At 34.4% G+C, this 72089-nt stretch overlaps 1 protein-coding gene and 2 non-coding genes across 3 annotated transcripts in view; 1 reads left to right on the top strand and 2 right to left on the bottom strand.

The window, feature by feature from the left end:
- Nucleotides 1–39253: 39253 nt before the first annotated feature.
- TRNAI-UAU (transfer RNA isoleucine (anticodon UAU)) lies at nt 39254–39341 on the bottom strand. The gene is given in 2 exon segments: nt 39254–39289; nt 39304–39341. It is a non-coding gene; the product is annotated as a tRNA-Ile (tRNA).
- Nucleotides 39342–56430: 17089 nt separating this feature from the next.
- TRNAP-AGG (transfer RNA proline (anticodon AGG)) lies at nt 56431–56502 on the bottom strand. Its single transcript has one exon. It is a non-coding gene; the product is annotated as a tRNA-Pro (tRNA).
- Nucleotides 56503–69783: 13281 nt separating this feature from the next.
- The window catches only part of LOC149541356 (putative cytochrome c oxidase subunit 6b-like), a 2889-nt gene continuing 583 nt past the window's right edge, over nt 69784–72089 (top strand). The window contains exon 1 of the mRNA XM_089795597.1: nt 69784–70020. Coding sequence (XP_089651723.1) covers nt 69784–70020 — 237 coding nt within the window. The remainder of the gene's footprint in view (nt 70021–72089) is intronic.

Here is a 72089-nt window from a genome sequence, read left to right as displayed (position 1 = left end):
GTATGCACCTTGTCTGCATCTTCCCTTCTTTATGTACACTCTTCATGTATTATGCAAATAAGCATCAAATTTAGTTGCGGGGTTATATTGTATCACTTTGTGACTGTGTAATTATGGTAAAATTGCCATGTCTATGTCATTTTCCATCTACTTTTCTCTCCATAATGACTTAAATGTTTGTGCCCGTAGTCTATGTACATTGTATAGGATATTGATTAATATGAGGTAGTTCCATGCTTGAGATTGGATGTAGGCAATTGTAAAATTCTGTTCTTGTTTTGATCTTTGTTTTTTGTTTTATTTATGTTGACTATTCCTACTATTTTATTTATTTATAAATATGTTAGAAATCTTTGACTTATTTATTGAATCAAATCACCATATCATCAAAGAGATAAATAAATACATTCAAAGGAGCATCAAACCACAAAGTTTATTACAAAATCAATAAGAAAGAAGCTAGTGGACTCTGATATTTTGAAAGTACCTGAAAAAATGTGCATGTGTATGTTAGAAAAATGTGGGAATAATGTGTGTGTGTGTGTGTGTGCATGTGCATGTGCGTGTGCGTGTGCGTGTTCGTGTGTGCGCGCACACGCGCGGTTGTGTGTGTGTGTGTGTGTGTGTGTGTGTGTGTGTGTGTGTGTGTGTGTGTGTGTGTGTGTGTGTGTGTGTGTGTGTGTGTGTGTGTGTGTGTGTGTGTGTGTGTGTGTGTGTGTGTGTGTGTGTGCGCGTGTGCGTGTGCGTGTGCGTGTGCGTGTGCGTGTGCGTGTGCGTGTGTCTGTAAGCTTAGATTTATTTATTGAATCAAATCCCCATACCATCAAGGAGATTGAGCGACCCATTCAAAAGTTCATTGAACCTCAAAAAAGATTTAGAATTTTAAAAAAAGTGTGTGTGTGTGTGTGTGTGTCAAAGCTTAGATTTATTTATTGAATCAAATCTCCATAGAGGTTGGAGTCAATCTACACCGTTCCTGTATAGACCTTATTGGTGTTTTTAAACAAATAAATATTATTATTAAAATGCATAAACGTGGAGTTCAATTTTTTAAATTTCCTCAAAGCATTGAAAAAGTTATGAATGAATTATTTTTCATTATTATATTTAATTTAAATTGCATTTAGGTTTTTTATTTTTAAATATAATATTTCATTTTTTAATTAATTGAACTCATCAAAGAATGCACGAAAGGACATTCTAGTTTTTTAATTTTCTATTGATAAAATTATCTATAATTTTTATTTTAGTTTTGATTTTGTGAATATAATAATAAATAAATATTATTTCTATAATTACATTTCAATGATAAAAATAAAGCAAAACCAAAATGCATGTAGTTTAGTTTTTTTGTTTTTCTTAAAAATTGATAAACTTATCAATAAACTATTTTATTATATTTAATTTAAATCTAAATTTAGTGGATCAAATTAGAGTTTAATTTTTACATTTCAATGATAAAAATAAAGCAAAACCAAAATGCATGTAGTTTAGTTTTTATTTTTCTTAAAGAATTGATAAAGTTATCTATAAATTATTTCATTAAATTTAATTTGTATCTAAATTTAGACTTTTGATTTTTTTAGATATTAAAGTGCATCAAATTAGAGTTTTATTTTTTATTTTTTATTTTATTAAAGTATTGACAAAGTTGTGAATAATGCATATTTTTTTATTTTCTTAGAGTATTGACAAGTAATGAATAAATTATTTTATTATTATATTTAATTTAAATTTGGCTGTAGATTTTTTTTTTAAATAATAATTAGACTTGAAGATTAAAAAAAGAACAAAATTAAAGTACATGAAAATAGACTTTAGTTTTTGTTATTTTTCTAAAGCATTGAAAAAGTTATACATCAATTATTTTTGTTATATTTAATTTAAATTTTAGTTTAGATATTTATTTTATATATATAATAAATTAATAAATATTATTTTTACAATAATAGTTGAATATTAAAAATAGAGAAAATCAAAGTGTATAAAGCAGAGTTTTATTTTTTAAAATTTTCTTAAAGTACTATAAACAAATCATTTTCTAATATATTTAATTAAAATAAGAGTTCAGATTTTTTATTTTTAAAATACAGTTAAAATTGTGAATAAATTATTATATTATTTTTTCATATTTTAAGATTTTTTGTGTCATTATTCTTGTAATTGGAATCTTTATATATTATTTTTTCATATTTTAAGAATTTTTTAAATAAGTAATCTTGTGATTGGAATTTTTATAAATATAAGTTTTCGAGATTATTATCAAAATATATTATTGTTTATATTTTAAGATTTTTTTTTAGTTGTTAGTTTTGCGATAGAAAACAAAATCTTATAATTTGAAAATATTTGAATAAAGATAAATATAAAGTTGTGTAATATAATATAATTTCAACCCTGTTAGTTGTATGACAAAATTTAGAATCATATTTATGTCAACCCTTTTAGTTGTATGACAAAATTTAGAATCATATTTATGTTTAATTATATTTTTGCTTATCAATATTTGTGTTTTACAAATAAAATATCAAATTTAGTTAAGGAGACATATTGGACCACTTTGTCACTAAGTATAATAGTAAAACTGTTCCACTTCATTATGAGAAAAAGACTTAATACATTTAGATATTGACAAATGCTTTAAATTTGTACAAAGTCAAGCTCATTCTCTTGTTGCGACTATTCTATTTACACACATACTGCCATCCTTTGTATGCACCTTGTCTGCATCTTCCCTTCTTTATGTACACTCTTCATGTATTATGCAAATAAGCATCAAATTTAGTTGCAGGGTTATATTGTATCACTTTGTGACTGTGTAATTATGGTAAAATTGCCATGTCTATGTCATTTTCCATCTACTTTTCTGTAATGTCCCTTTTCTGATTTTATATGATATTTCAAGCCTCTAATCAGATCTTTAAGATCAAACAACCAATCTTTCAAAGATCCACCAATTTCTCAATAAACCCCAAATCGGGTATGCCGAAAATAGTGCCAAAACTTCACAGCTTCACATATTATTAGTAAATCTGAAAGTAAAAATTCTTATAGAAATTTCAGTAGCATAACAGCCTAAAAAAAATAACATTACTAGATCTGTATAACATTTACACAACAACTCCCAAATGGAGGATAAAAATAATGCTCATCGGGCTCCCGAAAACAACATAGAATAGCCCGAAAACACCACAAAAACACTAATAATCTATCACAGAAGTATAATCATGACCAAATAAATATATTCAGCTCTATTTTAACATCTAAAAGTCTGACATACAACAGCAACCCAAACTGATATGAAATACTCAAGTGGAAACACCAAACTCTTACAAAAAACACACCCGAAAACCCACAAATCTACACTGTTCAGCACAAAGGCAAACTCTGCATGAGCATGCACATGGAATGGCTTCAAACTTCCATCCTTAGCCTTCCTAGAAACCTACAAACTCTCGTTCTTGGGTCTCCTTCTCCACAGGTTTGGCAGCCTCTAAAGAATAACAAAAAAATGAGCAAAAATCAAGTTCTGGAATGAGCCCAAAATGCCTCCAAACCCTTTAAAAGAGGGCATAACCCTAACTCACATCCAAGAGGGGTTAATAAAACATATTTTAATAATAATTTTCATTTATTAGTCCATTAGCTTCCAAAGATTATCCCCTTTTTCCGAAACTTCACCTTTTTGGACATGCCTGCCTTAGCAAAGATTATTATTTTTAATTATTTGAAAAGGGGACATGACAAGTCCTCCCCTTCCAAATATTGCTTGTCCTCAAGCAATGGCTAAACAATAGACCAATCAATCCTCCTGGATCCCAAATGTAGTCATGAACTATACTATTGCCAATTAACACAGGCTCCTGCAATATCCTCTCCAATATAACCAAGAGGAATCCATAATCAAACTGACAATTACTGCTCAACCAAACTCCAAAGTCACAACTTCCACAGTCATAAACCCACGAGACACAAACTCTTAGAACATCAAAACTCAAGTAAAGTGGACAAATCAAATTGCCAACATAGTAAATACCATCAACACATCCCACTGGCCTATACAGAATGTACAATCCAAGTCTGCAACAATAGTGAATGCTCCCGAATGAAACTGTACCAAGTATAGAGAATCCACACACTGTACAACTCTTGCAGTCAACACAACTCTGTAGATCACCGGCCACTGTCTCATAACCATAACTCCCATGCACCCTTGATGGTGAAAAGCCATCACAAGATAAACAGCAAGAAATGGAACCCAAACCAAGTTTTTCTGCCATCAACTCCTCAGCACAAGGATCAAATGCTAACTAATGTACATACCCTGCAATATAATGTTGATAAAAAAACCAACCTCAGTCAATAGCTCACCATGAACAAGTGATACAACCCACTGTGACTGATCACCAGCTAAGTCAGGAGATGTCATAGCCAAAGGAGTAGAATCAATAACAACACCCGCTGAAGCATCACTCCAAAACTCCTGCTCTAAGCCATGTATTATCAAGCTGTCAACTGCAAGACCTATCGCCATGTTGTGCCCATCACAACTCTCATCCTGAGGCATCAAACTATCCCATAGCTGATGATAAGCACTAGGAACCAAAGTACATCTCTGTATCATCATCTCATCAACATGGTCATCAAAGGTGAATTGATGAGCATACCTCACAATGTAATGTCAATAGAATGTGCCAATCTCAGTTAATGGCTCAGACTGCAATCCAGATGTAACTAACTACAATTGATCACTAACCAAGTTGGAACTGACTACTACCTTTGAAGACATCGCCAAGGGAGTAGTATTACTAGCAGGAACCATGCCAACTGTCGGCTCACCAACATCACACATGGTCTTTGATACATCATCTCTAGTCTTCATGCCATTAATACTAGAGGTCACCACCATGTCAGGCATACCACAACAATCTGTTGCAGCACCCAACTCAATTGAACCTAACTCTAGTGGGGACAAACCCGATATGCCAATGTTAGTATCAAGGATGGATACATCCCCATCTCCAATGCCTTTAACAATCTCGACCATGGACATCCTCGGATCACCAGACACCATAGCTTGTGACTGTATAGAATCTGGTAAAGATTGTAGTTGCTCTAACTCCAAGGTCACCTTAGCCAAATGAAACTATGACTCTTTGAAAGTCAACTGTGTACTCTCAAGAATCTCAAAAGTCACCTCAAGCTACTGAGTAAGCTCACTCACCTCATCTTCCTTGGCCAACAATGCATCGTATGTTGTACTGCCCCACTCCATAAGATAATCTCTATCGGCTACCAACTGCATATAATCTTGTCTCAAAATCTGGATAGCCTCCCATAAAGAGTGGAACTCTATCAAGGAAAGATAATTGCCTCCCTACTTATCACTAGTAGGAGAACCCCATCCATAAACTGCTAACAACTAACAAGCAGCATCAAAATGCTAGCAAGCAATAGCAATGTCTCGCTCACTAACTCTCAACTGATTAGACACATGATGGCACTGGCTAGACTGTCTCCTACAAACCTCCTCTGATGCACTGTCTAAAGGAGTATCCTCAAAGTTACTAGTCTCTAGAGTATTACCATCCATATCCTGTGAATCAACTCCAATGCTCATATCAATATATGGAGTATCAAAAATTGTAGCACTGATGTCTAACTCCTCTGTACCAAAAGAAACTACCAAGGAAACTAAGTCTTCAAAACTACCCACTGCATCCTCCTGGATGTCATCAATGCCAATATGATCCTGGGACTCATCTGTACACACTGCCAAATATGAAAGATCATCAACACATTCCATCAAGTATGGTCGACTGGATATATGAACAAAGCCCAACACCGATGTATAACAACTAATACCAGCATCGGACAAGCTGCTGGCATAAGAAAAGACAACACTGTGCAATCTGCTAATCAAATCCATGATAGCACCCAAACAAACACTACTACCAAAAAGTGTTAAAGATCTCCAGTCAACTGAATCCCAAACACCAATATAACAATCTCGAGTCCATATTTGTAAACTAGAATCAGCTGGTAACTCAAGAAAACTCCTCACCTGAGTAATATGACCAATACCAACTAACTCCACATACCTGTCATGATGAGATAATGAAGTCACAATATTGTCTTTGTCCACTTTCAGCCGGTTGGACAAATCATGTGAAGTACTACCAGCCTCAACCTCATGTATCGAAGCATCTAATTGTGCCTGGTACTCTTTCTCAGTAAAGTCATGAATGCTCAATGTCTGCTCATCTCTACCAGGTATCTCACCATCATGCAGAACAACATCCTCATAATCATCATCTGAACCCACTACGATGTAGTCACTACCTATTGTAACTATACCATCCTGAATACCTGTGACATCACCCTTTGACGACCTGTCTACAATTGTCTCAATTTGAGTATCAAGTTGACGATTACTATCAATCTGCGTAATATCCTTTCTCACTACCTCCTATGGCGGAGTAGAATTTGAGACCTCAGCCTGGCTATAAGCTAGTTTCTCAAACTCCTCATGCAAGTTCTTGGTAATTGTGTCATCTGCCCTGTGAGAAAATCTGCCAAATAGAAATCAGTCAACTTATCCACCTTAGTTGGGTCAGACAACATGTCATTCATTATACGGTGGTGCTCAACCAACTATTCAGACATGTCATGGCTTATTTTCCTAAGTTTATCTCGAATTTCTAAATAACCATCCTTTCTACTGTTTTGACTTTGGATATCAATTGTCCAAGATCGTGTCCTCTGAGACTCTGTACTATACCTGTCCATTTTGGATAAAGTAGAGTGTAACCCTCATAGGTTATAACTTCTTCAAACACCAAGAACTAACATGTAATTGATTAGAAGTAGCATGCAACCATAGATTTTGACATGCAGCTGATTAGAAGCAACATGCAACCACCAAATTCACCAAGAACTAACATGCAAATGATTAGAAGTAGCATGAAACCATAGATTTTTACATGCAACTAATTAGAAGCAACATGCAACCACCAAATTCACCAAGAACTAACATGCAAATGATTAGAAGTAGCATGCAACCATAAATTTTGACATGCAAGATTTGGGTAGTTATCAAAACTGACATGCAAACTTCTACAAACCCTCAAGCTGGAAAGATCATAGCTCTGATACCACTGTAATGTCTCTATTCTGATTTTATATGATATTTCAAGCCTCTAATCAAATCTTTAAGATCAAAGAACCAATCTTTCAAAGATCCACCAATTTCTCAATAAACCCCAAATCGGGTATGCCGAAAATAGTGCCAAAAACTTCACAGCTTCACATATTATTAGTAAATTTGAAAGTGGAAATTCTTATAGAAATTTCAGCAGCATAAAAGCCTACAAAATGACATTTGCAGATCTGTATAACATTTACACAATAGCTCCCAAATGGAGGATAAAAACAATGCTCATCGGGCTCCTGAAAACAACATAGAATAGCCCGGAAACACCACAAAAACACTAATAATCTATCATAAAATTATAATCATGACCAAATAAATATATTCAGCTCTATTTTAAAATCTAAAAGTCTGACATACAGCAGCAACCCAAACTGATATGAAATACTCAACTGGAACCACCAAACTCTTACAAAAAACACACCCGAAAACTCACAAATCTGCATTGTTCAGCACAAAAGCAAACTCTGGATGAGCATGCACATGGAATGGCTTCAAACTCCCATCCTTAGCCTTCCTAAAAACCTGCAAACTCCTATTCTTGGGTCTCCTTCTCCACAGGTTTGGCAGCCTCTGAAGAATAACAAAGAAATGAGGAAAAATCAAGTTCTGGAATGAGCCCAAAATGCCTCCAAACCCCTTAAAAGAGGGCATAACCCTAACTCACGTCCAAGAGGGGTTAATAAAATATATTTTAATAATGATTTTTATTTATTAGTCCATTAGCTTCCAAAGATTATCCCCTTTTTCCGAAACTTCACCTTTTTGGGCCTGCCTGCCTTAGCAAAGATTATTATTTTTAATTATTTGAAAAGGGGACATGACATTTTCTCTCCATAATGACTTAAATGTTTGTGCCCGCAGTCTATGTACATTGTATAGGATATTGATTAATATGAGGTAGTTCCATGCTTGAGATTGGATGTAGGCAATTGTAAATTTGTGTTCTTGTTTTGATCTTTTTTATTTGTTTTATTTATGTTGACTATTCCTACTATTTTATTTAGTTATAAATATGGTAGAAATCTTTGACTTATTTATTGAATCAAATCACCATACCATCAAGGAGATTGAGCGACCCATTCAAGGGTTCATTGAACCTCAAATAAGATTTAGAATTTTAAAAAATGTGTGTGTGTGTGTGTGTGTGTGTGTGTGTGTGTGTGTGTGTGTGTGTGTGTGTGTGTGTGTGTGTGTGTGTGTGTGTGTGTGTGTGTGTGTGTGTGTGAAAGCTTAGATTTATTTATTGAATCAAATCCCCATACCATCAAGGAGATTGAGCGACCCATTCAAGGATTCATTGAACCTCAAATAAGATTTAGAATTTTAAAAAAAGTGTGTGTTTGTTTGTTTTGTGTGTGTGTGTGTGTGCGCGCGTGTGCGCGCACGCATGCACATGTGTGTGTGTGTGTGTCTATGTGCGTGCATGCACGAAAGCTTAGATTTATTTATTGAATCAAATCCCCATACCATCAAGGAGATTGAGCAACCCATTCAAGGGTTCATTGAACCTCAAATATGATTTTAGAATAAAAAAGAAAGTGTGTGTTTGTGTTAGAAAGCTTAGATTTATTTATTGAATCAAATCCCCATACCATCAAGGAGATCGAGTGACCCATTCAAGGGTTCATTGAACCTCAAATATGATTTTAGAATAAAAAAGAAAGGAAGTCTATAGACATATATATGCCTCCATCCAACCAACAATCTCATTACAGAGAGAATATCATCAAGGAGGTGTTAGAATGACTTAGAATAACTGAGAGAGGGTGGGTGGGGGGTGAATCAATTATCCTTAGGTCCAAATGTACCAATTCACCTTCTAATCACTTCAAATACTTTAGATCTAAACATAACAAGGTAGTTCCATGCTTGAGATTGGATGTAGGCAATACATAACATATGCATCCAAATAATATACAACATAAATGACATTGTGTATGTGTTAAATAACATCAAAATACATATATAACATCTAATAAATTAACATGTGGTAAAATAGTGTCCATCACATGTTAATAACTCAAAGAGGAAATATTTTAATTTTTTGCAAAGTCAAGCTCATCCTCTTGTTGCTACTATTCTATTTATACACATACTCACATCCTTTATATGCACCTTGTCCACATCTACCCTTCATTAAGTATCGAGTTTAGTTAAGGGGTTCCATTGGACCACTTTGTGAATATGTGTGATGGAAAAATTTCCATGCTATGTGAGATAATGACTTAAATGTTTATGCACAAAGTCTACGCACATCGTATAGGATATTGATTAATACAAGGTAGTTCCATGCTTGAAAGGGGACGTGTGCAATTTTTGAACTACTATAGAATTGTGTTCTTGTTTTGATCTTTATCTTCTATTTAATTTATGTTTCTATTCTCACTATTTTATTTATTTTACATTTATTTATAAATGTGTTAGAAATATTTGACATATTTATTGAATCAAATCACCTTACCATCAAAGAGATCAATAAATCCATTTATAGATGTTATTTATGTATATTGATGTTATTTAACACATAGACTTTATATTATTTATGTATTTTAAATTTGTGTAAAGTCAAGCTCATCCTCTTGTTGTTGCTATTCTATTTACACCTTGTTCGTATATTTCCCTATTCATGTGCACTCCTCATTGTTAATGTTTGATAACTTTAGTCGGATAGACCTATATATAATTATAAATGAGATATAATTTATGTGTGTGTGTGTGTGTGTGTGTGTGTGTGTGTGTGTGTGTGTGTGTGTGTGTGTGTGTGTGTGTGTGTGTGTGTGTGTGTGTGTGTGTGTGTGTGTGTGTGTGTGTGTGTGTGTTCTATATATTAAGATGTAAGGTCATTGTTAAATGAGAAACACACACACACACACACATGAGGATGCCGCATTTGGAACACACATATCTAATAAGGCAGTGCTTAAAACATTTGCAGCAGATCCAAAAAATTCAACATGGTATTAGAGCCAAACTACAAATGTAATCCAACGATCAAATGCATAATAGAAAGATTTTGTGTATGTAATAAAGGATATGAAGAAACATTGAACTTTCCTATGTAAATCTTCAAAAGATTCAATATCCCTATGAATGAGAATGAGACTGTGAAAAATCACTGAAAAGGGTTTGAAAATATATAGCTACAATACATAATTTGGCTAGAGGTCACATCAATTATAGCGACAATATGTAATCTGCATTTACCGTCTAATCATTAATATAAAAGATCTAAAAAAAATGTAAGCAAGTAGAAATTGTGATGTAAATCTGCATCCAACCACAACAATTTATAAAAATCAAATGATAAGAAATGTTTGATGTATTGTTGGAAACTTTTTTTATTTAAACTAGTGATGATGTGGATATAATTTATTTTGGATGCCCTTTTGAAATAAAGACATTAGATTTTTAATCATTTCACAATCAATGAGATTGATGATGTCATCTCTAGATTGGATTGGATTTGATTGCTCGATATTTTGAGCAACCATTTAAAAAATTTCTTAGATGACATTATGAGGGCCTAAGTTTTAGATTGAGTATAAATACAAATTTGGAAACTTATCACATCAAATCTGACATTAATAGTTAACATATAATCAGTTAATTTTAGTATGTAGAATTCTACAAAATAGAATAGAAGAGTCAAGAAATTTGTGTAGTAAGTTTGAGAGTCTACAAGGATAATTATTTGCTTGTAATCAGTTAATTTTAGTATGCAGAATTCTACAAAATAGAATAGAAGAGTCAAGAAATTTGTGTAGTAAGTTTGAGAGTCTACAAGGATAATTATTTGCTTGACAATGTTTGTCTTTTACTCGACTGATAACATAAAAGATGTGGGGTCTCATCTAAAGCAATAAGACTGCTTTTGGATTTAACATTTCTATTTTAGAAGACAATCCTAATGCATATGTAGGCATACACAATGCATAATGCTTAAGAGAGAAGGTCTACAGAATTTCGATGATTTTTAAATGTTTGGTTACTTTTTTTCCTTGAATGCTTTGAAAATATTTTGTGAGTAGTTGATGCAAGAACATCCTAGGTGTACGAGAAATATTGCATCACCCAAAGATATTTCCTTTTTATTTCTTGAATAAGGGTTGTCCTAGTGCAGAGTTGTTGTTTTTGAAGGCTTGATTCTTAGTAAGCTAGTCATACGAGCTCAAAGTGTCTTAATTTCAAAGGTCAATTTTTGTCTTGGATATATCATTTCACCAATTGAGGCTTAGTACGTTATCATGATTATTTCTAAAGTTATTACAGAGTTTTGGTGTACAATTTTGGTATGAAAACTTTAGGCTGAGTGTTGAAGGCCTTAGAGGCCCTGGATGAGCTCCAAAATGGGGTCGACTAGAGCTTGTGCAAGTTGAGCCCTATAAATTAGAAGCTAAGGATTGTAAAAAGTGGTTATAATAGCCAATTGGAGAACGGTATGAAAGTTATGACCTTCCAAAGTTGGAATAACCAAAATTTTCAAAATAAGTGTCAGAGGTGTAACAAGATGACTCTATATGTAATTTTAGAGTTAGTTGGTCTCAAGGGTTAGGGTTTGATGTCTAGAAAAATCCCAGGTAGTTTAAAAAGGCCTATATAAGGAATGCTCCTACATTTTCTAGGATAACTGTGGGTGATAGTTTGCAGCTCTATGTTGCAAATTATTGTAATGAAGGTGCACATGTGGGTTCACATATTGTATTCCAAAATTTTGTAATTTTGCATTTGCAGTGATAATAAGAAACCCATTTTTTTTCTTGCAAATTGTTATTATTTCATTGTTTATGTTATGTGTTTGTGGTATTAAGGGGAGCACCCTTCATCAAGTGGTATAAGAGTAGGAGTTCCTAAGTGTGTAAACAGATCACCGACTATGAGACATTTGCACCAGGACCATGGTTTGGGCTAAGTGTGTAGACAAATCGCCTATTGTGAGACCGTTTGCACTAGGGTTCAATGGAAGCATGAAAATACCTCCACAAAGAGAGCATGGTGGAAGAGTCATACATGTTATACATGATGGATTTAGAGCCCTCTATAGATAGATGCAAGCATTGGAAGAAAAATGTGCAGAGGAACAAATCTTACTGTAAGAGATAAAAGTGAGGATGAGGACAAAGAAGAAGAAAATGATGAAGTAGAGGTGGTTCTAAACTCAAAAGAAGAAAGAATTTCCAAGGCCATCTCCAAGATTGAAAAAAGATCTAAAATTTGAGGTTCCCACATTTTTGGGAAATCTTAACCCAGAGGAGTTGATTGATTGGATCAATAGATTGGAGGAATACTTTGAGTATGAAGAAATTGAGGATCTTGATATGATCAAATTTGAGAAGGCCAAACTGAAGGGTTACATGAAGATCTAGTGGCAAGAGATTTAGTTGGAGCAAAATAGAAGAGGAAATGACAAAAGCACCAAATGAGATTAAATGATAGGTAAAATGAAGTGACAATAAATTTCTGTGGATTATGAGCTTGATTTGCTAAAGAAAATGCAAGGGTTGAAGCAAGTGAAAAGATCTATTTAGGAGTGTTCTATCAAGTTCTCATCAAAATTGGCCATGCAAAAGCTGATAAGGAGAAAGTCACATGTTACCTTAATGGTTTGAGGCCAAGCATCTAGGAGGAGCTGAGTCTAGTTTGAATAAACAATATTAAAGAGGCATACCATTTTTCCCTAATAGTTGAGGAAAAGTTGAACAAGAAGTTCCATAACAAGAATTGTGGAACAGGTCACAGTGGAAGATTTGACAAACAGTCTTATGGAGGCTGAAATGATGATCAAAAGAATAAGGATGAGGTGAGCAATAGTAGTCAGAACCAAAGGGGAAACAATTCCAATCATTTCCATGATTAGAACAATAGAGATTAGAGAGGGAAAATAAGAGGGAAAGGGTTTGGAAGAGGAGGTTTTCATGGAAAATGTTTTCACTATGGAGTTGAATGACATAGAGCATTTGAATATCTGAGTGCGAAGAAAGGATAGGTAGAAGAACTAAGTGCCAAGCTAGAGTTGTGCATGTTGATGAAGATGCCAAATCATCCCATTCTGAACATGCTAAAAGAGAAGTCCTAGTTAATCAAAGAGTCTTGCCAAGTGGAGAATGAACTCGATCAAAGGAGGAGTTTGTTTCACACAAGGTGCAAATGTGAAGATAAGGGTTGTGATGTGATCCATATTGTATTTCCTGGGTGTAGGATGACCACAAGGTCATGGTCAATGAGTAGTGCCTAGTGAAGTTCAAGATTGGAAGCTACTAGGATGAGGTGCTTTGTAATATCATAGCTATGGACATATGTCATGTTGTTGGGTAGGTTGTGGCAATTAGACATGCATGGTGTACACTACGAGAAAGAAAATACCTACACTATGAAAAAGGATGGAGTGAAACATAATTTGAAGCCATGGTACGCACATTCACACATGTGCACCCTCAATAGGTGCACATGCGTGTACCTAAATCACCAAACTCCTCCTTTAAAAATGACAAGATTTGCATATGTGCACCTTGCGCATGTGCACATGTGCATAATATGCATAATTGCACATATTCTCTTCTAAAGTGAAATCTCAAAACTCACTAGTGTGCCTTTCACATCTGTGCAGGTGTGCTAGTGCACATTTTAAGCTCTATAGGATTTTTGATCAATTTTTGTATGCTTTTACTCAGTTTCTTCTCAATTTGGGTTCAGTTTGAGTGTCATTATGGTCTTATGACATCATAATATTAACATTTCTTCCTTTCTGTACAGATAGAATGACATCATCATCCACTTCAATGGCAAAAAAGATGGTACCAAATCTGTTGGCTTTCAAATATCAAGGAGCACTGAAAAAGTCTGGATTCTAAGTTAAACATACAGAGATCTGAGACACTGAACTAGGGCACATAAATTGGAACATCTTCCTCACCATGTGCAACAAACTGAAAGGGAGATCATTAATGGTATCGGCTTTGATCTGAAGTGGGTTAGTAAACATTGCTTATTACCCAACATTAGTTCAATCATCTAAGCCGATCATGACATTGATCCTATTGGAATAAACCAAGTCCAAGTCTTTCTCCTATTGCAACTAAAACTATAGTTAACTCCACCACATGTGTGCATGATTGAATATGTCTCCAATGACATGACAAGGTTGTTAAGCGTTAGTGCTATCACATTACACCATCCACATGTACGCTTAGACTCTTTGTTTGTAGCTGGAAGTCCTCTATTTATAGAGGCTATCTAATCTATATAATTGCGTAGCTAGATCTATATGAATATTGAAAGTTATCTTTTTGTGATCTACTATCACCATTATTTTGGTCCTAATTTTCAATATGGTGTCAGAGCATAGTTTGATTCATGGGTTGTGATATGGTTTCTTGCTTTGATATATGACTATATAAGAGTGTCTATGATTCACGTTTGTTTGTGTGAAGTTGTGTTGTATTTGCTGCAAGTTATTTTTGATTGAGCAACATCAAATAAATCTAAGTATTTTGGAGAAAGCAAAAAGAATCCGATGAAGTGTTTATCAAAATCGAGTGAACAAGTGTTTTGCTACCAAATTGAAGAAAGATCAGAAAAATATTGAACATTGTAGAAAGAAAGGATATTGCTGATATTGATGTTTTTGAAGCTTAAAATATATCTTGGGTAGTTTGGGCTTTATGTTTGTTGTTAAATTTGTGGTCCTTTATGGGAGTTGAGTGTCTAGGAATAGAAAATAGTTGGGAGATAATATCTTTAAGTTTTTTTTTTCTATCACACAATGAAGATTGTCTAAAATGTATTTCTAATGTGGGATGGAAGCGTATGGATTGGAAGTAAGTGGATGTGACTATCTAATTGTGAAGGGTATGTTGTTGTCAAGATGTGGGTTTGTAATAGAAGACTATTGAATCAAATATCCCTTATGTGAGTATTGTACCTGAATCTATTTCAAGGAGTGCATTATCGATAGTGTTTGACACTCTAAAATATAGTTTTTTTTATTGATGAACCATGTATCTAAAAAAACATTTCTAGAAAACTGGCAGGCACAGTGGCTAGGTATCCATGTGACTTGGTAGATGGATATTGTTTTTCATATGGACTCAATAATTATTGTGCATGAGAAAAGTTCAGAGTTGGTTTCCCATCACTAAAAGTCTTGAAGCGTTTGTGGTAAGCCAAAACCACTTATTTAGGTGAAAAGCCTAAAAGTCCTAAATGGTTTGTGGTAAGCCAAAACCACTTGTTTAGGTGAAAAACCTAAAAGTATTGAAGGGTTTGTGGTAAGCCAAAACCACTTGTTTAGGTGAATAACCTAAAGTATTTGAAGGGTTTGTGGTAAGCCAAAACCACTTGTTTGGGCAAGAAACTCAAAAGAAAATCAATTGCATTAGTTGGGGAAAAACTCAAATGGCTATGGGTCAACCAATTAAAAACCCATATCATAATAACACAAAGAACAAACTGATAATGAGAAGGGGAACAAAGTTTTTTATGTTGTAAAATAGGTACCTAATAAGGCTCAATGTCGAGACCTATTCTATTTGAATTTCTTATTGTAATTTCTTCCATATAAAGAGTCTTTAACGGTAGAAATTAAGGGAGGATGTTGGAATAGACCAAGTACATGTCTTTCTCCTATTGCAATTGAAACTACAATTAACTCCACCACATGTGTGCATGATTGAATATGTCTCCAAGCACATGGCAAGGTTGTTAAGTGTTAGTGCTATCACATTACACCATACACATGTACGCTTAGACTCTTCATTTGTAGCTGGAAGTCCTCTATTTATAGAGGCTATCTAATATGTATAATTGTGCAACCAAATCTATATGAATATTGAAAGTTATCTTTTTGTGGTCTGCTATCACCATTATTTTGGTTCTAATTTTCAATAGGCTCAACATTATGTGTTGGGGGAGAAGGTCGTGAAGAGTGTGAGAGGGGAGATCATTCTAGATCTTATGTCATAGAACATTGAAAATATTTTCCACCTTCTAAGGATATATCAATACCTTCAAATCACTTATGAGGGCATAGATAGATGGTATAAGGAGAACAAAGCAGAAGCCAAGGAGATGGTACAATCAAAATATGTAATTGTCAGGACACCCTTGGGCCAAAGAGAAATAAAGTTTGATATGATGCATGGGTATATGATAGATGATATCAAATACTCAATTGATTTCTTAAGTAAAGTCATTGGCTTTCCTGCAGTAAGCCATCTACAGACATGGATGGTACACTCTATTGAAACTATCAGGACATACAATATGCCTATTGACTAGGCCACTATCCTTAGTGACAATCTAGATGAGAAATTGATCTCAGCGAAGAATGACCCCTACTTTTATCTGAACTCATGTATGGTGTATGTCCTTGTAGCTAGGACCACCGACTATCCAGGATTATATAGAAAGGGAAGCACGCAAGACACAAATGCTTGGCCCTATGTAGTATACCCACACCTAGTAAAAAGAAGCTTCCACTACAAAGTGTAGAATACAAGGTGGTCAATGATGGTTTCATATTCACCATCATTAGGTTCATAGAAGGGGATTATGTGAAGAGGATATCAGTAGAAGCTGCAACATGGATAACAAAAGTTGGTGCATATTATATACAATTTAAGACTTTCATCTATCTCTAGGTAGTTGGTACTCTCTTGTGCCCAAACAAGCTCCCGCGATATCCATCTGATAAGATGATATTACTAGAGATAGCTCGACAAATTTCCTATGCATATGACAGAGTGAGAAAAAGAACAAGAAGAAATGGGTATGGCCAATCACCATTGCAACCTTCGAGGTGAAGCAAAGGCGACTCAGAATGAGACCAATATCCTCTCGAGGATTACTAGTCACCTCGCCCATATTTTGACAACATCGAGATGGCCCATCACCTAGTAGGGAATAAATTTGTACCCAAGGAAGCCCTTGAAGATTATTGGATGAATGAAGTAGATGACTATGATGTCCGCATTAGAGGTTATTGTACAATGAGTCTACAACTAACAAAAAAGGTGTTGAACATGGAGATACCCCTCAAGGCCTAGGAAAAAGATGTCCCCAAGATAATGGATCCCTTGTAAAATAGGGACAAGATCTATGAAAGACCCATTATGAATGTAGAAATTGGGTGTGGGGAGAATGATGATATTGATCATCAAGGTTGACATGTGGTTGAACTAATAAGGAAATGGATCAAGAAACTTTTTTGAATGGATCCAATTCCTCAGGTTGTATTCTTCAAGCTCTGGCCCAAACAAAGAGAGGAAAAGGAACAAAGGTCACAATACCAACCTACCCTGCCAAATCGCAAGTGAGGCTAGAAATAGTACACTAGTACGAGTGGGAGGTCAAGTATTTTGAGATAGGAAAAGGAAAGGGAAGAAGAGAAAAGGAGCCCCTAAGGAAAGAGAGCAAGTGGTCAAGGATCAAGCAGAACCAACTACTCAGGAAGGAGCCCAAAAAGCACTAGAACATGATCAACAAGAGAAACAACAGGTGCAACTAGAACAAGAAGGAGTTCCACGACTTTGAGCCTCAGAAGAAGAAGCCTCCCCATTGGTGCCCAAGCAGAGATGACGATAGTAGGTGTGAAGATTAGGAGATTAAAGAAGAAGAGTAATCCCTTGCCACAAATTCTAGAAACCATCCCTGAGGTGGAAGATGAAGGGAAAGGGGAAAAATTTGAGTTTGTACCATTGAATAAGAGGATTTTCTCAACTACTACAGCTGAAAAAGAGAGAAGAATAAGCTTGACTGATAGGGAGATTGGATGAGTCACTCATTGACTCATCCTTTTAGTCTTCTTACAAGACTTCTAAGGTGATTCTTCCTTACCACTTGCCACCTACAAGACCCTAGTTTTCCTAAGGTTCCCCTAGTCTCACTAGCCAATACAACTATCAATGAAGACTACTCTATCAAGCCAAAACTTGATGCAATCATACTTCCTTCACCCTAGCCCTCAAAACAAGCTTAATGACTCACAATCCCCAAATCTTGGTCTAGGCCTTGCATGCACATGGAGGTATTGAAATACACTTCTACTTCATTAACTAGGTATGTTCGACATCCCACCAAGTTCATCTTCCCATTCTATGTCTTACTTCCTTCACAAATAGGCCTAATAGGCCAAGAGCCCCAATTAGGTCTCCTATAGCGAGAAAATATGTTTTTTCTCCTATTCCCTCCAAAATAACCTTGCAAAATTTCTTAGGTTTCTTGGTTCATTTTGCATACCCTTAAATATTTTTGGGGTTCTGGGGTCATACTCTCTCATTCATTACCCCAACCGAAATTACATGAAAATAGGACTTTTTAGGCTTAATTGACTGGTCCAACAAACCAGTTTGTTTTAGGATGATTAGGGGATTGGATTGAACCTCTCTCCTTCATGGGATGATGGTAAGTTCTTCTTCTTCAATATCCAAAATAAATTAGGACTCTAGCTTCATTCTCCTACATGCATCTCACACTTATGTGTGGTCTTCCCTAGCCAAACTCACCACAGGCTCACCTAGGGAAAGACCTTAAAAATGGCTTCTCTACATTTGAGGGCCCTTTATTCTATATAAATGAATTACATGGAGTCTAATCACTATCCCCAAGAGGTCATATAGATTGAACAGTGGGCAAGTGATTTAGAGCTCCATCTTCTTAAATTGCTTGGACAAAACTAGTGACAGTATAAAACCAAAATAATTTGACAAAAAGTAATAAAACTGATAAAAATTCCTATCTACCAATGCATAGACTCAAGAAAACATGCAATCTAAAATATTTTCAAGTAATAATACAGACCTTGTACACCTAGCTAACCACTATCATAAAAAACTAAGAAATTGCTCACAAAATGCTTTAGATTGTTGATTATGAAAACACACCATTCATAAAATGAACTTACAACCCTACTCAAAGGTCTTCTCCAACCTTATATAGGGTTATGGGGTGGTTATAAAATCCTTTGAGCTCCTTCCTAATGATTTGCAACTATTTTTCAAAAGTTGTTCAAGCAAATTTTGCAACTTTTTACAAGATTGGTCAAATGACCTTTCTATCTTCCCAAAAATTGTTAACTATGGTCAAAATCACACCCTAATTATTACTAGCCCTAATGACCTCATGATGATGTTATCATCATGCCTGTGCTGATCAGAGGGCTTTACAACTTCCTAGCCTCTAATTGCACCTAGTAAAAAGGCCTAAGAACCTATGAACAAAACCTTCCAATGTACTTGAACTATGGTCAACATGACCTTATTTTTCACATCCAAAATTTCCTACGGCTCACACTTACACAAAAAAATTATAAACCTTAGATTTCCTAAGCAATCCTTGGTTGGTCCTGCACCATTCTCCCCCTCTCCAAAGTTTTCAAGGAACATGAGGAGAAATCAATGTCATGCCAATGTCTAGCTTCTTAAAATTTTCTTTGTCTACCCCTGTAGCTTCAACTTCTGATTTTCCTTTCCATTGGATTAATTTCTCCATGTAGATCTTATGCCTTGTAGATTTCTTGACCCTAGATTCCAAGATCTTCTCAGCTTGTTGCTTCACCTTGGAGGTAGGTCTATGTTGCTATCATCTTCCAATACCCCCTTTCTATTCTAATCTAGATCTAACATTCACCCCTTGTATTTGACTAGATTAGCCACATTGGACACTAGTGAGATGTTCAATTTAGTGGGAAGCTCTACCTTATAAGCATCATGTCCATACTTTTCCAACACTTTGCATGGACCCACTCTCTTCATCTGATTCTAGATTTGTTAAAGTGAACCATGAAATATTTACCCACTTCAAACTACAAATCTTTCCTTGACATGTCCACATTTTTCTTCACTTTTTTAGTAGACTTTGTTATGGTTTATTTTACCTTCTTTAGTATCTCTTTCATGGTCTGAGAGAAATCTTCTTCTTGGCCACTCCTATACTCCATAGCCTGTAGATCTTTGAGCTCACACACTCCTCTTGGTTGTATACCATATACTATTTCAAAAAGATTTCTCCCTATTGTCCTATTCATACTATCATTTTAGGCATATTTAGCATGATGGATGATCAGATCCCTTGTTTGTCCATACTCCTTGGTTAGGCATCTTACAAGATTCCCTAATACTCTCTTGACCATCTATTTGAGGATGGTAAGCTGATCCAAATGAGAGATTGGCTCTTAGCCTATTCCATAGAGTCTTCCAAAAATGACTCGTGAATTTCACATCTCTATCAAAGAATATGCTTAGAGGAAAACCCACGGATTCTTACAATCTCCTTGAGAAACAAATGGGCAATGTAGCTAGCATCATGAGAAGCCTTGCAAGGAATGAAATGACTCATCTTGTTGAACCTATCTACCACAACATAGATACTATCCAATCCTATCATAGTCTTAGGAAGACTAACCACAAAATCCATGTTGATGCACTTCCATGGCCTATTGGGAATAGGTAGGGGTTGATACAAACCTGCATTATTGGATCCCCCTTTTTCTCTCATAAACACCACACATTGCTATAGATACCTTCTGACATCTCTTGGAAACTTGGACCAATAGTAGAATCTATGAACCAACTCCAATGTTTTATTAACACCAAAATAGCCACGAAGACTACCATTATGCTTCTCTTGAATAAGGTTCTCTCTCATTGAACCTTCAGGAACATATAATTTATTCCCCTTAAACAAAAAGCCTCTTTTTGAAGTGTATTCAAAGAACTAACTATGGAAATGATTTTGGAAATCAACACATACCTTATAGGCTTCATAGAAGTATTCATCATCCTTATAGATTTCCTTGAAACTTTTTATGCCAATGCTCTGCAATTGTACCTCTTGTACTATCAACATTCTCCTACTCAATACATATGCCGCCTTGTTCAGTTGTCCCTTCTTGTGCTTGATAGTGAATGTGAAATCTTGTAAGTACTCCATCCACTTCAAATGGCTATTTCTCAACTTTTCATGTGTGTTGATATAGTTAAGAGCTTGATCATCAATGAACACCATGAATTCCTTAGGTAGGAGATAATGTATCCATTTCCTTACTAATGTACTAAAGCATATAGCTATAAGTCGTAAGAAGAATACTTCTTCTTGGCTTCATTAATCTTATGATTGAAGAAAGAAATGGACCTGCCTTCTTGACTCAATACTCCTCATACCACAATTCCACTTGCATCACATTCCATTGTGAACAACTTGTCAAAACTAGGAAAATTTAGGATAGGTTGGGTAGTTACTTCTTGCTTCAAATTTTCAAAGGCTTTTCCTACCTCGGGAATCCACTTAAACTTTGTCTTAAATCCACCTTTAATGGTGTCTAACACTGGTGCACATATACCACTAAAAAGTCTAATAAACTTTCTATAAAATTGAGCTAACCCATGAAAACTTCTTACCTCTATTCCCATGGTTGGTTTTGGCCAATTCAAGATAGCATCTACCTTAATGGGGTTCATCTTCAATACACCTTGTGATACAACAAACCCTAGGTATACTAGTTCTTGCTTGAGGAAGTCACACTTTTCCAAGTTGACATACAACTTTTCCTCCTGCAACCTTTTGATCACAATTTCCAAATTTTTCGTATATTCCTCTTTATTCTTGCTAAATATGAGGATGTCATCTAACTACACAACTAAAAACCTTACAATTTAGTCCTTAAGCACTTCATTCATTAGCCTCATGAATGTGCTAGGGGGCATTTTTAAGCCCAAATGACATAGCTCTCCACTCATACAAGCCTTTAGTGGTCTTGAATGTTATTTTCCATTCATATGCCTCTTGGATCCTAATATCATGGTAGACATTTTTCAAATCCAACTTAGCAAAATGCCTAAATCCTTCTATACAATCCATTAAAACTTCAATCCTAGGTATAGGAAACCTATATTTGATTGTGATCCTATTGATAGCTTTAGAATTAGTACAAAGTCTCCACTCACCACCTTTCTTGGATGCTAATACCATTTGGTATTGCACAAGGACTAATGTTCTTCTTTATTAATCACTGGTCTAGTAACTCCTACACTTATCTATCCACTTCTTGGTTTTTCTCTGGAGTGAGCTTGTAAGTTTCTTTGTTGGATAATGAGCCTCCTAGGATAAATTCAATCTGCTAACTAATAGCCCTTTTTGGAGGTAGTGTTGTAGGTGTTCCATCACCAATGATGTCTTCAAAATTACCAAGAAAATTTTGCACCTCCTTTGGTATAGGTGTTGGTATGTCCTTCTCTTCCTCCTTAGGTTGTACCATGATGACATACCCTTGACCACCTTCTTGTAGAATGTTGAAAAACTCCTTGCCACTACTCAACAATACACTAGGTGGTTTTGTTTTTGGTTCCTCATCCTCCATTAGTGATTGTATCTTGATGTTCTACCATCCTTCTTGAAAGAAATGGTATTCTTCTTCCCATCATAAATGAAACCTTTGTCATACTACCATGGTCTAACCAATAGGAGATGACATGCATCCATAGGTAGTATGTCACAAATCAACTTCTCCTTGTATCCACCAATAGAGAATTCAACCCATGCTTGTTCAACTATGTCACCTTGTAAGGATTAGTGTGGGGTATCTTCTCAAGTTTGAGCTTCTTCACTATCTCTTTAGAGATGATGTTATCTATGGAAACTGAATCCACAATAATCTTGCACACTTTAACAAGTATCTTGCACCTTATTCTGAATAAGGCTCTCCTTTTCTTTGGCTCCTCCTTCACAAGTTTTCTAACCAAAACCCTCCTAAACATTAGGTTTTCCCCCATTTCTAACTCAGTGTGGTTAATCTCAAGCGACTTGATGCTCAATGTGTCTTCTTGAGTACAACTAATCATTTTCTCCATGTTAGAAGAGGATGTCTTCTTAAGACATGTATAAGAAGGATGACCTAACTATCCATAATTATAGTATTTAATGCTAGCAAAACAGGAGTGTCTTCTACCTGAACAACTTCCTCTATTAGAACCTCCTTGAGATCCTCAACCTCTTCCATGGCCTCCTCTTGGAGCAGTTTCACTTCCATGCTCAAGAGCCTTGGATTCCCCTTGGATTCTTTTGCTTTAGTTCTTATGCCTTGGTAACCACCTCTATGCCCTCTCTAGTCTCTTCCTTTGCCTCTACCTTTGGAAGACTAATCATGCTTTCTCTTGTTCTTCTCTTCAATCTTTATAGCTAATTGATAGCATTGATGTATTGTTTTAGGGATGAGAAGAGTCATCTCTTCTTGAATGTTCTACCTTAGGCCACAAAGGTATCTATCTACCTTGAGGTTTTCATCATCTACCACATGTGACCTCATATAAAGCTTTTGGAACTCCTTAGTGTAGGAACTAACATCAAGATCCCTTTTCTTTAGATTCTACCTCTTTTGATGCAAATGAATCTCATAATCCTCTGGCATATATGCTACTCTCACCTTAAGAACCATCCATTTCCATTATGTAATAGGTTTCTTTCCTTATTTTTTCCTCTCTTCCTAAATGAACTTCCACCATGTCAAAGTAGAGCCTCTCAATCTTGATTTTGCCACTTTGACTTTTTGAGCTTCAGTGATGCCATAACACTGAAAATGATTTTCCATCCCTTCTATCTAGTCCATGACTAGATTTTCTTCCATCTTCCCACTAAACAATAAGTGCCTTCCCCCTCATAGCCTTCAATGCATTCAAGAAAGGGTCCTCTATGAGAACAAGGTCTAGTATAGGAATTCCATCCTCTATAGCAAGTTCTCTTGCAGAAAGAAGAACCAAGAACATTGAGAGTGAAAAAGAAGTACAAACATCTATAATGGCATGTGTCATCAACAAATCACGAGGCTAATGTTATGGAAGGAACACTCACTTGAAAAAGGAAGATGAAAAATATGGCCAACAGGAAATCCCCCAAGGCACTTTATAATGTAGTGTAAGTACAATAAAATACAAAGATATGCAAGATCTTGAAATGCAATAGACTGGCTCTTTATCTCAATGCGTTTGCAAAAATACTACAAAATGATGTCAACAAAAATTAAAAGGGACATACAACCCATGAAAAATCATTCAAAGCAACAAAATTGATCTCCAAACTTAAAACAACCAAGATACCCACCAGAATGCAAAAACACAAAAAAATGAATGGGATGTGCTTGGAGCAAAATCTGGAAAATAAAATGTCTCAAGATATGTCTCCCGGAGTGCAAAATAGAACCTCTGATTTTTATTACATAAAATAGCAACCAAAAAACATCAAATGTCCAAATAAACTACACCATCATGATGGGACCAGAATCATCTTTCTGACGATATCTTCTTGGCCAAAAATGGAGTCTGGATGAGCAAGTTATGACCAAAAAACTGCAAGTAAGTCAAAAAAGACTAGAAAGGGAAAGCATAGGTCAAGTGCCTCAATTTTTATGCCAACATGCATTGATTTCTGTACCAAAATACCTCATTTTTTGTGTCAATTTGTATTGTTTAATGTGCCAAAGTGCCTCAAGTTCTGAGAAAGTACACCTCAATTTTTGTTGGTTATTTTTGGAGGACTTTGTGGAAGAAGATGGATATTGAGTTGAAGTTTAGTTCTACATTCCATCCATGGACAAATGGAAAGACAAACGTTGTGAAAAGAAGCTTGGGTAATTTATTGGGATGTTTAGTTGTAGATAATCTGAGTAATTGGGATATAATATTGACATAAGATGAGTTTGCATATAATAATTCAGTGAATAGGAGTACAAAAAAAAAAACTTTTGAGATTGCTACTGGAATGCACCCAAGAGGAATATCATATTTGAGTGATGTTGCTGGCGAGGAGAATAGCAGTGTCAGAGGGGAATTTTTTTTTTGGTTTTATGAAGTCTTTTCATGCGGAAGTGAAGTTGAAGGTGGAACAAAGTAATCAAAAGTATAAGGAGACTGCAGATAAGTCTAGGAGACATCATGTTTTTGAAGTTGGTGATGAGGTGATGGTTCATTTGAAGAGAGACAGATTTCTTGTTGGAACATACAATAAGTTGAAATGAAGAAGTTTGGACCTTGTAAGATCTTGAGGAAGTTTGACAATGGTAATGCTTATGAAGTTGAAACACTTGATGATGTGGATATATCTCCTATATTTAATGTTGCCAATTTGTATAAATATCATGAATCAGATGATGAAGTAGTTGTATCAAATGATTATCTAAAGAAGCACATTGAAGAGGTTGAACAAATATTGGACCATAGAGTTGGTAAAAGCACAATAGAAAAAGATTACTATGAATATTTGGTGAAGTGGAAGAACATACCAGTTAAAGATGCTACATGGATTTCTCAATATGTGTTGGATTCAGCTCAGGTTGTGACATCTCCATGATTTAGGAGAATCATTTCTTTCAACCCCTATTGTCTGATGTAGGAGCATCCTAGGTTGCTTTGCTATTCTGCTCTTTTTGGTCCGTTCTTCTGAGTTCCAGTATTAACCGAGTTCTAGTGTTAATGGAGTTCTAGTGTTAACAAAGCTCTAGTGTTAACTGAGTTCCTTCTTTGATCGAGTTTGTCTATGATTGGTTCTTAGTTTGAGCTGACTAATGTATTTAATTTGGATCATGAATTTAATGATAGGATCTTGTCTTGGGATGCATTTTTTTAAGATCAGCCTTTCTATTATGTAATGATCTAGAATCTTTTATAAGTTATTTTGGCAAGTATAAGTAGGGTTATTTGGTTTAGGTTAGGTATGACTTAGAGAGTTTAGAGTAGATGTTTCTGGAAAAGTGAATTTGAAGCTCAACTATGGATCTTGAAGTTGTATTTTGTATCTAGTTGTAACCTAGAATGCCTTACAGTCGGGCATGTATGCTAATAGTTGGATGAATCAATAAAAGTGTTTAGCTTCTCTCTCCTTGGTGTTGTTCTCTATGCATGTTTACTTCTATTCTGTTTATTCAACAAGGTGTTTGGATAGTTAGGTCTATCTCATGTCCTAGCTATTCAAATCTCTCCTTGCGTCATATAGGCATACAAATTAAAATGCATTAGAACATGTATATACCTTTGGGGAAAATAAACTCATCCAAAAGCCACGTGACCACAAACCATCATCATCATAACCACTCTGACTCTGCATACGATTATGTAATAGGCCAAATAAGTTAATTATTCATTCATATTTTAAATAAATATATTCAACTAAATCATATTAACATGCAAACGAATATACCTCTACATGAGTGGTATCATGACCACACTCAGAGTCCAATATGAAAGTTGATGGTCCAAAACACAACTAATGCATGTGGATAAAAGTTTTGAGTTAACCTTTGATATGATTACATTATAAACAATTGTATTAATTTAAATGAATACATTGATAATGTATACCTATGGAGTCATCGACATGGTGTAAAATGAGGCTGGGGGATCAGTGCTAGTGCTAGCAACACTCTAGTCGTGAATTTCAAACAAAATCCAGACATAGTAATTTATGAACGTCATTTATGTACATATAAGACATTATCAAAATAGTTTAAAATATAATTATTTATATTTACCTGTGTATCAATGCCAAATGTGGCATTGAGAAAGTCATCTATCATCATCCCATTCTCATCGTCCTCTTTGCTAGAAGTGCAAAATGTGCATAGAGATCCACATGCCGTACACATGTGACCATTACTCTGACTAGGCTCATGTGCAACCAAAGGAGTGACACACTGAACGAGGCTCTGAGTCAAATATCTAATTGTGCCTAGTGTGTCTGCCTCTATGTATTCCTTGACAATAGAAGGAATGGTAACATGCTCCCCCTGCAGCTTGCCAATAGATGCCCTAACAAAATTAGGGTCACAAAGTGGCCCTGTCTAATCAAATGATGACCCCCCACCTCTACCCTAAGAAGGAGAATATCAAAATAATTGGGAATCTCCCCAAGGACAAACTTACATTGCAATTTCATCAAAAAATACTTTGGAACCTCAGGATTGTTACAAGGAGGGGCATCACACACCATCCATCTATCCTAAAAGTTATTTTTAATACCTTCATGAATGCACCAATGAATGGGGAACCTTTTAGTTGTAGTTCTCAATGTGTTTTGTTCTCTTGGCTTTTAAACAAAGCATATATGTCATATTTGGTAATCATTTTTTTACATCTTCATAAAACAATTTATCAACATATAATATAATTTTTGTTCTTCTCTTTTATTATGCCATATATTCAATTGACTGCTAACAGATGCTACTTGACCCACAATGGTCTCAAGGGATTGCACCAATTGTGCCCTACTAGGATTATGTTGAAGCAAACTCTTTAGCCTCCTAATTTAATTGTTTCTAACTCAATTTTTCATATTTCAATTTCATTCAACAAATTTTCTCGAGTCCCTAAAGGTCTTTCAATTGCTAGAGGTCGTGCAAGTGGTCATTCTTCATTTTGAGGGTTTTCGAGTTGATCTTGTTGAGGGTTTGGTGGTGAATTTTGTGGGATTGGTGGATTGTTCATAGGTGGATTAGGCAGTGGATTTTCTACATTACTTGACAATTAAACAAATACTATTTTAAAAAACTAATCAAACCCCAATCAAAAATTTAAAAAAAAAACCATTAATAAACACAAAATTTAACAAAAGAAAGAGTTAAAATTCATACCTCTTTGACTGGTTTGGGATTTCCGACGATGTGGAGCCATTTCTCATGCAAATTGGGTTTGAAAAACACTATCCACACCACATTCACATTCCTTGGAAGAGAAGACAAATGCAAAATCATCGAAGAGAAAACAAAGAAAAATGAGAAATGAGGCTCGAGTTTTTTTTATAAAAAGTTTTCAATAGTGTGGTTGCACTACCTTATTCATTGATTTTTCAAATAGCACAATTGCACTACCTTTTCAATTTCACAAGCCATTGGCTCATCCCTCCCAAACCATAATGTGATCACACTATTGCATAGATTAGAAAAGAAAAATGTGGCATCTTTTTGGTCCACAACTTTGTGCACTTACCCCTAGAACTAAACTAAATTTAGTCACTCCTCAAAACAGAAAAATTAACACCGTGGTCAGATTTGAGCAAATATCATGCACATTGAGGGTGGAACTCAATATATCTATATGTAAAAAGGCCCAGAATTGCCCTCACACATGCATGAATCACATGGTTGCCAAACTGATGTAGAGTTGCCCATGGACCTATCCTAAATAGTTCCATATCAAGAAAACTCCACTTCGACCAAATGGAAACCTTTGTATGCTTATACATTTATCTCCATTTTCCATTAAAATAATGATTAATTAAGTATCTTATAAACAACACTTGATTATCATTTTAATTTAAACCCGTTTAAGAATTGGAAGAAAAAAACACTATTCTCATCATTGGATCTCAAGGCTCAATAACAACAATATGTTTTAGTGGGACATGCAAGATGAATTACTTTGTTACAATGATATTTGATTAGAATGTAGATGTAGATGTGGATGTGTCATATGTATAAAAACAATATAGATAGACATGATTTTACAAAGAAGATTGTGTGAACTACAATAAATCATTTTATTAATATATGTTTTACTTGTGAGGGAGACATATGACTGTGTTTCATCCTATTTATAGGTTAATTGTATATATTAAATTTCTGCCATTGCCTTTGTATTTCTCATTAAAGATTATTAAATATTATTATGAAATTTGACTTGTCTTTGTCTTTCTTTCTACATCTTTGTTTGCTTAAAAATTAATAATATATTATTGTTCTATCTTCCACGAAGGCTTAGTATTAGAAGGTTGTTCAAGGCAATAAACAAAACATATACAAAATCTATGAACTGTCCTCTCTTATGAATCTAACAATTTCACATTATGTGCCACTTTTCTCAAACTTAGCAAGTGCTTTTTTCCCTTTTCCTGGCGTGTTATGCTTTGGTTTTTTTAGGTTTATTCAGCAATCATTTGAAAAAAATGCCCACTACCCTTTTAAGTCCACAAATTTGATTGAGATTAAGGTTGAGAAACTGATATTATTGCATGAGCTACTTCTGGAAGAGAAAAGTAACTACATAGTAAAATAACTTTTAAATGCCCCTTAAACTTTGTCTGAATTATTCTACACTCTTAAAATCAAATAGTTTCTACATAAGGCCCCATTTGGTTGGGGAAGATAAATTTCTCTCATAACTAGGTTATCTCATTACCAGGTTTTTGAAAACTTGGTTATGCATTTTAGGAAGATAGTTGGACCATTTGGTTGACACAGAAGATGAATATACAAATCCATATTTTACATTTGGTTGCCAATTTAGAAATTGGAATTGGAACATAATATGGCTGGGAATGTCTTTTTTCTTGTGTTCCGTTGTTCATTTTCGAATTGGAGTTCGAATTTGAAGTAAAAAAATTTAATCTTATTTTATTATTGAAATACAAGTATTATAATGAGTAAAGTATTAATATGTAATTTAATATTTATGATTACTAATTTATTTATAATTAGACTACATTATTATTATTTTTAATTCTTGAATATTCACAATTTTATTTTGTTAGTAAAGAATAAATAAAATGATTATTATTTTTTATTTTTAATTCTATTTATTAGCAAAGAAAAGTCAAAAATAATTATACATGTAATCATTTGTACAAAGTTATTTTTTGTCCCATAGTTGGGAATTGTGATCATATATATTTATATATTTTTGAAAAATTATATAAGACAAATTTATTATCGAATTTAATTTATTGTCAAATTCATCTAAACTTCATAATTGTCAAACTCGAACTCGAACCTTGTGACTTAGCCGTTAAATATGAGAACACTAGGAAATCCATGCTCTATACCATTATGCCCCACATTCAGTGAGAAACCCTCTCATGCTACTCATTCTTCCAATTACTGTCAGTATTGTTAGATGGTCAATCCTGCATATATAAACTATGTATAGATCAAACAGATACCAACATTCAAATAACAATGTCATCAAAATATGTTCAAATTATGAATGCGATCCAAATATGTTTAAATTAGGTATGTGATCAATAATTCAATGTTACATATGTAGCATAAGATAAAAGATAGAAAAACAATATCCATGAACTAATGAGAAAGAAAAATATCCATGATTTGAATGGTGGTGTGAAAACACACCGTTAAATATGAAAAACACTAGGAAATCCATGCTTTATACCCTTATGCTCCACATTCGGCGAGAAACCCTCTCATACTGCTCAATCTTCCCATTACTATCTGTATTGTTAGATGGTCAATCCTGCATATACGAACTAAACATGCTTGAAATATTAAAACCTAATTTTTTTTAATGGAATACACCAAGGAGTAGCATCAGAAATATTGACCATTTACAAACATGCACAGTAAACAATCATCAGATAGCTCATTTTTTATCAGCATGTGTGGTCTTCCAATATCAGCAAATAAGGAGCAATAAAAAAAATACAAAAGAAAGACACTTTGTCAATACTATTGACAATATTGTTAGGAAGCACATACATAGGAAACCAAATTGTGGAAAAAAGACAAGAAATTTTAAAAATATCCAAGCAAATTAGGAATATACATATAACATGGGACATAATCATGAACTATACAATCATCTACCAGAAATCCTTAATACTTTTGATAATCTTGTCAGTGAGAATATACATAGGAAATCAAATAGGGACAAAAAGACAATAAATAAAAACATATGCAAGAAAATTAGGACTATAGATATAACATAGGATAGAATCATGAACTATACAATCATCTACCAAATCACATTTCTATTAGCATATGCTCTCAAGTTCTACAATTGAGCATTCATCATTTGCCACTCCTCATGTATTCAACATATGTATGGTTCAAATATAGCTCTAATTAACAATGCAATGAACAACTATACCAAACGTTTATGAGATCATAAACTACATATAGATCAAGTATGTATACATCAAGTATGCTTAGCAAAATAGTAAAAATGTGCTCAGTAATGAGTTCCAATATAGTGTTGGGAGAGATCAATGCAATACCATTAAATAAAGCCAACTAACCATATGGAATTACTTCACATGCTAATCGTGTGAATGCCAATGAAATGAACAACTAAACTATATATTGACCAATGTCACTCATGCCAATGAAATGGACAACTAAACTATACATAGATCAAGTATGTATACATATGTGCATACATGTGTGTACATACATACGCACATAGACACATTCATAAATACATACATACACACATACACGCATTCATACATACATACACACATACATACATGTGTGTGTGTACATACATACGTACATATGCACATACTTACTTACATACATGTCTGTGTACATATATACATCAATGCAATACCACTAAATAGAGCCAAGTCAAAAATTGGAATTACTTCAGATGAAAATCACGCCAATGCCAATAAAATGAACAAACTAAACTATGTATTGACCAATGTCAATCTTGCCAACAAAAAATGAAAGCTAAAATATGCATAGATCAAGTAATTAGTTCCAGTTTAGTGTTGTGAGAGATCAATGTAATGCCATTAAATAGAGCTAAGTCATAAACTATGTATGGATCAATTATGTATAGATCAATGGCAATCATGGCTTTTATCTATACATAATCAATGCATGCTCAATATGTGCTCAATAATGAATTCTAGTATGTGCTCATGTGATTACCTATATATATCATAGTGCCAATCATAATAGCCATATCATGGTTCTATTTCTATTTGCTATCTGCTTAGCAAAATAGTCAATATATGTTGTAACTATTTGTTTCAAATCTATTTAGCAAAATAGTCAATGTATGTTGTAATAGTTTGTTTAGAATCTATTTAGCAAAATAGTTAATATGTGCTCACTAATGAGTTCTAGTATAGTGTTATGAGAGATCAATGCAATACCATTAATCAAAGTGAATCATGCCAATGAAATGAACAACTAAACTATGGATATATCAATTATGTATAGATCCGTGCAAAACCATTCAACATACTTATGAGGTCATAAACAATGTAGAGATTAATGCAATACCATTAAACGTAGTCAACTCATAAACTATGTATGGATGTTTGTCCTATATTTATGTAGTATACATGGCAGATCAATGGAAATCATGGCTTTTATCTATACATAGTTTATCATGGTTCTATTTCTATCTGCTATTTGCTTAGAAAAATAGTCAATATATGTTGTAACTATTTGTTTCAAATCTGTTTAGCAAAACAATCCAATATATGCTGTAACAGTTTGTTTAGAATTTGTTTATCAAAATAGTCAATATGTGCTCACTAATGAGTTCTAGTATAGTGCTATGAGAGATCAATGCAATACCATTAATCAAAGTGAAACATGCCAACGAAGTGAACAACTAAACTATGGATATATCAAGTATGTATAAATCCATGCAAAACCATTCAACATAAGAAACTCATAAACTGGAATTAGTTCAAATGCCAATCATACCAATGCTAATGAAATGAACAAGTGAACTATGTATTCATCAATGCCAATCATTCCATGCCAATGAAATGAACAACAAAACTACGTATTGATTAATGCCAATCATGCCAATGAAATGAACAACTAAACTATGGATATATTAAGTATGTATAGATCCATGCAAAACCATTAAACATAGGAAACTCATTAATTGGAATTACTTCAGATACCAATCATGCCAATGCCAATGACATGAACAACTAAACTATGTAACAATTTCTTGCCAATAATTAGTTCCATTTTAGTGGTGTGAGAGATCAATGCAATACCATTAAATAAAGCCAAGTGGTAAACTATGTATGGATCAAATATGTATAGATCAATGGCAATCATGGCTTTTATCTATACATAGTTGACCTATACACAGTTTATCATGGTTATATTTCTATCTGCTATCTACTTAGCAAAAATGTCAATATATGTTGTAATAGTTTGAACAACTAAACTATGGATATACCAAGTATGTATAGATCCATGCAAAACTATTCAACATAGGAAACTCATAAACTAGAATTACTTCAGATGTCAATCATACCAATGCCAATGAAATGAACAACTGAACTATGTAAAATTTTATTTCCAATGGCAATAAAATGGACAACTAAGCTATGTATTTATCATTGACAATCATGCCAATGAAATGAACAACAAAACTATGTAGTGATCAATGCCAATCATGCTACTTAAATGAAAAACTAAGTTATGTATTGATCAATGCCAAACATTAAACAGAGGCAACTCATAAACTGATCCATGCAAAACAATTAAACATAGGCAACTCATAAACGAGAATTACTTTGGATGCCAATCATACCAATGCCAATTAAATAGTCAAAATGTGCTCAGTAATGAGCTCCAATATAGTGTTGTGAGATCAATATATTTCTAGTTTAGTGCTATTAGAGATCAATGCAAAACCATTGAATAGAGAAATCATGTAGCATATGTCATTGCAATCCAATTAGTAGTTGAAATAGCTAAATTGTACCAAATGTCATTGCAATCTAGTGCACTCTCTCCACCTCATCAATCATCAAGAACCCTTTGGCTCTTTCACATTGAAGCACAAAGGTATCATGTGCTTTCATGAAAACTGCTCAACTCAGTTTAGGGACAACTTTGAGAGCGGAATATGTAGCACTCAAAACATAATCCTCTTCAAATTTATCCACTTTTACAATTTGAGGCTTACCGAGGCCATCTTTCATTTCCTTCATAGTTCCGCATATCACACCCAATGATGTAGACAAAGATGTCTTCTTCCTCTTTCCCCTCCTTGATGATGATGTTGGAGGATTCCCTCTACCACTTGCACTCGACTAATTGGAATGATATAACTCCTCATCAAAATCTGGTTGGACGTCAAGAGGTGTACCACAATTGGTATTGTCCTCATCAAGCATGTGGAATGCATCTTTCATAGGGTTCCCTTCTTCAGCATCAAGGGGTATTGTAGTTGCAAACCCTTCAGCAATGTCATTGCCAAAAATTACAACCAACTCATTGAAATATTGGAAAGGTGACCTCTTATAAATTTTTGCATTGTTGTATTCTCTCCTCTACATGTAATCATTAATAGATGGATTAGGTTGTAAGTTTTTCATTACTAAAATAAGAAGGGAAAATTTATTCAATGAAAAGAGTACAAAGATCATCCTACCTTCAAAAGCTCATTCCACATAGAATCCTCAGCATCCACAATTTGAGTTTCTTCATTCCAAGCTAACCCACCTATATTTTTCAAGTCCTTCAATTACTCTATATCCTACTTTCCATGTTTTTAGCTTATTCTTAAAATGATCTCATGATAGATTCAAGTTCATCATTGCATTAAATGTCCTCTCTATTGCAGTCCATGCTTCTTTTTTAAAACCACCTTCACCTTTTCATCTGAGATGAACTTGTTCGAGGAACAAGTCTAGAAAATTGTGTTCCATTGGTTTTGTCCACATGTTCTTCTTTGAAGAAGAAGATTTGTTGCTCACAGTGAGGGATCCATCTATATCACTCAAAGTAATGGGAGAACACATCTAGTTCACATGACCAAATCCGTACATGCTCATCATGAGCTCGGTATATGCCATTGTGTACTCCTTCCTATATTTCATTTAAATTTGAAGGTGATAAACTTTAAATATCAATTTTTAATACATCATAATGAAACAAGGCTAACATATTGAATAGGTAAACATATTACAATTTAAAGTAATCATATGATTGAAATTGAAAGTTACTACTCTTTAAATTTAAATGGAATTTGTTGTTCTCTCATTACTAGTGGGCTTATGATCTTCATCATTTGGTACTCCTTGCTGTATTTCATTTAAAATTGAAGACGATAAACTTTAAATATCATTTTTTAATACATCCTAATGCAATGAGGATAACATTTAATAAACTTGAAAGCATTTAACTAAAGATGATAAACATTATTCAACTATAGCATGTCATAGTTTGATTGGTTTTGAGGTAGCAGATGGGAGGAATAGTTGGGAGACATTTAAGCTACTCCTATTAGATGATACACATTTGAGCAATAATTGATGATAACACATCAACATAAAAAAAAACTACCAGCAAGACAAAATGGTGATATCAATGGTAGATAAATAGTCATGAGCCCATTATGAAGCATGTTATTGTACTTTATCAGTGCAAAGATGTATAATAATTGTGCTTTCTTACATTTAAAACAATGTAATCTACATTTCAAGTTTGATTATGTATAGCAAATATGATCAAGAATTTGTGTACATAGAGTAGGTGTGAAATTGAAAGTTAATGCTCTTTTTATTTAATTGAAATGTAGCAAAGACTGATATCAGAATAACAAAATCACACACCATCATTTTATATGCATACATCAATTTAATCATATAAAGCACATTGCCTTCTAATAAATCATTTATTCTCGGGATCTATAATCTTCCCACATTCTACTTGCTATATCTTCTTGAAATTGAGCCCACTCATTTCTATCCTCTTGAGACAACCTATATGTCTCAAGTAGTGGTACCTCTATCCCATCATGATCAACTTCCTCTTCAATAACTACTTTCGATGGAAGGCCATCCTCTATCATAATGAAATTGTGAAGTATGCAACCTACTAAAACAATATAGGATTGTGTCATGATACCATAAGACATTGCATGTCTTAAGATTAGAAAATGTTGCTTCACAATACCAAATGTATGTTCTACTGCATTTCTAAGAGAGGAGTGTCAATGGCTGAACAACTCATGTGCAGAGTTTATTGGGTTATCTCTTGACCACTCTTTCAAGTGGTAGCGTGTACATCGATAAGGAGCGAGAAATCCAGGTGCATTTGGCTATACAACATCTACTAGATAATATTTTCCTACATAAAGAAAGTATATTGTCAATACTTGAAACATGTAGCATACCCTTGAGTATATTAGAATGTGATTTGGCTTACCAGGGGGAACTACAAGTGGATCTAATCTAGATAGAGCCGAGGCTAGAACACAACTATCTATAGTAGAGCCTTCCCAACCAACAAGGCAGTACTAAAACTTACAATCAAAGGAGCATACACCCATAACATTTTGTGATAGGTTCCCTTTTCTATCATGATATTTATCCTATATATTGACAATGACTTGCACTAGAATATGGGTTCTGTCGATAGCTCCAATGCAATACTATGGGATAGATACACTGATCAAATGTATGCTCAAGTAATAATAAGGTAAGGACAACAATCCAGACAATAAACTTGTAAAAATGTGTGATTTACCTTGAAGAACAATTCAAAACGATCCTTCCCACTAATTTCGGGAGGAGTTCCTAGACTAGGTGGTATGAAGTAATCCTTGTGAAGGGTTAAGACAACTGTCAAAACCTTGTGGAAGTACCAACTAATTGTCTCTCCTAAGTGACCAAAGCTATGGGAAATCTTGTTGTTCCTTAGATTGTGCCCAAGGGTGTGGAGGAACATCACTAGTTGTTCCTCTAACTTCAAGTGGATCGTATCTCTCAAGCTTCCTTTCAACCTAAGAATACAAGCTAGAGAAAAGAAGGCTGTCCTACTGATCTGAATCTGATCATGACAATCCACCTCATTCGAAAGAATAATGTCTCTACAAAAGGAATTTCCTTTTCTTATTCATTTACCCATTTGACTGCCTTCTCTGGCTACCAGTACTTTGGCTATGCCAACAAAAGCAAAAAGAATTGTGAGAATGTGGGTGTATGTGGTCTTACTAACTATGTGTCCTTAAACCTCTTTACTCTCCATAGGATCCATCAGTGGCCTGAAACATGGACAATTTAAACACTATCAGTTATGAGATATCAACTATCACCCATCAAGATACAACATGATTATCTGCTAGCCTCATTGCATTAAGAAGTCAATTATTTATTCAAATACAAAAAGGAGTACCAACTACTAAGGATCATAAGCCCATAATGAACCAATTATAATAATGTGTCATTCTACTCCATGTAATCTATCTGTACCAATGAAAGCATAATATTGATTCCATTTGTCTATATGTATACATACATGTATGTGTATATGTATGTATGTATGTGCACAAACATGTATGTATGCATGTACGTACACACACATGTATGTATGTATGTATGTACACACACATGAATGTATAAATGTACAGACACATATGTATGTATGTACACATATACATGTACAAATTATAACTTGAATTTAGGTTTTTATGAATGTGTTTTAATAAAATGTTAGGTCCACTGAAACTAAGGCTCATCTTTTAGAAGATGAAAAGGAGCATTGTTGGCGTGTGGGAATAGGGTTTCTTTCTACATTGATCTATACATAGTTTATGACCTCATAAAATATGTATAGTTGATGTATACATACTTTAGTTGCTCATTTCATTGGCATGATTTGCATTGATCTCAATATTGAGCACATATTTACTATTCTCCTAAGCAATTTTGAAACAAATTGTTACAACATATATTGATTTTTTTGCTAAGTAGATAGCAGATACAAACATAAACTATGTATAGGTCAACTATGTATAGATAAAAGCTATGATTGTCATTGATCTACCATGTATATAGTATACTAGATAAATATAGGATGGATTTAGTATCCACCCCTTCCCAATGCAAAACTGAAACATGTGAATAGGGTCATAGGCATAAATGCTTATAGTTAGGTACATCCATACATAACTTATGAGTGGGTTGTGTTTAATGGATTTGCAATGATCTATACATAGTTTATGATTTGGCTTTATTTAATGGAATTGCAATGATCTATACATAGTTTATGACCTCATAAACTATGTGTGCATGAACTATGTATAGATTAGAGCCAAGATTTCCATTAATCTATTCATAGTTTATGACGTCATAAACTATGTATAGATAAAATCCCTGATTGCCATTGATCTATACATAGTTGATCCATACAGAGTTTAGGACTTGGCTCTATTTAATGGTATTGCATTCAACTCATTACTGGCAAGAAACTGTTACAAAGTTTAGTTGTTCATTTCACTGGCATTGATCTCTCACAACACTATACTAGAATTCATTAATAAGCACACATTGAATATTTTGCTAAAAAGATTCAAAACAAATAGTTACAACATATATTGACTATTTTGCTAAGTAGATAGCAGATAGAAATAGAACCACGATAAACTATAGGTCAACTATGTATAGATAAAAGCTATTGATATACTTGTACATTTCATTTCCATGGGTATAGATAATTAGAGTTTTAACTATGATATATACAGGTAATCAGAGGTAATGACATGAGCACATACTGGAACTCATTCTTGAACATATATTAACTATTTTTCTAAGTAGACCTGCAACAAACTGTTACAGTTTTGAATTGAATGAACAAAAAAAACCCAATATACAAATGTGGGTGGGAGAAGAGAACCGTGCGTGCGAGAAGAGAGTTGTGTTCAAAGCCGCTGTTGCCATCCAAAGTGGAGAAACCCTAGCGACAGCCATAGCCACAAAAAATACCACAACCCAAAAAATGCCACAACAACAACCATGGCCACAACAAATGCCACAACCAAAGCCACAAAAAATGCTACAACAATTGTAGCAACCCTCATCTTCCACAATACTCAACACAACAACAAAACAACGGTGCCAAAATGCAATTTTGATCTGCCAAAAACCTAAGGTGGATTCTATGGACCCGACAGTTTATTCAAACCCGTTCATAAAAGCCTAAATTCGGGTTTTCATTTAAACTTCCACATATTTGTTGGAAGATGTTTCTTTCATTTTTGGAGCAAAATTGGAAGAAGAAAGTAGAAATTGGGTTCTGCATTTGATGATCCAAACACCCCTTTTTCCTTTGCAACCAGGTTTTGGCCCTTGAAACCCTATTTCGCCCCTCTTCTTCTTGCAACCAAACAAGGCCTAAGGTAGATCATACTAGTAGACCAAATTCCTATTGTTGTGCTCTTTCCAGTCATAATAGTTGGGAAGTATTCTCCCTTCAGAGAAGATTTTCTTGTCTTCTACAAAACATGAAATAAAGTCCCATACTTCAAGCCAAATAGAAGCAACAACTTTCAGAAAAAGTTAACATGGGGTGAGAGAGGCTCGAACTCTCGACCTTAAGATTATTCAATTTCAGCTATAAGACCTATGTGCTAGCCAACTGCACCACCACCCCTCCTATTTGTCAATTGGTAACTAATAAATATAATTTGCATGTAGATACAACAAGAATTGAGTTGGAATTTCTTTTTCCTTCAAGTTTAAATGATTGTTTGAACTCAGTCTATTAGTTTTGATTGTAAATTTAATTTTTATATTAAAAATATTAAATAGTAAAAATTGACTTATTTTTCCTAATAATTTTCTTAAGATGTGATGTATAAGAGTGTCTGTTCATTAGTACTGAATTCCAAACCTAATCATCCACATTATTCAAGTCATGCTCTTACTTTAATGACCTAATTTGCAAACTAATTCCATGCTTAAGTGAGAGAAATGATCAAAAGCCTTATTACTTCCACCTGGATTTGATTATATATATTTCTCTCTACAATTTCATTTTTTGGTGCCTTGCTTAGAGAGCCATGGTTCAAAATATAAGGACAAGAGGGAAATGGTGACTAACAATGATGCCAATATATTTTAAAAGGCTAAACTGTGAAAGTTGTTTTCATAAGCTAACAGGAATCAAGTTGACATAATTAACATAGGTGTTGAACCCTCATAAGGGTTAAATTTTCTGTCATTATAGAAAGAATAGTTGTGATCATACATGATCATACCTAAAACTTGTTTATGGATGACCTCCATAAAAAAAAAAAAAAAAAAGACACAAATAGAGAGACTTCTTTGTTTCAAATCGATGCCATAAAACATGAACAATTGTCTAGAAGGAAGGTGCATCTCATTGATTTTTTTAATTTATCCCAAGTTTTTAACTTCTTCATAATGCAGATACTTGGAGACTCTCCCCTTAGTAGTGGAAGTGATGGATTTGGTGGGATTAGAATTTAAGCTTCCTACTTCATTATGGAAAATTCTTTTTAAATTGTGAGGGCTGTTAGAATATGAATTCTAATAGTCGCCTGTTTATTTTCTTCATCTTTTTAATCTGAAAAGTTATGTATAAATGATATTATGAAGTCTATGTATGATGTTTATTGTCGATTGAATTATTATAAGAATTCTTTGCTAGAGAGTGGATGTAATTAACTGTCTAATCCCTATAAATATAGTGTTTATTGTGTTTTGTCTTCTTAATCATTTCTCTACTCACTTATTTAATGTTAATTGTGTTAGGTCTTCTTGATCATTTCACTACTCACTTGAAATTTACAAAAATAAGAAATAAACAATTGACAAACTTCAAAGATTTCTTAAATAGAATCCATAAAATAAACAAATTGTATAACCTAAATAGATCACCCATATTTGCTTACCCTCTACATATGTTTGTTTCACACCTATAGACATGCTAATGTAAAAATAAATTCTTATAATCTGTAAGAATTTGGCTTAGGCCAAAATTCACCCAAGAACTAAAGAACTCAACACAAGCACACAATAGACCAAAATAGACAGAGTATGATCAAAATGACAATATTCATTCAATAATTGGTTCAAGAGTACACTAGGAGTGCCTGAATATAAAGGCCTCAGGAGAGCTTCTAGAATGCATAGAAGTTAGCATCATGATATCTCATACAACCAGGCACATGTCCACTAGATATGAGTTATCCTCCATTAAGCACGAGATTAAGTGTGATGATGTGAGCATAAGCCTACAATGGTGTAGCATGCAAATTAGTGGTGTAGACAACATGTGCTAAATGAGGAGTGCGGAAAATTGTGTTGTCATCATGACAACTTAGTGAATGATACATACTCCTGTGTTGTAGACACCATGTGCATAATTAGAGTTGCGTAACTCAATGAGAGTTCACAAACTCCTAAGTGTCTCACCTAAAATAATAATTAAATAATGCATTAACCTAAGTAAAACTTAAGTAAGTGTAATAAGTAAATACTTATTTACACCAACACCCCCCCTTAAGTGCAACTTAGGGGAATGCCCTTAAGCTTACGAAATCTAGGATGAAATGCAAGATGGGTCCCGGCTATTAGGCCATGTTAGGTAACCATGTACATAATGATATGCAATCTCCCATAAAGTGGGGAAAGAGGGAAAACCTCATGGGAAAAACCCTCCCCCAAAAAGAGAGATAAGGAAGGATGCATGGATGGATGGAGTAATCAAGACCCCCCCCCCAAAGAAGAATTCTGAACAGTGAATGCTCCGATGAAGAAGATGATCCAAGACTGCAGAATGGTGTTCCTCCCCTTAGGAAGAAACAATGCCAAGGGTACAAATGGACACTTCCGCTGTGTGTGGAAAGAATCCCATGGATAAGTGATGTCTCTAAAACCTACTCAACTGGCTAAAGAACCTATCCCAAAGAACTGCTTGTCTCTTCAACTGATGAAGAATCCTGCTGCAACTGTTGATCATAAGTATCCACAATCACTTCAACTTGTAAGGACGATAAAGTAGAGAATGAACAAGAGAGTCTGGAACCCTTGTGACAACTAAAGAAGGTAATTCTGCATCAAGAAGAAGAGGCAGATCATCAATATTGTCCCCCAAATCTGTCACTGAACCTGCATCTGGAAGACTAAAAGTACCTTGTTGTTCTGGACCTATCATTGTGGCGATGTATGCATGTGGACTGAACTAATGAAGTGACGTCTCACTGTATCTGTCAACAGAACTCCACGTGTCTAAATCTGTTGAAGCACTATCACTAGTGTCACTTTCAGTATCCACACTATACGATGTGTGAAGAGGAGTAGAGGACAAGCTGGGTGAACTTTCCTCAAAATGTACTTCCTTCTCCACAAAAATATGATGTGTCTCAGGATCTAGAAGTCTGTATGCCTTCACATGGTCTTTGTAACCAATGAAAGTACAAGGCCGAGATGAATGTGCCTTGCATCCCGTGGAAGATCTCTTTTCCCATGCAGGACAACCGAAGACTCTTAAGTGTGTCACAATAGGTTTTCTTTTGCACCATGCCTCAAAAGGAGTTTTGCCATCTAAGGCTGGATGAGGAGAACGATTAAGTATGTGAGTGGCACTTGAGATTTCTTCGACTTCTAATGATGGATTGAGAGACTTGGCATGAATCATGCAACTTGCCATAGACTTAAGAGTTTAGATTCTCAAGGCTACAACATCTGTCTTATGCAGACTGAATGCTGAAGGAGTCTAAAGATCAATTCCCTCATGTCTACAAAAGTCCTTAAGTCTTCTGTTCACATCCATGCTTCCATTGTCCATGCGGAGTATTTTCATGGCCTTTCTAGATTTCCGTTCAACATGAGCATTGAAGTCTAGAAATGTGTCCAACACTTCATTCTTACTATGCAGAAAGTAGACCCAAGTGAACCTTGAAAAGTCATCAACTAAGGTGAGTATGTAGTGACCCTGTCTTGATGCAAAAGGACCTACTAGTACCATGTGAACCATCTGAAGAACACTTGTTGCTCTAGAAGACTTCCCTCTTTGTAACTTCCCCTCTAGATGCATATCCACTGAATCTGTTGAACATTCACCTTTAGAAAAGTTGATTTGAGGTAGACCTTTCACCATGTGGTATGTGCAAAGTTGCTGAAGATAGTGATAGTCAAGATGACCATACTGCTCATGCCATAATTGCATGTTTGAATTGGACTGTGATAACAAGGCCTTTGAAGAAGACTTGGGCACAAAATGAGAGAAAGAGTACAACCTCTCGTGATCATTCACTTTCCCCACTGCAACCAAGGAATCGTCTTTGAGACTACACACTTTTACTGAGTCAGGAAGGAACTCAACTCTATGTCCATCTCCAAGGTGAGTGATTTGGTAGATTGAGAGGAGATTTGAACTTAGGTTTGGAACATAGAGAACCTCTTGAAACTCTCCATTTTCCATCTCCATGTTTCCTTTCCCTTCAATTTCCATTTTGTTATCATTCCCCATGAAGATGTGCGGTACCTTGGACTGCTTCATTGAAGAAAAATCCTCCTTTGAAGAACCCATGTGATATGAGGCACCTGAGTCAAATATCCATTCTTTTGAAGAGTTTGAATTAGCCATGAGTGCTTGCCCTTTTCCCTTTGAATCTAAAGAAGATCCCTTCTCCTTGTAAGCATTAGGCAATGGAACATTATGTTTCTTCATGATGTTGGTCAACTCATCAATCTTTTTGAGATAACACTCATGCTCTTCATGAACTTTTTTCTTGCAATAAGCACACTTCTTCTCCTTATTGTTGTCCCCTTTCTTGTTGGAATTTGAGGACTTGCCTTGTTGATTGGATTGAGGTGTTGTCTTTTCTGCATCCTCAGATTTGCTCTTCCATTTCTTCTTACCCTTTCCTTTATTTGAAGATTGTCCAGCTAAATTTTGAGAACCCTCATTAGCCACCAATGCTTTGGACTGAGGTGATTTGAGAATCTCCATTGATTTCAACTTCTTTTCTTCATCATCCAATAGTTTAGCATATTCATCAAAAGTGACTCTCTTGTAGGCAGACCCTAAGGTAGTCTTTGAGGAGTTAAAAGAAGACACAAATGTGGAATACTCCAATGGTAGCTTGTTATGGATGAGATAGATCAGTCTGTCATCTTTTATAGAACTCCCACAATCAGTAAACTTTGTCTTTAATTCATTCACCTTAATGATGAAGTCCTATATTGAGTCATACGACTTAGGATCTAAGGAAACAAGCTCATCTTCTATTTTGAAAACATCCTCTTCAGACACTTTCCCATAAAGGCTTTCAAGGGTATCCCAAGCTTCCTTGGATGTAGCACATTTTTAAATTTGATACATGATTTTATCATCTACCCCCAAACATATATCACCTAGGGCTTTCCTATCCATGGCTACCCAATTTGAAATATCACTTGCAAAAACATTATCACCTGCTGGTTTAGGAAGAGTACCATCTACATATTGAGAAACTCCATTATGCATTAAGTGATGCAACATTTTGATTGACCACGAAGCATAGTTATGAGGAGTTAATTTAGGAAACTTAAAGTTTCCCATAATGCAGAAAATGAAAGAAAATTGCACAAAAGAGAGAACACAACACCAAGAATACCCCCCTTTTCACTAAATCAAACCCCCCCCCCCCCCCCCCCCAAATAGATGCTTTGGGCGCTTTATCAGTAGTGCTATTACAATGGCCCACTTGCCAATTTTGGCCTTTGTGGACTTCTGATTTTTCTTGTTACAACTTCTTAATAGAGTACAAATTTGAAACTTTACAATGTGCTACAATACTAAAGCATTACAAAGCAAAGAAAGGCCCTATTGCTGAAAGTGACAATTTTTTCCACACAATGCTACAATCTGATGCCAGATCTGGAAAGTAGATGAAAAAATATGCACTTTCAAACAAAATGGAACCTTTTTTTGACTCCAGATGTGCTCGTACAGAGTGTTTGAAGTTGCAAAATGCAGGATTATCTAGTACAATCGCCAAAAAATGCAATTTCTAAACAATTCGTGCACCAAAACCAGAAAATAGCTGCACCACTGAAAAATTTAGAAAATTTTACCCAATTTCAAAAAAAATTGCACCTGATTTGGAGTCCGGATGTGCAAGTCAGGGCCTCTTGAAGTTAGACTGCCAAAACCAAAATCAATCTGGAGAGGGGTTGCATTAGCAAACTAGGGGGTTAAATTTGATGGTCATACGGCTATCTCAGTAGTTGTAAATTGGCCTATTTTGACGTCCAGATGGGTGTCAATTTTAGGACAATGAATGGATGATGTTAGCAAAAATTTGGCCCACTAGCTGACGTGGTAGTCAATGTGGAATCCGTACTGTACAAATATGTATGGAATTGATGATGTGTCCTTGCGTGCGTGTCAGTACGAAATGCTGACTGTAACGACAAGTCATTGCTGAGGTGGTAGAAGCCGACATTGACCTGTCAATCTGTGGTGGGCGCGGTTTATATTGCGCCACATGTCCTCTTTGGTGAGCGGGCGAGCGAATAAATTTTTGCCGCGTGGAGGTTGTATCTGCAGGGCGAGCCAGTAATTGGGCATCGCGCGAATGTTGCAAAAGTGCCACCGGTGTTGAAAATGCCTCGTCGAAAAACGTTTTGAGCTCTCGGACTATTTTTAATAGTCCCACATGCATGGGATTTATGAATGTTGTGCACTTTTTATGCACAGGCCCGCGCAATCTACAACGAAGATGTGTCGGTGTTGTGGGTCGGTCACCTGTTGAAGAGGTCGTTTCCAGATTTATGTGGTCGTCGAAATTGTAGAAGCTAGAAATTATGTAGCCGACCATCGTTGAATTTATGTGTTCAGTCATGGGATGTATAATGCCAAACGAAAATTTTTCTGTACGGCCACAAATATGTACAGTGTGCAAAATTGTAGGAGTACGGGCTTTGCGCAGGTTTGATTAATTGCCCGAAAAATTAAAATGTAACTTGCAACAATAAAAATATATTCACCACACCAAATACAAAGCTGAGCTGGGGTGTCACTGCTCGGTTCAGCAAAAATAATTTCTCTGATTGGACAAAAAATAATTCCAAAAATAACAGAGAAATATAGATTCGAAAATCAAACAATCAGATCAATGAAAATGATCATACCCAATTGCAAATCGAGGCCTTCGGGTGTCGGTTTGCAAAAAAATTTTGCCTCACGATCAACTGTCACCCAATATAGGCAAATTTATAGTCGATCTTCACCGAATCGATGCTCTAGACGCAACAGAGAGGTCAAATCTGGCTCTTAACGCTCCCAATTTTTGCGGATCATCCGAAAATGTGTCGAGGTGCTGAAGCATGAACGGTCTCGAACGACTACGTGATGAGAATTCTCCTTGGCTCTGATACCATGTAAGAATTTGGCTTAGGCCAGAATTCACCCGAGAACTAAAGAACTCAACACAAGCACACAGTAGACCAAAATAGACAGAGTATGATCAGAATGACGATATTCATTCAATAATTGGTTCAAGAGTACACTAGGAGTGCCTGAATATAAAGGCCTTAGGAGAGCTTCTAAAATGCATAGAAGTTAGCATCATGATATGTCATACAACCAAGTACATGTCCACCAGATATGGGTTATCCTCCATTAAGCATGAGATTAAGTGCGATGATGTGAGGATAAGCCTACAATGGTGTAGCACCCAAATCAGTGGTGTAGACAACATGTGCTAAATGAGGAGTGCGCAAAACTGTGTTGTCATCATGACAACTTAGTGAATGATGCATACTTCTGTGTTGTAGACACCATGTGCATAATTAGAGTTGCGTAGCTCAATGAGAGTTCACAAAATCCTAAGTGTCTCACCTAAAATAATAATTAAATAATGCATTAACCTAAGTAAAACTTAAGTAAGTGTAATAAGTAAATATTTATTTATACCAACATAATCAAATTTCAATAGAAGTAGCAAGAGGCTTTTTATGTGGATAGAATTAATCCATTTGTATCATAAACAATATAGGTGCCAATTTTCTCATTAAAAAATTTGACATATTGTACCAGTAATCTAGGCACCTTTTCATTAGGGGCATTCTGAGAATTGAACTCAAGACCTCTCGCACCCTAAGTGAAAATCTTACCACTAGACCAAATGCCCTCATATAGGTTTTTGAGTTTGCACAATAACTAATGAAATTTAGACCCCACAATAGTTTTTCTTTGGGAACAAGCCTATCCATGACTTCAATACAAAGATATGAAAGGTAAAATTTCTTAGTATTCATATTAAAATCCATGCATACACTTCTGTTTGTAGAAAAAAATAGAAAAATAGATGTGGAAATGTCGGTACTGACAATCATAAATTAAGCAAGAATTTAAATTCGATGTCCATAAATTGGCAAAAGCATGAGGGCATTTAGTCTATTGGTATGATTCTCTCTTTCGGTTGGATTCTGGAATGCCCCTGTGACTAATAATTATAATAATTAATCACAATAAATAATAATAATTAATTTTAGTGTACACTATTCCAAGATCTTCTTGCATTTTGTTAGTTTGTGGTACTGATCAGGAAAGTATTGTACATACTTCATATATTCTTTGGCCGACATGTTGTAACCCTAAAGTGGCATAAAATTACTTGTATAAAAGGGCTTAGGGTTAGGTATTTTTCATTAAGTTGTGATGTAAAATTGGTTCTTGCGGAGGTATTGAACTATAAGGGATTACAGATTGTAATCAAGTTGTAATCACTGGATTGTAATAATATTGGACTTGTTGTTTGGTGAACGTAGCCTAGGGATTGGGTGAACCATGTTAAATCTTGGTGCCTTGTGTTTTTTTCTGTGTGATCTATTATTTTCTGTTATTGGTTATATTTGCATGTAATTGTTATTTTTGTCTATGGTTTAATCCTAACAAGTGGTATCAGAGCGAGGCTGTTTTTTCAATTATCCTCTATAGGAAAGTCTCACGGTTGAGTGGGAGCGATGGCACATAAGGGTAAGTTGAGGGTTGATAGGTTTAATGGGCAGAACTTCCAATTATGGAAGATGCAAATGCAAGACTATCTTTATTAGAAGGATTTATGGAAGCCATTGGAAGGCAAAGCCAAGAATCAGGGCCTATGTCACATGATGAATAAGATCGTTAGGATAGAAAGACACTTGGAAGCATTCGGTTATGCCTGACACCATTAGTGGCATTTAATATTACAAAAGCAAAGACAACAAAAGAATTGATGCAAACCCTAGCGAAACTATATGAAAAGCCCTCTACTTCAAACAAGGTATTTTTCATGAAGCGTTTATTTAATATAAAAATGGTAGAAGGTGGATCTATTGTAGATCATTTAATTGAGTTTAATACTATTACTAGTTAGTTATCTTCTATGGGTATCAATTTTGATGAAGAAATTAGGGCTCTCTTGAGTTTTTGTTCTTTGCCTGAAAGCTGGAATGGCTTGGTAATGGTTGTGAGTAATTATGTTCCTAGATCTAGTACCCTAAAATGTGAAGATGTGATCGGTGTTATTTTGAGTGAGGAAACTTGTAGGAAAACCTCAGGTGGATCTACATCAGGAAGTGCTTTGAATGCACAAAGCTGAGGCAGAATGTCCGAGAGAGGAGGTAACTTTGGAAATCGTGAGAAATCAAGAGGAAAGTCAAGGGGAGGAGGTCTCAATTGAGAGGACCAAATGACTGTTGGTACTATATATGGGAAACCAGGGCACAAAAAGAAAGATTGTTGGAATTGAAAGAAATATGAAGGAGATAAACCAGATGGAGACAAGGAGGCAAATGTGGTAAGTGAAAAATCCGAAGAGGATGCTTTTCTTTTGTCTTTAGAAAGTGTTGATGATTCATGGGTTTTAGATTTTGGTGCTTCATTTCATGCTACACCTCATAGAGGTTATTTCATTGATTATGTCCAAGGGGATTTTGGACTTGTTTATTTGGGGGATAATGAACCCTGTTAGATTGTTGGAAAGAGAAAAGTTAAGATTAAGTTGCAAAATGGGAATCATTGGCTACTACATGAGGTAAGACATGTTCCAAGGCTGAGTAGGAATTTAATTTCAGTAGAGCAACTCGGTGATGAGGGTTGTGTAGTTACTTTTAAGGATAAAAATTGGAAGGTTTCAAAATGCTCCCTTGTAGTAGCAAAAGGTGTGAAAGTAGGCACCTTATATCTTTGTATAGGTCATATTGTTCCTTCTACTTTAATTGTTTCAAAGAAAAATGAATGTTTAGGAACAGTTGCTGTAGTTGAGTAGGGAGAACAAATAGCTACTATAAATTCTGATACAACACTATGGCACAATAGACTTGGGCACATAAGTGAGAAAGATATGAAATTACTTCATTCAAAGAAAGTTTTACTAGGTCTAAAATGTGTTAATATGGATTTTTGTGAAAGTTGTGTTTATAGAAAACAAAAGAGAGTGAGTTTTGTGAAGATTGGGAAGGAAAACAAAAAGGAGAAATTAGAGCTTGTGCACACAGATGTATGGGGACCGGCTCAGGTATCTTCCCTTGGTGACTTTCATTATTATGTTACATTTATTGATGACATGACTAGAAAATATGGGTTTATTTCCTTAGATAGAAATCTGATGTATTTCAAACTTTTAAGAAATGGAAATGCTTGGTTGAAAATGAAACTGGTAAGAAATTAAAATGTCTCAGATCTGATAATGGTGGTGAGTATTGTAGTCATGAATTTGAAGATTATTACTCCACTAATGGTATTCGTAGACAAAAAACTGTTCCAAGGACTCCACAGGAAAATGGGGTGGCTGAACACATGAACAGGACTATAATAGAACATGCAAGGAGCATGAGGTTGCATGCTAGGTTGCCCTTACACATGTGGACAGAGGCTAGCAATATTGTTGTATATTTGATTAATAGAGGTCCCTCTACTCCTTTGGGTTGTGGTATTCCAGAGGAAGCATGGACTGGTAAGAAGGTGAGTTATTCTTTTCTTAAAATCTTTGGTTGTGAAGCATTTGCTCACATATATTCTGAAAATAGAACCAAGCTAGAAGCTAAGTCAAAGAAATGTATATTTCTTGGATATGACATTAATGAATTTGGTTATAGGCTTTTTGGAATTTTGAAAATCATAAAATTTTAAGAAGCAGGGATGTCATGTTCAATGAGAAAGTGTTGTACAAAGATCTGTTGCAACAACATGAGAAGAAAGAAGATGATTACGTAGTGTTGGATGATACTCCAAAAGTTGATGTTCCATCCATTCCTCATGATGTGCAACAACTACAACAAAAAATACCACACACATCGATGAATGTTAGACGGTCAACAAGGCAAATTAGACCTCCAAAAAGATTCTCTCCCTCTTTGTATTCAATTTTACTTACTAATGCTGGTGAACCTGAATGTTATGATGAAGTTGTGCAGGTGGATACTAAGATTCAATGGGAGTCTGCAATGAAAGACAAAATGGACTCTTTGTTGAAGAATAAGACATGAGATTTATGCAAGTTGCCTGTAGGAAAAAAGGCTTTATAGAATAAGTGGGTTTATAGGTTGAAAGAAGAGGAATTAGGTAAGAAAATATTTAAAACCAAGTTAGTTGTAAAAGTATTTGCACAGAAAAAAGGAATCGATTTTGATGAGATATTTTCTCCTGTTGGTAAAATGACTTCTATTCGTACTATTTTAAGTATTGTGGCTACTGAAGATTTTTATTTAGAGCAGTTTGATGTTAAAACAACCTTTCTTCATGGTGATTTGGATGAAGAGATATATATGGCTCAGCCACGGGGATTTGAGGTCAAAGGTAAGAAGAACTTAGTGTGCAAATTGAAGAAAAGTTTATATGGCTTGAAGCAAGCACCTCGACAATGGTATCTGAAATTTGACAATTTTATGCATGAGCATGGATACAAAGGTGTCACTCAGATCACTGTGTTTACTTTAAGAGGTTGGATGATGATAGCTACATTATTTTATGTTTATATGTTGATGATATGCTTGTAGCTGGGTCTAACATGGATCACATTAAGGGGCTGAAATGTCAGTTAGCACATGCATTTGCTTTGAAGGATTTGGGGGCAACAAAACAAATCCTTGGTATGAAGATTTGCAAAGATAGGAAGAATAGGAAATTGATGCTATCTCAGGCTGATTATGTTGAAAAGGTGTTGCAACGTTTCTCTATAGAGAATGCTAAAGCTATCAACACACCTCTACCTAGTCATTTGAAGTTGACTAAGGAGATGTGTCCTAAGACACAAGAAGTGGAGGATAAAATATCCAAGGTACCCTATGCTTCAGCTGTAGGAAGCTTGATGTATGCTATGGTATGCACTAGGCCAGATATTGCACATGTAGTGAGAGTCGTTAGCAGGTATATGAGTCATCCAAGAATTGAGCATTGGAATGTAGTCAAATGGATTCTCAGATATTTGAGAGGAACATCCAATGAGTGTTTACACTTTTGGGGCTCTACTACTGATTTACAAGGCTATGTTGACTCAGATTTGGTAGGGGATATTGATACCAGGCAGAGTACTATAAGTTATGTCTTTACTGTTGGTGGGGCAGCCATAAGTTGGGTTTCTAGGTTATAGAAGGTTAATGCTTTATCCACTACAGAGGCAGAGTATGTTGTTGCTACAAAGGCAACCAAGGAAATGATATGGCTTCTATTCTTCTTGGAAGGATCGAGACATCCTTAGAAGAATAATTATTTTTTAACAGATAGTTAGAGTCTCATTCATCTTGCGAAGAATCCAGCTCTACATTCAAAGACAAAACACATATAGTCACGATACCATTTCATTCGATCAATTTTGGAGGATGGACAGCTACAAGTGGACAAGATACATATAGATGGCAATCCAACAGATATGTTTACCAAGGTAGTACTAAGGGAGAAGCTAAAAACCTCTTCAGCTTCAGTTGGTCTTCTAGACTGAACATGAATAAAAGAACAACATAGTCTAGGGTGATTTGATCCAGTGGGAGCCTCATGGAGTAGCGACATAGCTACATAATCAGTCTCCAAGTGGGAGATTGTTGTTTAGTGTGGAGCCTGATCAGTCCCCAAGTGGGAGATTGTTAGTTTGTGGTGACTAATCAGGAAAATACTATACATACTTCATTAGGAAAGTATTGTACATACTTCATAATTTTTGGGCCGTGGCCGACGTTGTGGCTGACATGTTGTAACCCTAAAGCGACATAAAATTACTTGTATAAAAGGGCTTAGGGTTATGTATTTTTCATTAAGTTGTGATGCAAAATTGGTTCTTCTGACGATATTGAGCTGTAAGGGATTACATATTGTAATAAGGTTGTAATCACTGGATTGTAATAATATCGGACTTGTTGTTTGGTGGACATAGCCCAAGGATTTGGTGAACTGCGTTAAATCTTGGTGTCTTGTGTCCTTTTCTGTGTGATCTATTATTTTCTGTTATTGGTTATATTTGCATGTAATTGTTATTTCTGTCTGTGGTTTAATCCTAACACATTTGTCTTCAAATCTGCAAACTAATTTCTATTGATTGAAATTTTTTCACGCTTTGCTGATTGGTTTTGCTTTACCAAAATCATTTTGTAGCACTTACTTTCAAGAGACTGCAATAAAACTTGTCTTTTCCTTAGACCTCTATTTTGCTCCAGTTGATATAAATGAAGACTAGAAATCTGATGAATAGTTGAAGGTATGAAACATGCTTTAGGTGCTTTTCTAATGGTGTTGTTCATGTTTATGTCAACTATATAGTTAATTTCTGCAACACATTCACATTTCAGGATTTTACAGAAAACTTGTCATTCGAACTTCATTATATCTTTTGAATGAGATTAGTAAGGTCATTGAAAACGAGATGAAATATACAAGTCATTGAGTTGATCAACCTAACTATCACTTCATACCCACTACCATAATTTTGTCCTAAAAAACAAATTCTTAATCTTTAAGATAAAAGAACAAACTTAATTATGTTAGTTGTTGCCTATATGTTGCTTAGAATGGAGCTTCTTTAAGTGTAGCAAATAATTGTAAAGAAATAACCAAGAACACATGGAAAAACACAGCTTGGGCATCAAGAGGGATTTTCCCTAGAAAATCTAGTGAAAGAGAATTTTAGACAATTTCATCTTTGGATTCCATATCTTTGCAAATTGAAAAGTCAAATGACAATTTAAAGAATATCAACAACACAACATTGTTCTCCTACCTTACACAATTTAACACATCACACTAACAACTCCCAAAACTCTAATGGAGAAGAATTGCATTATCCATATATACACAAATTCAACAACAATGTTCTTCTACCTTACACAATTTAACACATCACACATACTACTCCCAAAATTTACAATCAAGAAGAATTACGTGATCTTCAATTGGTGTATATATACACAAATTCAACAAACAGACACATCCAATGCGATGCCTTGAGTACACCACAACCATGTAGAGAAACTTGAGTAGCACTTGGACAAAAGAAGGTGGGCAAATGTGCAAAACAAATAGATTTGGGCAAACTTAAGTAGCACTTGGACAAAAGGTAACCAAATGTGCAAAACAAATATACTTGGGCGAATGTGGGAGCACAAATTTGAAATTCCACCATTTGGAAAACTCCAACAACAACAAAAACCCACTCAATACTTTGACAAAAAACCATTTAGCACTCAAAAAGGAAAAATGTGGCCAAAGGGGCACACCAAAAACCCTACTTAGGGCAACAATTAGAAGCCCCACCAAACTTCACTCAATATAATACTTATATTGGCCAAGGGACCACCAAATTCAAGGAATCACTTGGGAAGCCCTACCTACAAATGACACTCGAAAAAACAAAAAACCATTGAGCCCCTGGACAAAAGAATGTGGGAAGAGGGGTGCACCTAAAACCCCACTTCAAACTTGGAAGAATGTGATCAATACTTTGTGTCAATTAAGCAACAAAGGACTTGGAAAATCTATGGAACACTTTGTGTTAATTGGAAAATAAGATTAAAATTGAACAATTGGTTTCTGGATTTGATTGTGTCTGTTTGCTCTCTCATCCTGATAATGGATCACAGAAACGTTGATTATTAAAAAAATAGACACAATCAAATCCAGAAACCAATTGTACATTGAAATGTAGAAATCTGATAATATTAAGATCAAAATTGTGATATTCAACTAAATTATAAACTCCATAAATCCTTATAAATCATAGCATGCATCATAAGATAAAGATATCTCTTATAGTTGTTTTCATCCGTCTTTAAATTTTTCCACATTTTTAATGTATGAAGCCCAACTTTTGGAGGCCACATATACTCTCGATATCTGGTTCAACTTCATTCGGTGTAGGAGTTAATTTGACGTGCCAGAATCTTGCCTGTTAACTTTGTATTTTGACTTTGGCACACATCTAAAAAACTGAAGTCTTTCTGCGCTAATATTGCATAAATGTTCATCGAAGAATAATGAATTTTCCTCCAGCACTAGCCGAAATTTGTTTTAGGGCAAGATTAATAACAGAGGGGAAGTGCAAAATATCAGTTAGGGTGAGAGAGGCTCGAACTCTCGACCTCAGGATTACTCAACTTCAGCTATGAGACCTACGCGCTAGCCAACTGCGCCACCACCCCCAGTTGATTTTGACCATACAAAAATCATACAAATAGGCTGAGAAAATACCCCAAAGGCAATAATAAAACGACAGAAGCCTCTGCTGATAAGGTTCTCTTATCAGAGCCAGGTTTCGATCCTGGGACCTGTGGGTTATGGGCCCACCACGCTTCCGCTGCGCCACTCTGATATATTTTTGTGAAATTTCCCCAGTTCTTTACTATTAAACGTTATTTAGGTCGGCATTCTCTTAATTTAATGGTGTAATCCGCAGGCTATTCCATAAACATCTTGATATTCTTTTCCAATCCGCCAACGATTTCTACTAGTTGTACTCTTTTGGCCTTTGCTAACCTATTTGCTTTACTAAAATCATTCTGCGGCACTTATTTTCAAAAGACTGCAATAAAAATTTGTCTTTCCGGGGGACTTGTTGTCTCCATGTTACAATTTGATAATAGTTCCCATTTGTTCATTTTTTCAGTTTTGTGAGGCATTTTGTTCCAGCCTCTCTGCGCTTAAATGTAATCAATCTTTGTGAACAAGATATAACAATATTTTGGTCTTCTACTATATTGTACTACTGATCTAACAGGAACACACTTCATGGCATGATAAGATCTTGCTAGATCCCTTTTTAGAGGTCCACAAATCAGTTCCATTTAATAGAATGTGGAAGGCTTGGCAGCTTTGCTAATTTATCAATCTGCTAGAAGCAGTTGATCCAATTCAATGGAAATCCTTTAGCTGCTATTCCTAATTCCAAACCTAAATTCCTTGCAGTCATTCATGTTTTCTTGGGACCTTTGGGATCTCACAAGCTTCACCTAGAAACCATGGCATCAGCTCAAGGACTGCTTAAATATCAGCGCTATAGTAAAAGCGCTTGTACTACAAATCCAAAAACTTGACTAGAAATGGTCTAATTGCTGCAGCATATGAGCCTTTCCCATTCTAAGATGGGAAAAAAAAAACAAAGAAAACTTATGCTTGTTTTATACTAGTGCAGATCAAGTCCCCTGTGTCCTATGAGGGTTTGCAGCCAAAACCCAGAACAAGCTGATACCTGTAAGATTTAACTAAAAGACAAGAGAGAAGAAATGCTCCACACACAAAGACAATTGGTGTTACCGAATGACTTAGAACATGAACATGATTTTAAAACTTGTTTACATACATCTTTTGATGGGAAAATACCCCTTAATTTTGCTCTCTCTATTCTCTGGCTCCTACATTGCTTTCCTGGTACTCAACTTCCTTTGCAATGTGAAGTCACCACCCAGACCTGCATTCCCCTTTTCTTCCTTCCTCAAAACTTACAAGATATGCATTAGATATATAAAATAGGGTATTAATTTGAGTCAAAAATAACTTGAAATTCAAAATTGGGTGCCCAAATCTGGAAGCTTTAAAGTTTTAACATTTGCAATAAATGTTTCATCTACCACTGACTACTCTTGCGTGCTGGGATGGCTTAAACATCACAAACTAAGGCTTGATTCTTATATAAAAGTGTCAAGTAATCAAAGTTGACTTATTTTTCCAAACGTAATTTCTTCCTTACTGTGTGATGTTTAAGGGTAAAACCTTTTGTGCGGGGTTAACTCGATGTTTATCAATAGACATAACTTGAACACTAAAGGAAAACTCATGATTAAAAACTCAGAAGGTAATAGACATAACTTGGACACTAAAAGAAAACTCATGATGAAAAACTCTTCATCTTGACAAATGAAGGAAAACGGAATTGGATCTCAGCCATTTTAGTGTTTGGATGGAGATATTAACAGGTTAGATTTTGTCACTCTGTAATATGCAGTGGTCATTTTAGAACATGTATTAGTATGGAATGGACAATAAGTTTTAGACACATTCATTGAAGTTTGATTGGCAAATTGTAATAAAATAATGTAAATATGACAACTTGGTGCAGATATGAACTGTAAAGGTGGTTCAAACTTCACAGAAACATGAATAATACCCTTGGAAAGACATCTAGATCAACCATTCATACCTTAAACTATTACAGCATAGCGGTCAACCCAAAACGTCCAGGAACTTGTTAGAACGTTGAAAAACAATTCTGGTTGCAGCGATGAAATTCACAAAATGATCTAGAAAATTTGTAACAGGAAATGGGGCGTTCCGAGAATTGAACTCGGGACCTCTCGCACCCTAAGCGAGAATCATACCACTAGACCAAATGCCCTCGTACACGTCTATTTTCCTGAAAATCATATCATGAACAAAACGAATATATCAGTGGACCTTGTCAGAGTATTGCGCCGTCCATTGATATAATATATTTACATGCTTCAGAGCTTTAAATTAATAGTTCTTTATATGTTAATACTTAGCACTCAAATATAATATTTGAATATTTAAAATTTATGCTATGTGATTTTATGAATTGTTAAAAGTTTTGTGTTGTCATAAAGGTTTTTTTCCTTTTTTGGGTGTTTGATATGGATTATCATTAAGACTTTTCTAGTGATTGTTTTCATGTGTTTGTATTATTTATAAAAATTATAATTCCATATATTGTTGGAAGTTCTTGGAGTCTATGACTTTGTCTTTTTGGAGTCCAACACACCTCTTTTCTTCATTCAAGGACCTCTAATCATGTCACTAACCTTTAATGAAACCTACAAAAGATTTCAATATGAGCCATGTGAATGAAAAGTGTTTTAGATCTAATGGATGTTGAGGATCATCTATTCTAGTTCTTAACTTAGAATTAGTTGTTACCAATTGGGAGTATCTTTTCGGGTATGATCTAACAGTAAGTGCATGTGTACTAAAGTTCCTTTACTGTTGTTGGAGAGCTAAACTCATATTGTTGGAGAACTTCATTCCAAACAAAAGAGGCATGAAGATTAGTTTAGGTGCAGACAGTCTTTTTGTATTTTTATAAATAATAAAAAGTAATTATAGTTATTATTATAATTATAATAATTATATAATTATATTATAATATCTAATAAAATGAAAATTATAAAACTTAATATAATATAACATATTGATGAAAATAATTATTAATTGATTAATATTCTTAAATTTAAGTACTAAAAGAAGACGTTTTATAAATAGTGTAGACATTTATTTAATTTATAGACCAAATTTAATAAAAATACATTGAAACTAATAAAATGTATTAATAAGTAAAAAAAATAAAAAAATCTACATTGACATTATTTATTTAATTTTATTGATGTTATGTCTATTTTATAAATTTCAAAATATGATGAAAACAAACAAAGATGTCTAATAATTTTTTTTAACTTAAGTTAAATTGTACTTTAACACAACAAAATTAAATTTACACAATTAATATAAAATAAAATAAAAATATGGTAAAAACTAAAATGGAAATAAATATATGTTTAAACAACTAGATTTTAAATTTTTTTATCTTTAGCTTTTCCCATATATTAATTTTTTTTTTTCTTATTATTAAGATATGCAAAACATATTTTTCATGATGATTACTGTTGCCCATGTTTTTGCCTTGCAAAAACTCAACTATTTGTAAAGGCGTTGAATTCCCCTTCTAATCTTCAAATCATAAATTTGAACTTTCAAAGTTTAGAGTTTGAGGTTCAAAGCTCAAGATTTCCCCTACATCATGCTAGTCTTATTGCCCTATCTTGTTGCATTGCGGTGTTACAAAGTTTGAACCCTTGAAATTGAACTGCAAGGTTTAGGGTTCAAAGTTCACAGTTGTATGTTTTTGCAAGTCTTTGCAAGTCACTGTGTGTAGAGTTATATTGTACGTTAGGGATGTGAGTGCTCTTCTTTGAAGTTGAACTACGAACCTTTTATTTCATAGTTTATGGTTCACAGTTTGTAAGAGGTTCCCATGAGTTATTGTTGCCTTGTGTTTTAGTCTATTAACATTTTGTCGCAAAATTTTATGGTGGATGAACTTGGACCTTCGAACCCATTATTTCATGTTTCAAGGTTCAAAGCTCTTGAATCAAAGAACCTGCCCATAGACGCATCACATGCGTAAGGAAAACCATCTTCTAAGGCTCGGGACATGCCATTAAATCATCAAGCTTTCTTTTAATCAATGAAACATGTCGCACATGCATTTAATTTATAACAAAATTTTCACTATTTATCCATAAGTACTTGTGCTAAATCATTTTACCCTATAACTCATTCGGAGACAAAGGAGTGGTTGACGAAGGTAATCTCTGCTACTTAGTATTTTGGAGTTAGAGCAGTGGATGAGTTTAAAATCCATTCGTGTCTTTTCTTATTTCCAATTATGAGTTCAATAATTATAGATTTTCTAGGTTTTCCCCCTTTTTGTCTCCGTCTTTTGTGAAATTCAAGTTAGTTTCTTGTAAGGTATACAAATAGCTCCCTCTCATCCTAAGATGCCCAAAGAGAAGAAACCCGTGCCCCTTTAACCAACTATCTTCCAAAATTAGGTGGTGCAGGGCACCTAAGGCTCTTAAGCATGAATTCAAGGTGTTTAGTATGTTAGAGTTGTTAGGAATGAAGTTGGTCCTTATTTGTAATGAAGAATCAATTGTAAGGTACAATGGCACATTGGTGTGGTTATAAGCCAAGTGACCATTTGTAACCAAGGAGTCATTATTTATGCATTCTTGAGTATTTTACTATTTTTAAGATGTTTTAGGTGGATTTGATTCATTAGGACACAATTGAATTGAAGGTGTGTAAAAAAAAAAGTGCAAAGGTGCAAGAAAGTTGCAAAATGCAAAAAGTTGCTAAAGAGCAATTTTTGCAAATTTGTTGTCAAACTTAAAAAAAGGAAGTTGTATGGTCTTCCAACCATCCAAATGGAAGTTATAACTATTGGAAGACACTTATTTAAAGTCTCCACACGTGGGGAAGGCCATGGTACGGACGAGTGGACAACATTTAGTGAATAAAACTAAGAAATTCTGCAATTTTCTCTATTTTTTCAATTCCGTACGGACTGTACGGAATTTTAGTGGTACAAATCTTATATTTTTGGAAATAGGACCGAGTCAGAATTCTAATGCAAATTGGTTTGAAGTTTTTATCTATTCTGGGTTAAAAGTTATACCTGTTTTAGCAGAGGTAGGTCTAAAATTGCTTCACATTGAGGGTTTCAACAAGATGGCCTCCTAACTTGCAAACCCACCGTGGGATTTCAATGCCGCTTTGTGGAATGCAAGTTAGGAGAGGTGACTTGAAGATGGCAGAGTTTCAGGGCTGTAGGAGTTGGGTACCTATTTTTACCAGCAAGCCCTAGGCTGAACATAGTCTTATGTCTAGTCTAGCTTTGAAGAAAAACGAAGGATCATGCTCCCAAGTTGATTGATTTGACCCAAGTGAAGGGTGGAGAAGGAAAAATAAAAGGTTTAGAAGAGATCCAAGGGGTTGAACCAAGTCTTTGAACCCATTTATTTATGCTTTCCTTGTAACCCAGCCTAAACTGGCCATTTAGGACTGTAACACAATGCGGGTATAACTTGATGCTGGAGTAGAGTTGGTAATTGATCTTTTGAAATCTCGTAGGAGTAGTTGAAGGGTGTTTTGTGATGTGAAAATATTGGATGGTTCTTTGTATTGTTTGGGAGTTTGACCATTGAAACTAGGAATTGTCCTAATAAAAGTGCTGGTAACAATTTGTAATTTTCAGTGTTGGGTGTTGAGAAACTTCAAAATGGGGGTTTTCTTATTGTTTTGAGTCAGTAAGAACCATTTCTATCATGGGTATGGAGTTCTAACCCAATTTAAGAAGTATTTGCCATTTTAGGCCTATTTGGTGTTAGGGAGTCCCTAATAGGTGTAATTGTCCCAAGTTGTTTGTGAACCCTAGGTTTGAGGGTTGGGCTTGTGAAGTGGAATCTACTTTGAGGTAGAGTCTACCTTTGTTAGAAGCCCATTGGGTCAGTCATTAACCTTGGAAGAAACCTAGTTGCTGTTTGGAGGTTGGAAGCAAGTTAAAGTGCTGATTGGAGTTGGAAGGGTAGTTGGTGCTTTTGCTGCATACTCTACATCATTAGGACATGTCTCTTTAATTAATGATCTATTATAGAGAGAGTAGTGGAAAGATTCAAGAATGCAAAGTCTTTGTCCATGGTAGATAACATAGCTAGTTTAGTGGTTTAATTTAGGCCACAAGGCTCCCTGAAGTAGTGCCATGTCCAGAGCTAATACTCAAATGTTGGGATATGTATGATGTTGAAGGAAGATGCATCCAAACATACAAAAGTGAGATACTTGTTTGAATAAACTAGAGTACTACTGTGGGTGCTCTGAGGATTCCTATATGGAATCTTATGAAGGTTGGACTATTAGTCCTTCTTATAGTTAGTTCTCCATGAACAAAAATGACTGCAACAACTCTATAGCTATGAATTGGTTGCTGAAACTAGAAAAGGGAGGCTCCCAGTTGCCATGCCTATTGATGAGAGAACACTTGATTAAAGAAGTGAGAGATACCTTCATCTTCCTAAATAGGGTTAATTAAGGGAAATCATCATGTATTTTCATGGGAGGAATGGATGTATTTCTTTATCCAAACCATACTCAGTGAAAATTTATATATTGACTGGGTAGAGATAATTGTAAATAGACTTCATGAACAACTTTATCAAGCTACATGAATGGTAGGATTTTAAATATATCTTCATGCTTGTTCTACCTATTGGCATGCTGTAGAGAATGGGGTATGGGCTAGTATAGGCATGCTCTTATCACATGGTTATAGGAAGAACTACCCAATCAATGCAAGATAGAAAGATACATCATTCCATTCTATGTAAACATATAATATATTTAGCATATTAATCCAATCTTAGAAATGTCAAAGTGCACACATATAATAGTATAAATATAAATAGTCTGAATAAGTTCATTAAAAACTCATAAAGTTCTCAAGTCTTAACCATCAAAGCATATACAAATATGAACTAAGTAGGCCTTAGATTGACCTCATTACTGAGGACCAAAAAATCCCCCAAAGGGTTCCAACCTTTGGAACTTTATGTTGACTTGTAGACTCCTTATTCTTAAAAAAGTAACTTGGAAATTTGGTAAATGCAATCAAATTCAATTTTGGTCAAATACTTGGGGAGGTTACCTTATCATTGGTAAGATTTGAGTTTTCGATTCCTCCAAAGCCATTTCGGAGAATATATTAGAGCCCTATTTTATAAACTACGTAGAGAAGGACAATGAATCTACCCAAGGATGGAAGTGAAAGTCATTCTCAATCTTTCATATCCCACCAAAGGAGGAATCAATCCTCTCCTATATTCTAAAAATTTGCAACATTACTTTTACAAGCCTGACTCATGATACCATTATATGGGATGGATCCAAACTAGGAGAATATAATACCAAGGATGGTTACAACCATCTAACCAATTTGAAATACCACCCTAAGGTGGAATTATCTTATTCATTATGCTAGGACTCACTATGCCTACCTAAAGCTAGGGCATTCTCATGGTTGGATCTTCAAAACAGAATCTTGACAACATGATCATATCCTTCTTGTATGCTCTTATTCATTTGAAATATGGAATTGGCTCTATAATAAACTTAATCTTAAATTGGCATTTCCTAAAACTACCCTGTCTATGATGCTCTCTTGCCCAAAATTGTAGCCTAATAACATCTATCATGGCCTTTGGATTATATCCCCATCCATAATTCTCTGGGAATTTTATGGGAGGAAAGAAATAGAAGAATCTTCAAAGACTCTAGGATGCCTTGCGAACAATTAACCCTGAAAATTGAAGCTCTTATAATTGAAACTCTTTAAAAAAAAGGAGTAAAATCTAATGGCTCATCCCAGTCAATGACAATATTTGATGAGAAAATTAGACTTAAATGGCCTAGTTTCAAATTTCCATCTTTCTATGGTAACTAGAGAAGATATTAAAGCAAAATGAGTACTTTGTAAGTGGACTCCTCCAATAGAAAACTAGATAAAACTAAACTTTGATGGAGCCTCAAGGGGTAATTTGGGTGTTGCAAGGATTGGATGTTGCATCCATAATCATGAAGGGAAACTTTTGGCTCAATGTTTGAAATTATTAGGTGTTGCTTCTAACAATGAGACAGAACTTAAAGCCCTCATTGAAGGGCTATGGCTTTGAAATAAATTAACTTTCAGCCGTATAGAAATAGAAGGAGATTCAACAATTGTCATTAATACTTTAAGGAGTTAATCAATGCCAAATTGGAAATTTTAAATGCCCTCTTAACCAAAACCCTTGATTTAATTAAACTAATTAAACATCTAACTTTTAATCACATTTATAGGGAAGGTGATAGCATCGCAAACAAACTTGCTAATAAAGGGGCAAATGGTTTAGAAGAAACTATTTTCTTCCCCTAATTCACTTATCTTTATTTGTCACTTTATGTCTATTATTAATATTATGATAACTTTTGTTGATCTTCATTATTACTCATTTAATGTTGCTTTCTTTTGATGGATCCCATTTATATCTTTGCAAGTGATTCCCTCTTCTTGGCATCTTCTCCAAGAATTTTTATCTTTGTGAGGAGTCTTCCTTATTTCATTCATGTAAAGTAGTCCTTAGTGGTATATTTTCTATACCTTCATATCAAATGCATTGATAGAATTTATTGGGATGGATGGGTCAATATTTTTTCCTATTTATTCAAATGCATGGCTCTTTTTCTCCCATCCCCTCCAATGGACACTCTGATTAAGCTCTCCTACTCATCTTGACTCATGACTTTTGATATATCCATCAAGATTGAGTAAATCATGCAAATTGTTAAAATAAGAAATAGGGTCATCTGGTGAGCTATATTATGTTGTCTAGGGAACCAATTTATTAATATTCCTTATAGATTCTGGTCTAACTTGGATATAGTGTCCATGTCTATTGTGGTAGCTTGACACTTCTATGCAGACCATGATCTCATCGGTTCTTTGTGTGGAGAACTATTTGAGGAATATTTTTTGAATGACTTGATATGGTCCTTCAAAATATTAGGGATGATCTTACCATCCCCTTAGAAAATATGCTTTATGTCTATGGAGTATCGGTGGTCACCTACCCAATTATTTTCACTAAGAATTTGAGCGGTAAGGGAAACCTACCAGCAAAACCTCTGATTTCTCCTCCACTTTTGCTCTATCTTTGATCCTTTGGAGGAAGATTGGCTGGAAAGATACTTTATGGAGGAAGACATTCTACAAGACTACTCCCTGAGGGTCGTCATCAAGGATCTCCAAGAGGCTTTTAGGATGGACTAGAGTCCATTAGTGTTTATGGTGGCATCTTTAGTTTGTTGTTACCTTTTGAAGAACTTTTTAACACTTTTTGAGTTTTATCTTAAGATTGACTAATGGGCTATGTTGTCTTTTAAAGTTTTATAGTTGTATAAAGAAAACTCTAATGATTGTCTTAGCTTGGCATTGGAATCTCTAAAGACTTGCTACAACTTATGGTTTTATCTTAATTTATGGAAATTCCTTTAGATCTTAATTATGTTTTAAGGTTGCAACTTTCTTCCATGGTCTACATCATTTCCTGATAATTTTATTTAGCTATGCTCAAATATGGTGAGGATATGCTTCTTGGTTAATTTTATTTCAATCCAAGGTATCATAAATCTTGGCTGATGGGTATCTCTCTACAATCAATATCCTATATGAACTCTAGTATTGATTTCAGCTTGGCTTGTATTCTAGCTCTTTAGCAGTTGTTCTATTTATCCTAAAAAGCTAAAAGGAGCAAGATTTCACACCTTGAAGTAATGTTTTAAAAAGGAAAATTTTGCTGATTTGTTCAAGCCTGGCTCTATACTTATTCAGTAGTATCCTTTATTGTTGATATCCTAAGTCTGCATTGGAAATGTCTAGCTCATTTTTCTCTAACCAATTCTTTTATGTCGGTTTGGTATTTGTTCTTTGTTTTTTTTTTGTTTTTTTGGTGGTGGGTAACCTATGGCCTTTGGAAATTTGGCTTCCTTCTAAAATCTTCCAGTTTCTCCCTAATTTTGTCATTTTCTACATTTTGTTCTATAACATAACTCTATTTGAGGACATGTCCTCTACAACTCCATGTATTTTCATGAATGTTGTAAAAGAGGGAATGCCCTCTTGAAGACCTGAAATGGTCACTTGCATGTATACATGACTTCAGTTTGGGGCACTACAAGGATTTTTTCTTTATCTTGAACAGGGTATATTGTAAATATTTTGATATTAATTAAATGGGCAATTACCTTTTATGAACAAAATAAAATAAAATAAGAGGTTGATGTCAAGATTAATTATTACGTGTTGATAAATTATTATTATTTATTTAACTTGAGTGGATTTGAACCCAAGACCTCCCAGATAAGAGGCTCACAATTTACAGTTATGTTGTAGACTATTGCCTATATTATAATTTATTCAAAATAAAAATTGAATTCAATAATAAGATAAATATAATAGAAATTTTTTGTTTCAAGACATATCAAGTTAAAATATAGTTTATGGAATATAATATTTCACAAAGCTATAAGAAAACAATTCTAGAAATAATAGATATACACACAAAGAAACAACATCTTTAGGCCACAATATCTCCTTCTAAATCTTAATTTTATATGATAAAATTAAAAAAATAATTTATTTTATTTTAACATTTAATTTTTATTTAAGATCTACTCATTGTATAATTATGACCCTTAACCTAAAGATTCATTATTATATGTTTCAAGATTATTTTATGTTTTAATTGAAGTATATATTATAGCCTTAATGCTAATTTTACCTTTTAAAAACAAATTAAACATGCCTTAAATTTGAATAGGTCCACTAATGTTTGCATTTTTCTAAATTTTATTTTAATTATTTTACTTTAATTAAAATAAATTATTAGATCAAGCTTGATTATGACATTGATGTGATAGTATTCTCTTTGTATCGTAGCATCAATTGTTATTTTGTTAATGTTAATTAAGATATCTATATTTGGGTCAAGCTAGATTAGCTACCTGAATTTTTATTTTATCATTTTTAACCAACATTAATATTTTTGTGAAGCTATATTAGTGATCTAGATTTGATTGTATTTTCTATTGGATTTAGCCATGTTTTCTATTAATTTTTATTTCATTTTATTCAAGAATATACATTGGGGATTACTTTCATTTTAGTTGAGATAAATGTTTGGTTAAATGGATGATCTAGCTAGATTTATTTATATTGTTTAGGTCATTATAGTTCAAAAATATTCTCTAAATGCTAATTTTTTAAATTGGTAGTACAATATTTTTATAGGAAATTTAAATTCATGAGTATAATGTATATTGTTGGTGATCACAATGACTTATTGGAACTTATAATATGTATGATTATAACAATGAGGTGACTAAACCATAAAGCTATGTAAGCATGACACGAAAATTAGTATTTTTAGGTTTTAATGCAAGATACAACCAATAGTCTTATAGGACCACATTCAGCAGTTATGCCATGTCGCAAATTCTGAGGGACACTAACCCACTGCCAACATATGCTTTATAGTGTCCTCCCTAAACAATATACTAAGAATCAAATAAATCCATAAAAGTTAGTCAATTTTGACTATTCAACAGTTTAACCTAAAATTTAGCTATTAACTGTACTATTTAAATGATGTTTAGCTGTGTGCGCTAGCTTCATTTCACAGGCCAGTCAGGACAAAGAGCAAGACAAGAATGGAGAGCATGGGCAAAGAGATTATGTGTGGCAATGGTGAGTTGAAAAATGGAGCAAGAAAACCGTATCAACGTTTGTGCCCTCAACAAACTCAGTATCTGGAAAGGTTATATACTTCATCTGCACTTTCATTAGTTTTCTATTCTAATAAATTTTTAAAGGACCTTAGTGTGTGATATTTAAGTCATCCGTGTTATAGATTGTTGTTTTCATGGGTCCTCCCGCTTTCTCTGTGCAGATATTTCAATGAGTGTCCACGTCCAAATGATAAACAAAGGGCTGAACTGAGCAATCAATTGGGTCTCACCCTCCAACAAATCAAATTCTGGTTTCAGAATAAGAGAACTATGATAAAGGTTATCGATTATCATTATTTTACCATATGAATTCATGAATGTTGAGATCTACAATGTTAGATCTTAGCCTAACTGTATAATTGTTGTTTGGAGCAGACTCAGGAAAGTCGTAGTGACACGTCCATTCTCCGCCTAGAAAACCAAATACTCCGTGATGAGAACATGTTACTTCTCCATACACTTAACAATGCTACCTGTGAAACATGTATAGGACCTCAGGGTGTGGAACAGATGGTTTCCAACATAAACCATTATCAGCAGGAGAATCAGATCTTAAGACATGAGGTATGGTGCAATCATAGTTTTGGATAGTGTGATCCGATATATTGAATAATTTTTAGTTTCATTAATAGATCGTAAAATTTCAGAATATGGTCCATTTTCAATATTTCGGATCTATTTTATATCCATTATTTTAAATTGATCTCTGTTTTGAAATGTTAATTATTTACAAGTTACAACCCAAAATGATAGTATGATAAGATTATACTTCTGTTTCGTAGATTGAATCGTTACTGCAACATAGGATAGTGTACAATTAGATTTATTGGAAATATTATGTGCAACATAGATTATCTTTTATTCAGAATTATTTCCATGATAGATAATATAGTGGGATTTGAAACATCTATTTAAATTTCAATTATTTCTTAATTTTTTTAATCTAAATAAACTGTTTTGCAATTTCTTTTGAAACTCTAATGGGTATGTGATAAGATTATCTTGTTTATGTTTTGTAGATTGAAAATGTAACTGCTATTGCCGGCGCCTATCTGAGGAGCAGCCAATGAAAGACAGCCACAGCCAAATTCGACATCAGATCTTTGAAATAAAAGGGCTTCAGATTTTAATTGACCTACACAAATTGAAGCATCTATTGAGTTGTCATATTTCAGAAGAAAGCAGACATGCTCTTCTTTAACCGCGTTTGCAAGCACTCACTAGCATTGTCATTTTAGTTGTTTTTCTATATAGAATTTTAATTTGTCATATTGAAATTATCAGCTCATATTCCTTTGTAACTGCATTTGCAAGCAGTCATTTGCATTGTCATTTCAGTTGTCTTTCAATTCTAATTTTATTGTTCCACTTTGTGTGGTAATCTTAATTCTAAAATTTTGTAGCATAGAAATTAGCTGAATTCTACATATTTTGGACTTTGTCTCAATCGAATGCTTAATTCTAAAATTTTGTAGCATAGAAATTAGCTGAATTCTACATATTTTGGACTTTGTCTCAATTGTATGCTTAATTCTAAAATTTTGTAGCATAGAAATTAGCTGAATTCTACATATTTTGGACTTTGTCTCAGTCGTATGCTTAATTCTAAAATTTTGTAGCATAGAAATTAGCTGAATTCTACATATTTTGGACTTTGTCTCAGTCGTATGCTTAATTCTAAAATTTTGTAGCATAGAAATTAGCTGAATTCTACATATTTTGGACTTTGTCTCAGTTGTATGCTTAATTCTAAAATTTTGTAGCATAGAAATTAGCTGAATTCTACATATTTTGGACTTTGTCTCAATCGTATGCTTAATTCTAAAATTTTGTGCTATAGAAATCAGTTGAATTCTGCATATTTTGGACTTACTCTCAATTAGCTTTCAGCTTTTGTAGCATACCATTTAGCTTGGATCTAATAAATTTCTATCTTAAAATTTAGTTTAATATTTTTAGTTTTTTCAAATGATATTCTTTACGTTACTTTTTGTCAAGCCGTTTCATGTAATGAACAAAAACATCTAAATTTAGTAATTACGTATAAATAATTGAATTCTAATATCAATTACTTAAGTTAAATACAATAAAATTAAATTTACTTAATTTATACAAAATGATTTTATCTTTATCTTTTTTCATATATTTAAAAAATATTTTGATTCTTTATTTAAAATAGAGTTACAAAAAAGGTTTAATGTTTTAAGATCCCAAGTATTTCAACCTATCACACTCAAAACGAAGATTTTTGATAATTTTTAAGATTTGACATCTAAAAGTTAGACTTGTTTTACCAATTGGATTAATCTATTCTAAATACCTATGCAATCCTAGAGATTTGATATTTATGGAGCCCACCAGGGATCAAGTTTGCTGAGTGCAAGGTTTGGACATCATAAGGGATGACTCTGGGATCCTATTCTGGATGATTTAATGATGTGAATGCCTCTTAGTCCTTGGCTCTAAGCCGAAGAGATTTCAGGCCGAGTGGGCCCATATCAGCCCTAAAAGGTCTATGTGGTGGCCTTGTTGGTTGGTAGGTCACAAGTTTCATGCCTTGATGGTGAACCCTCCATCAAAAAAATAAAATTAACCTTAATAAATTGTTTCTTAATTCTCTCAAATTTAGGTTGAGTGCCATGCACAAGTCCAACAAATGGATGTGTATATTTTTTTTATAAAGAGAGACTTTCGAAAATAAGTAATTTCAAAAGGTTCAACACAAGGTAAATTGCCAAATCATGCAATTTAAATTTATTTAGAGGGTTTATTCAAGTCAAGAGCTATAATAGAAAAATAGTTCTAAATTTTCTAAGAAGCAATACTATAAGAAGAAAAGTGCATAATAGATTTGAAATCTTCAACTTTTTAAAGGAATTCAGACTTTCCATGGCTAAAAAACTAGTCTAGGGAGTGGATATAGATGATCATGTTGTGTCAATTCATTTGATCAAAATGAATGATGTGTATAATTTAGAGGAACCTTGTATATAAGTGTTTTTAATCCTCCCCATCAATCAATAGAATTTGGTGGTTCTCATGAAGTTCTCTTTAGTAACAATAACCTAGAAACACATTCTCTTTAATCAAGATAGCCTCTAAACACATTCTTTTGTTGAACTACAAATATTGAAAATTTGCCACAAACTAGTTGTTGTTGTCTTAAGCTTAGTAATGAGTTTGAAAGTGAAAATAAGGTAGATATAAATGTAATCCTTAAAATGTGAGATAAAATTGACAAATATAATTAAATGTAAGAGGACTCGTAATGATAATATATGATTAGAATACAATCTTAAAAACATTACAAATGAATAAATGAAAATAGTTTAGATTATGTGATATAGTTAATTGCTTGATAAATTTGGTGGAAAAAACATATGGTTGGAGTTTGACAACAACCCTGATGTTGGGATTATTGTGAATAACAAGAGGATATATTATCCTAAAGGGAATGATTCAGCAAAGCTAGTTTTGAACCTTGTAGTTGTTAATGGTCTTATCTCTATTGGGGTTACATATATAAGCCCCTGTGTAATGTGACAAACAAGGCATGTGGCATGGTGAGAATGGAACATATGATAGCCGTCTGCTACCTTAGATTCGAGAGCTGTCAAACAATCAGGTGTGCATGACATCAACATTTGCAAGTATAAGAAGCACTTGCCCAAATATATGTAAAATGTATCTATGAAGTATAGGAATACTAATAACAAGAAGAACAATGGGTACAGAAGAGGCAGATGCAGCAACAGTGGATCCAGGAGAAGTAGAAGAAGTCCCAACAACGACCGTGGATCCAGCCCCAGCTGCAGTAACAGAAGAGGCACCGCCAGTAACAGTAGATCCAGCTCCCATTAGAGGTAGAAAAGTGGAAGATGTTACCTTGGGACGCCAAGCACCTCGGCCTGCTCATGAGATGGGCTCCATCAACCAAGCTCCTGATCCTGAATCCATTTCAGTATTTTTCTCCTCTTTCCATTTTGATTTGCTTGTTCTATAAAAACTATAATGACTTGTTTTTTAGTTATAAGATTGTGTTTGTGTTTGTGTTTGTATTTGTATAATGATTTTAGCATACTAACACGAGGACGTACCCCCTCTTTGGCCCACGTTCTAAGACAGGGACACAATTGGGACTTGGGACTCCGTTCCCCATCTCTAGTGGCATTATCAGATTCAGCCACTTCTGTCGAGGATGGGGATTCAGTTTAATATTAAGATATTCCAATTCAATCTGTTTTCAAATATGTATTTTTTTACATTTTTATTTTTTTACATTTTTATATCTTATATTGCAATACATCTTTTCATGACTAGCATTTTAACTAGCATTTTAACTAGCATTTTAACTACCACCACATGGACCCATCCCCTAAAATTAAGGCCCTTTTTTCTCCCCCCTCCCATGTAACATCTCCCCCCTCCCATGTAACATCTCCCCCCTCCCATGTCCCATAGGGCAATGTAACTATGGATTTTAGCATTAACAAATTAAGGCCCCTTAACTTGTTCCCCCTTCCACTGTCTGGAACTTCTTCCCATCCCCTCGAACTTCTCCCCATCCGGCCCCTTAACTTGTCCCCCTTCCACTGTCTGGAACTTCTCCCCATCCCCTCGAACTTCTCCCCATCCTCTAGGACAGTGTAACTATGGATATGGATTTTAGCATTAACATTTGTATCATATTCATCGATCTAACTATGGATTCTCCCGGTCCCCTAAGGCAGTGTATATATGAATTTTAGCATTAACATTTTTATCATATTCCTCAATCTATCATCAAGGAGTTTTGATTATTTTAGTTTAGATTGTGTTTTGTTTAATAACTGATTTTTAATTTAGATTGCAGTATCATATTTTTTATCCATCATCAAGATCTAAGAACTAGAGTGCTCTGATACAATCAGATTGTATCATTGTACTTCCTATCTCATTAAGAGTTCTGGTTTAGATTGGGTTTTATATAATAACTCAGTTTTACATTACTGGCATATTTTTTATCCATCATCGGTATTATCAGCATGTAAGAGTTCTAGCTTCTGGTTTAGATTGGGTTTTATATAATAACTCAGTTTTACATTACTGGCATATTTTTTATCCATCATCAGTATTATCAGCATGTAAGAGTTCTAGCTTCTAGATTCTAGCATCAACAATACTTATTTATCCTTCTTCCAATACTTATTTATCCTTCTTCCAGTATACATATTTCTTATATATATATTTCTTATATATGTAAGAGAGTAAGAGTTAAGAAATGATCAGGATCTATGAGTTATTTCTTAGATAAATCATGAGGATGTAAGACGAGAATAAGAGTTCAGAAATCATCAGGATGTAAGAGTTATGATTTAGATTGTGTTGGTATTTTTAGTATCAACAATCCTTAACGATACTTTAGGTCCTTCATACTTCCAACATACATATAAGTACTTTTTCAACAATACCCTGGAACCATCATGCTTCCAATATACAGATTTCTTATATAACCATCAAACTTCCAATATATATATTCAATATATATATTTCTTATATTAATTTAAGAGAATAAGAGTTTGGAAACTGAGTTGGTAGTTCAAGAATTAACAATCCTGATCTATTATAAGAATAAGAGTTCGGCTATCCATCAATAAGAGTTCAGGGAAAAAATATTGATGTTAAAATTACAAATACATTTTTTTTTTTAAATGAGGAATTTATTTTGGTAAATCTGGGGCGAAATTGTAGCTTTATCAATTATTTTTATTTATTTATGTTGTTTATAGTATTACTTGGTTCATTTTCCTAATTAGAATCCATGGCGTCACAGATTCAGGGTTAGGGAAGCAATAAATAACCATTTTTATAGTATTCTGTAGTTGATTTGTTTTATTCGGTTGTAAACCCACAATCCTAAGATTGGTAGTTGACAGAAAACCTTATGAAATTTGTTATATTAACTCACAATCTTAAATTGGTAGATCACAGAAAACCTCATAAAATTTGTTATACTAAATCTAACATCTCAAAATGGTAGATTACGGAAAA

The sequence above is a fragment of the Cupressus sempervirens genome, chromosome 8 (assembly GCF_028749045.1).
Source record: "Cupressus sempervirens isolate cs-2001-9-10 chromosome 8, ASM2874904v1, whole genome shotgun sequence".
Lineage (NCBI taxonomy): Eukaryota > Viridiplantae > Streptophyta > Pinopsida > Cupressales > Cupressaceae > Cupressus > Cupressus sempervirens.
Note: the sequence above shows the minus strand (reverse complement) of the source record. Positions and strands in the feature narration are given on the sequence as shown.